The sequence below is a fragment of the Dunckerocampus dactyliophorus genome, chromosome 10 (genome assembly GCF_027744805.1).
Source record: "Dunckerocampus dactyliophorus isolate RoL2022-P2 chromosome 10, RoL_Ddac_1.1, whole genome shotgun sequence".
Lineage (NCBI taxonomy): Eukaryota > Metazoa > Chordata > Actinopteri > Syngnathiformes > Syngnathidae > Dunckerocampus > Dunckerocampus dactyliophorus.
This window is the reverse complement of record NC_072828.1, coordinates 11725434-11797522: the sequence shown is the minus strand read 5'-3', so window position 1 is coordinate 11797522 and position 72089 is coordinate 11725434. Positions and strand designations below refer to the sequence as shown.

General features: G+C 41.7%; 1 protein-coding gene across 6 annotated transcripts; it reads left to right on the top strand.

Moving 5' to 3' along the window:
• The first annotated feature begins 27520 nt into the window (after positions 1 to 27520).
• On the top strand, positions 27521 to 67874 carry kita (KIT proto-oncogene, receptor tyrosine kinase a). 6 transcript variants are annotated; one of them, XM_054790096.1, is made up of 22 exons: positions 27521 to 27856; positions 31152 to 31406; positions 32279 to 32563; positions 32645 to 32784; positions 34152 to 34323; positions 35462 to 35648; positions 36943 to 37058; positions 37184 to 37298; positions 39346 to 39530; positions 44580 to 44686; positions 44764 to 44890; positions 47412 to 47516; positions 49069 to 49179; positions 49289 to 49430; positions 53013 to 53131; positions 53224 to 53354; positions 57538 to 57660; positions 60761 to 60796; positions 61817 to 61928; positions 62012 to 62111; positions 64446 to 64551; positions 64997 to 67874. In XM_054790096.1, exons 1-22 carry the CDS (start codon positions 27799 to 27801, stop codon positions 65159 to 65161), a joined length of 2997 nt encoding a protein of 998 aa, XP_054646071.1. In that variant the 5' UTR covers positions 27521 to 27798; the 3' UTR covers positions 65162 to 67874. The 6 variants fall into 6 exon arrangements, with proteins under 6 accessions (XP_054646071.1, XP_054646070.1, XP_054646069.1 ...); XM_054790095.1 differs by having other exon boundaries at positions 34131 to 34323; positions 53019 to 53131; XM_054790094.1 differs by having other exon boundaries at positions 34131 to 34323.
• The last annotated feature ends 4215 nt before the right edge of the window (positions 67875 to 72089 follow it).

Genomic DNA, 72089 nt, shown 5'->3' with positions numbered 1-72089 from the left:
TTAAGCATGAGTGTATTATTTTGGTGTTTTTCATGGCTCACAATGAGGCTGCAATCTCATTGGTAGATGTCCCATTTTCTACGCACATTTGAAAAAAGTCCAGATTCTGATCTGAGGTTTTTTGCGCTGCCATGACCAATATCTAAATTTTGGGAGGAAAAAATGGAATTATACCACTTGAACCATGTAGAGAAAGCCAAATGTGCTGCTTGCTAAGTTAAACAACATGAATAGACTGTTTTATATGTTATCACCCACTACATCTGTCCTTAAATGGTTGTTTTAGATGATAGATGATTGTTTTTTATTGCCTCATCTCAACCCTCTGATATTTTTTAGCTTGAGCTCTGAAACACTATCCCTTTGTTGTTTCCTATGCTTTGGAACACATACGACAATGTATACTAAAACATTTGTGTGTGTGTGTGTGTGTGTGTGTGTGTCAGTGTGAGCCTGTCTGGATGGTGTCATGTGCCTTTTGACTGCAGGCTACAGCCGGTGGGGACGACGCCTCGCCATTCATGTGATCACCAGCTGTGGATGTGAGTGTCAGTGGCACTGTGAGCCTCAGGGCCTCACCAGGGAGATGCACTGTTTTCATATGACACAAATAGAGTCTCTAAGGCCAACAAAATCCTCATTCATATTATGGACATGCCTGGCACATGTGAGGAGAACCAGCCACATACCACCCCAAAAATCCCCTTGAAATCGAACACAATCTGGCTGGATTTCAAATTCATTTCATTCATCCCCAGAATATTTTTTTTTTCAGTTGTCAATTTAGGTGGACAGAGTAATTGATTCATTTATCATGAATAAATACGCAGATACAATTGAGGCAAAATAGTAGGGCTTTGGACGATAAACCGATGTGACCGGATATCGGGTTTGACAAGCGATCAATTTGACTGCGGCGGTCATCATTAAATCAGGACAGGCATTAATAAAAATGATGTGTTATAGTGCAGTCCCTCGTTTATCACGGTAATTTGGTTCCAGAGCCGACTGTGATAAATGAATTTGGATTAGGATTAGAGCACTCTATGTCATGTGCCGTGTTTCTGTGTTGCTGCCGCCTGTCTGCTGTCTGTTTCAGCACATTGCTAACTTGCATGGGAGGAGCCACCGCTACACACCTGCACGCAATTACTCTCCTGGTCCATTTAAGCTGTGCTGTCTGGCATTCTTGTCGCCAGATTGTTCCCTAGTCATCGCCTGCTTCCTGCTCTTCCCAGCATTGTATATTCCTCCTCGTTCGTCCTGCGATTGGCCGGCGACCAGTCCAGGGTGTACCCCGCCTGTTGCCCGAAGTCAGCTGGGATAGGCTCCAGCATACCCCCGCAACCCTAATGAGGGGAAGCAGTATAAAAAATGGATGGATGGATGGATGGATAGTTAGCTTTCTGGTCTTTATCTTTATCTAGAGCGTTCAAGTACCCACACTCATTGAGTCTGGGGCTGATGATAGCTTTTTGGACTCAGGATTTGTGGACAAGCATGGTTTCACTAAAATTAAGCTCCAATGTCCTAAGGAGGTTCTTTTGATGGGCGCCTCCTGGCGGTAGTCTCACACCAGACCGAGTCGTTGTTGCTCAAAACATAGCGAATATTTACATTTTGAGTATTTGCTGCCGGAGTGGTGTCTGGCTGACAAGTTGTTAGTGCCATCAGAAATGAGGTCAGATGTGCTACAGTGGGGTCACTCATCCAAGGTGGCCTGTCACACAGGAGACTGACGCATCCAGTTCGTCATGGGCCGAAAGTTTTGGGGCCTTCCATGACAGAACGCGTCAATGAGTTTGTCGTGGCCTGCTTTGTCTGTGCCAGGAGCAAAGCCTCCCACCATTCGCCGGCTGGTTTGCTTCAGCCGTTGGCCTTCCCTGCTTGCCCGTGATCACACATCACAGGTTCTCAAAGATAGTGCACTTCATCACCTTGCCTAAGCTGCCTTCTTCCTTGGAGTCGGTCCGGCTACTGGTGAGGCACGTGTTCCGCCCTCACGGCATCACTGTGGACTTTTGTTCCTTTGCTAGTTATTCTCCTGCTTGCTTTTCAGCACCAGTTTTTGTTCTTGTTGCATTTTTTCCTGCTACTCCCCTGTCTAGCAGCGCCTTGTGTTCTTTTATATTTTTCCCGTGGCTCGACCCGGTGTGCTTGTGTTGTACTTTTTACCTTATGTCATTTTTTTGTATCTGTCTTTTTACTCCTTGTGAGGACTCTATGTAATAAACTTTTGTTACACTTGGGCATTTCTGCGTGGAGTTTGCATGTTCTCCCCATGCGTGGGTTTTCTCCGGGTACTCCGGTTTCCTCTCACATCCAAAAACATGCATGTTAGGTTAATTGGTGACTCTAAATTGTCCATAGGTATGAATGTGAGTGTGAATGGTTGTTCGTCTATATGTGCCCTGCGAAGGACGACAGTAGTACAGTAGGTACACTAGCACGGATGTTCAGCCTAATAAAGGTCGTAAAATGAGCAAAATACTTGATGCTGTAGCATTTGGAACATGTACTGTAAGTATTGGCTAAAAAGGAGGTTATGAAAAAACCTTCTTAGTGTATTTTTGTCCAAACAGGTTTAGCAGATAGCAGGTTGGAGTGTATTTAAATGCAGTATATTTAAAGTAAACGTAGTTGTAGTTAAATCCGAAGCATATTTACCATGCATATATTCCAAACAAATCCCCCTTTCCCTTGGGAGGTTTTGCTCTCAGCGTTGAAAGTGTATGGCTTGTTTAAACTTACATAAAGTGATATTGTATATTCGGCATGTGCAGTATCACCACTGCAGTGCTGTTCATAATGCTCTGCTTTGTCTCATGTTCCCTATCAGCAGTCACTGCACATACAAGACGGCAATTCCTGTTACTTTCAAGACAACACGGCCACCCAAAGTGATGATCATAATCCTATAATAACAGTTAGGCTCCAGTGAAGAAATCCATTAATTCCTTCATCTACGGGTTTTATGAGGCTGTCTTTTGATTGTCATTTTCAGCATTTGATGATTGTTATGAAATATTGTAGCACTGGCTCAAAATGATGAAAGCCAAATGATGAAAATGACTAATTCACGAAATAAGCATCATTAAACAAATGGCTTGATTTCCTCTATTGAAAAAAAACACAATTATGTTGGATCAATCAATCAATGAAAGTAGGGGTGTCAATAAAAATCTTTTATTGGCCTGCAGCAAACTCTGAAAATCAAATTACAAAAAATCCACAACAAAAATGGGAAAAAAAGAGCCAAAAGTGTAAAATGTAAGGAGAAAAAGTTGAAATGTCGATGGTCATAAAACAAAGCTGACATGCAAGCTGTTTTTTTCTTTAAATATACATAAATACTGTATATGTATACATACAGTATATACTGTATAAATACTGTATATACTGTATATACATAAATACTGTATATACTGTATATACATAAATACTATATATACAGTATATAAATACTGTATATACTGTATATTTACTGTATATACAGTATATGTATATACTGTAAATACTGTATAAATACTGTATACAGTGCCTCCGGAGCCTCATGGCTGTCGTGTTTTTGTTGTGTTGAGCTTACACAATGACCCAAAGACCCAAAGACCCAAAGACCCTCGCTTACACGTGTTTCCAATCCAATGGCCAAACTTGTAAATACTGCAATTCTAGACCACGAACGTCATAACTCGTTCGGCGCTATCATTAGCGGCGCAAAAACTGACACCGATATCTCATTTGTATGCCAATAACAGACGAAAATATCCCTATTATTATTATTATTATTATTATTATTATTGTTGAGCAATGCTAGAACCTGTGCAAGCAAGCTTCCTGATGAGTGAAAGCTCCGCTGCAAGAAAAAAATCTTGTTATAACAACCTGTTGTTAAAACAACCTGACAATCTGCAAGTGAAGGTCATGTGTTGACAGCCAGATGGGGAAACCACAGTGTGTCATTATTGTAGAACATTTGTGTCAGTGCGTCGAGCAAGACCACCTTTTTCTTGCAATTTGAAGGCTTCCTCACCACCGCACCAATGTGTCATGCAGTGTTTTTAAGGGGAAAAAAATCATCGGTTGATGTAGTCCAGCGCAACTTCTCTTATGTTTTTCCATTCTAAAGCCGGACAGCATCACATTACTTCGACGTATGATCACAGAGGACTCTAGTCAACACATGCTTCACATTTCTGACGATTGATATCGCGCTATGAGATCATTAGAAATACATTACAGCTATGAATGTAAGCTGGAACAGATGGGAAAATATCCAGTGCCCTTCTAGCCGTGTCTTCAGGCTAAATGACAAGGCTCTCTCTTGTTATTCAAGGTGATTTGGAGAAGCTCTTATTTGACTTCAAACTTTAAACCTGAACTTCACCCACACATTCAAATATAAAGTATCTCACAATAGTATGTACACTCCTCACCTTTCAGCAAGCATTTTTTAAATAACAATATCTTGTGTCAAGCGATAATACCGTAGACAGTAAACATGGATATACTTGAGAGTAGTCAGTGTATAGCTTGTACAGCTGTGTAGGTTTACCATGCTTATATATTGTTGTCTAAACAGCTGGCAAAACAGTCAGTAGACAGATAATTGTGTCTTGCATATCAAGCATGTTGGTGGTAGTGTCATGGTCACAGTGGGGAGCTGCGGTTGCTCACATTCTCAGATTCTGAAGAAGAGCATGATCCACTCCATGGTAATTTTCCAGCATGATAAGGAGCCCAGTTGAAGCCATTTTGGACACCTGTGGGCCATCCTCAAGCAGAAGGAAGGAAGGGAGAAAGGGTGTCTTATAGTCACCAGCTCCACCAGCGATGTCATCATGGAGGAGTGGAGGAGCATTTTGTACTGCTGTACAAGCTGTGCGTATTGATAAGATGTACTGTAATACAATGTTTGCTGAACTAGGAGGGCTGGTCTCACTTTTGGGAGATTTGAAAGTTGTTGTGGTTCAGAGGATTAGCAGCAACACAGTGGTTCTATTAACTATGTCAATGTGTGCACAGGCAGCAGGGGGCTGCAGGGAATCCTACAGCATAACTGCTGAAGCTAATGCTCATGACCTGTTTTTAACCTGCCTAATAATCAACGTGTCTTTGAGGAAGTCACTTAAAAGCTCCAAACTGCTTACTGAGTAAATAAGCGAAACGATATAAAATGCAATTTGTTACCATTTACGACTCGTAAATGGCTCCAAACTGCAGTGACAGCTAGCTGGGAAAAAACATTTTAACAAGTGATGAGCAGTTCTACAATGGAATGCAGACAGTTATAAAGAACGACTGGCCGACTGCTTCCTCTCTGCTCGCTTCGGGCTGATAGCTTTATGGCCTGGATCAGACAATTATATTTGGTCACATACAGAAAGAAGTACATGAGATTTTGCTATCAAGCGGGTGGGTGCAAAGTTGATTTGATACAGGCTTGATTTGACGTGTGGATTCACTGAACCATGTTATATTATCTTTACAAAGATAAAGTCTTCTATACTGAGAATTTTTTTTATTTGAGAAATTCAGCCCTCCCTGACACACATCTTTATTTGTGTTTCTGATGCAAAGTTACTTTGGAGCAAAAAAAACCTTCAAGAAAGGAGTGCATCTAGTGTAGTCAATACATTTAGGTCACATGCTTGTTAAGTTGTGGAATGTAACCAATATTTTTGGGAAAAATGGGCCCTCTAGAGTCGCAAGAACTTGGGAATTTGAACCGCCGTTGTGCATGACGTGCCCAATTTTACGAGACTTTAACTCTGCAATTGGAAGAGGATATGTTTTGCTTTTTCTTTGGCTTTTTGCAGCTTTTTGTCAACACTAATTAAAAAAGCCACCCACAAGGCAGCCTCTCAGGGATTACGTCACATGCAGTACAGTGCCTGAATGCCACTCATTTTAATGGCCCAATGAAAAACAGCGAAAAACCAGGACATTATCATCATTTTCTTAAAAAAAAAACAACCAAAAACAGGATGGCCAGGACAAGATGCGAAAACAGGATTTTTGGTCACCCTAATCTTGTGTGCGGAATAACCAACATTGTGTCACGCTCTTCGGTGACACTTGTCGCCTGTTGTAGTTTTGTGCTTCTTTCCATTTATGTTGTATGTTGTATGTCCTTGTGTTTTTTGCCAACGGTGCCCTCCTTAGTTTTTGCACCGTTGCCCTGAGTTCCTGTTTTTTGCCTCCTATGTTTCTACATTAAATATATCTTGAACTTTTGGACTCATCCCTGTGTCTGCATTTCGGGATCCAAGAAACACGGCTCCCTGAGCCTGACAGAATAATCCAGCCAGATTATGGATCCCGCAGAACAGGAGCGTCTTCAGTTTGCCCTCAAAACACAAGGCCAAGTGCTCAGTCGCCATGAACAGATGCTGGAGGACCTTTCAACGGGACATGCATGCCCGCTTGACAGAGCCGTCATTGGCAGTAGCACCAGAGGCTCCTTCCCCGCTGCCCTCAGGCTCACCGGCGCTACCGTCCTCCAGATACTTCCCACGGAAGCCCAATTTGCCACACCGTCAGGTATGCAGGGGACTTTGGTGGGTGAAGACTCTTCCTGCATCACTGCCTTCTGGTCTTTAATCAGCAGCCTCAGACCTTTTGCTGAGCCTCTTCCCAAGTGGCATATATTGTGGGCTTGCTGTCAGGTCGGGCCGCCAAGTGGGCTCTGGTGCTGTGTGACAGTAAACCGGAACTCCTTAAAAGTCTGCCTAATTTTATGGAGGACATCAGGAGCGTGTTCGACCACCCTATGAGGGGGCGGGAGGCTGGTCTATGCCTCCTGTCCTTGCGCCAGGGCTCTGGTTCAGTGGAGGAACACTCCATATCTTTCCGCATCCTGGCAGTGGAAAGCGGCTGGGATGAGAAAGCCCTGTGGTGCGTGTTCTTGGCTAGCCTCAGCTCTCGTATGCAGGACGAACTGGCCGCTTGCAATGAGACCTGCGTGCTCGAGGAGCTCATCTCGCTTTCCATCAGACTGGATAGCCGCATACGAGAGCGCGCCCGGCATTGGGGGTGCTTCCACCTCCCCTGACTGCGCCATCATCACCATACCGCCAGGAGATGCTTCTGCTTCTGCCGCCTTACTTCCCTCCCTCGTTTGGACCCTCGACGTAGCTTGCGGAGGAGGTGGTTCCTATGCAGCTGGGAGCCAAACGGCTGTCAGCCACGGAGAGGAGGTGTTGCATGCTTCTCCGGCTGTGCCTGTACTGTGGAGCAGCGGACCACTCCATCTCCCGCTGTCCCAACCGTCCACGACGACCTTCTCCAGCCAGGAGTGCCACTTCGAATGGTCAGACTTCACCTCCCCTACCTGCTGTCAAGTCTGCCGTGGGACGTCTACAAATCGAGGGTATGTTGTCCTGGGGGGAGGGAAATCCCATCCCATTTGTGCTCTAGTAGACTCGGGTGCGGACGAAAACTTTATTGACAGGGGGCTTGTGGAGCAATTTTGTATCTCTTTTGAGCCTGTAGACAAGTATAAAAATGTTCGTTCTCTTGACGGACGCCTGCTCGCTAACATGACGCATCAGACACGCACGACTTCTCTCTCTCCCTCCGGTAATCACCACAAATCTATTTCCTTTTTTGTCATGTCTTCTCATTCTGCTCCCGTCGTATTAGGTCTTCTCTGGCTTTAACACCACAGCCCAGCCATTAACTGGTCCACACTTAAGATCACTAGTTGGAGCACATTTTGCCATTATCATTGCCTGCGCTCCGCCTCTCCTCTTGTCACTCTCTCTAAGCCTTACACACCCGTTTCTCCCGACCTCTCGCTGGTTCCCGAGGAATACTGTATCACTCCCTTAGTGAGGTGTTCTGTAAAGGCCGCGCTATGACACTTCCCCCACACCGCCCGTATGATTGCGCCATTGACCTGTTACCGGGTTCGCCGCTGCCCTTCTCGCGGCTGTACAACATTTCGCAACCCGAACAGAGATCCCCAGAGGAGTACATTTCCTCCTCCCTGAACGCGGGGCACATTAGACCTCCTTCGTCCCCTTTGGCGGTGGGTTTTTTCTTTGTAAAGAAAAAAGATGGCACCTTGCGGCCATGTGTTGACTTTCACGCGCTCAATATAATCACTGTTCGCAATAAATATTCCCTCTCCTCGACGCGGCATTCACTTCTCTGCATGATGCGGTAATGTTCACCAAATTGGACCTTCGCAGCGCGTATCACCTCATTAGAGTGCGAGAGGGAGACGAGTGGAAAACAGCTTTTAGCACACCCCTTGGCCATTTCGAGTACTGCGTCATGCCCTTTGGCGCCACCAACGCGCCTGCGGTATTTCAGTGCCTTATTAATGACGTCCTTCGGTACATGTTAGGTAGGTTTGTTTTTGTTTACTTGGACGACATCCTAATTTTTTCGCCTTCTTTACAACTTCACCGTCTTCACGTTCAGCTTGTGCTTCAGAGATTATTAGAGAACCGGTTATTTGTTAAAGCTCAAAAATGTTCCTTTCACGCTTCTTTGGTACCCTTTTTGGGCTTTATTATGGAGAAGGGGCAGATCGGACCAGATCCTGCTAAGGTCCAAGCAGTGGTCGAATGGCCCACATCTAGGGAGCTTTTGCAGCGGTTCCTTGGGTTTGCTAACTTTTACCAGCGCTTTATTCGTAATTTTAGTAAAGTTGCCGAACCTTTGAACAAGCTAACATCCTCTACAGTGCCATTTTGCTGGACGCCCGAGGCTGCCTGGCCTTTCGGCACCTTAAGATTTTTTTTTCTTCCGCCCCGGTTCTTACCCATCCTAACCCCTCTCTCCCTTTTGTTGTCAAAGTTGACGCGTCCGACACAGGAGTCAGGGCCGTACTCTCCCAGTGCTCCAGCTCCGACCAGAAGCTGCACCCCTGCGTCTTTTTCTCCAGGCGTCTGTCGCCCACTGAGCGTAACTATGATGTTGGCAACAGGGAGTTGTTGGCGGTAGTTCTGGCCCTTCAGGAGTGGAGGCACTGGTTGGAAGGAGCAGCTCACCCCTTCACGATCTACACAGACCACAGGAACCTGTCGTACATCCGCTACGCCCAACGCCTCAACCCTCGGCAGGCACGCTGGTCATTGTTCCTGACGAGGTTCAATTTCACTCTCACCTACTGTCCTGGGTCGTGCAACGGGAAATCGGATGCGCTGTCCCGAATGTTCGCCCCTACTGTGGAGTACCCCTTCCCAGAGACCATCCTTCCTCAGGCCCGGATCTTCAGTGCCATCCAATGGCGTGTGATGGAGGCCAGGAAAGACACACCCCTGCCTACTGGGTGTCCCGCAGGGCGATTATTTGTTCCTCGTGCCCTCCGCTCTGAGGTATTGACGTGGGCTCACAGCTCCAAGCTCGCCTGTCACCCTGGAGCTAGGCGGACTGCCTTTCTCATCTCCCAACGTTTCTGGTGGCCCACTCTTCACGCAGATTCAAAGAGCTTTGTGGCGGCCTGTTCCATTTGTGCCAGAAGCAAGTCCTCCCACCGGGCTCCGGCTGGTTTTCTGCGGCCACCTCCCATCCCGTCCCGCCCATGGTCACACATTTCATTGTACTTTGTTACTGGACTCCCCGCCTTGAGAGGCTTTATGGCCGTCCTTTCCATCGTAGACAGGTTCTCCAAATTTTCCCATTTCGTTCCTCTCCGCAAACTCCCATCTGCCCTTCAGACCACCCAGCTCCTAGTGTCATGTCCTGTGTTGTCACTCTGCTGCCGCCTCTCTGCATTGTGTTGCAGTAGACACTACTACCCTAATTGTCCTCATGAGAGACACCTGTGTCCAATTACCAACGCCTTTATCAGCTGCTGCCAGACTACGGAGCGGCGTCAGTTATTCCTTCACCAACCCTGCTTCCTACTGCCTTACCTTGTTCCTTGTCTCCTGACTGGTCTTTTTCCCTGTTTGCTATTTACCTCCAAGTATTGCCTATTTCATTGTTGCTTTTCTGCAGATTCCTTAGTTTCTCTTGTACCTTTTTTCCTGCATAGTTTTGTTAGTGTTTTTCGGCTTATACCCTGAGTTCCTTTGTTTCCATTTTTGTATTTTTTGTTGTGTGTTTTAGAATTATTACCTTTGGCAATAAATTCTGTTTTTTGTACCAAGCGCTGTGTTCAGTCTGCATCGAGAAATACAGAACTCGGCTTTAGCCAAATGTGACACCTAGTCCAACATATGGTCCGCCCCCATGGCATCCCCAGTGACGTGGTGTCTGACAGGGGTCCGCAATTTTCCTCCTTCCCCCTGGAAGGCATTCTGCAATGCTCTGGGGGCCACGGGCAGTCTCTCTTCAGGGTACCACCCCCAATCCAACAGGCAAACAGAACGAGTAAACCAAGACCTGGAGGCCTCCCTTCGCTGTGTTTGTCACCAAGACCCCACCTCTTGGTCCCTCTTCTTTCCGTGGGTGGAATATGCACATAACACGCTCGTATGTTCCTCCACTGGAATGTCACATTTTCATGTGGTCTATGGCTTCCAGCCTCCAGATTTTCCCTCCTAGGACCCTGAGTGCATGGTTCCTTCAGTGGCCTCCCATCTCCGCCGTGTCCACCGCGTTTGGCGCAACACTCAGGCTGCCCTGACCCGCACTGCATGACGCAATCAGAAGCTGGCCAATCGCCATCGGACTGCTGCCCTGGACAATAAGCCGGGACAGAAGGTGTGGTTGTCTTCCCGGGACCTGCCCCTGCCAGTGGAATCAAAGAAACTCATGCCCAGATTTGTTGGTCCATATGAGGTGGAGCGTATGGTGAACCCTGTTTCGGCCCAGTTAAAGATCCCTCCCTCTCTCAAGTCCCACCCGGTTTACCAAGTGTCTTGGCTCAAGCCAGTCACATTCTGTGAACTCTGCCCTCCACCAACGCCTCCTCCTCCTCCGCAGGTAATTGAGGGTCAGCCCGCTTTCATCGCCAAAGCTATCCTGGATGCCAGGAGGCGTGGCAGGGGTGTTCAGTACCTCATTGACTGGGAGGACCGAGCACCGCTCATGGGTCCCTCGGTCTCTCATCCTCGATCTGTCTCTTATCACTGATTTTTACCGTAAGTTTCCAGCTAAACCAGGTAGTCCGCCAGGCGGCGTCCGTTTATGGGGGTGAATACTGTCACACTCTTCGGTGACACTTGTCGCCTGTTGTAGTTTTGTGCTTCTTTCCGTTTATGTTGTATGTTATTGCTCACTTCTCCTCTGTTGATTTGTTCAGATTGTGACACCTCCTGAGCTGGGCGGAGCTACTGGATCCCTGCAGCTGTTTTCAATCAGCACCCTTTTTAGTCTCCTCACCTGCAGCCAGTCAGAGCTGGATTATTCTCCATGGTTGCGCTTCCAGACCATGTGTATTTCTCCTGCTACCACTTACCTTTATCCTCCTGCTGCAGTTCATCTCGCCAATCCAATCCAATTTTTTTGCCCACGGTACCCTCCTTAGTTTTTGCACTGTCACCATGAGTTCCTGTTTTTTGCCTCCTCTATTTCTACATTAAATATATCTTGAACTTTTGGACTCATCCCTGTGTCTGCATTTCGCGATCCAAGAAACACGGCTCCCTGAGCCTGACACATTGCTCAAAATACACGTGTCCTATGACCATCAAGATCACACTCAAGCATATGAATTCTGTATTTTTCCTCTGCAAGGACAGAGACACAGAACCGCCTTCATGGGCCACAAAAACACAAATTGTTGCATTTATAGAGTGATAAAACAATGTGAGGTCCAAAGATCCCATGTGAAGCAGACTGCAGCCACCAAACAAACCATTCAGATTGAGCATATCAAACTGTGGAAACATACTGCAAATGTCACCAAACTTCTTATTGGCATTTTAATTCAGTTTACTGCATTTTCAAATGTTATTAAACAAGTTATATGTCCTAGTGTGGCCCATGACCTGACATCTGACCGTCTGGGAACCACTTTTTGGAATAATTGTCTGCATAGATTGAGACATTTGCTCCCCGGGGTGTTTGGTTTTAACAAGTAGCTGTGTGTGTGTGTGTTATGGAGGAGGTTGGGGTCATTGTAGACGCAGTGGCCCATTGTAAATTCACACAATGGAAGTTATTTTTCAGGCAGTAGCAATGTAATTAATTTCCACTGTACTCAGCCACACACGTTGACTTGGACGTCTTTGGGACACTTTACCAGGCTAGAGGGGAAATATGAAGGCCTTGAAGCATCAAAAAGGTGTCCTAAAGGTCGGCTATTATGCAAAAGTGACTTTTTGAAAACATTCTAACAGTAATATGTGGGCCTAAAAGAGGGCTCATTCTTTCGATTTTGAAGTTTTTTTCATGACATCATAAAAGAAAAACCTCATTCGTCATGAACAGCCCCTAGCAAAAATGAGCCCACCTCATGTTTATGGACAACACTTGACGGAGGAAAGCTTTGTACAAAAAAAAAACAAACAAACAAAGCAGGCTTTGCTACACATCTTCAAATGCAGCCAGGAGCTCTGCCACCTATCAATCTGTCAATCCGGCGATGTGGGTGCTGCAAATGTTAGCTCTGTAGCATTTGTTACTTGGAAGCACACACTCTACTCTGTCCGGGACAGGTGTGGGCAAATACAGCTCATTAGCATTAAAGCTACAAACGTACGAAATGGCATGTTCCTAGTAGGTCTTACTAACAGCCACACTAACTAATGATGTGCAGATCAATACTGAAATATCGATACTTCCGATACCAGCACACCGTGCTCTAAAATCGATTCTCATCGTTTGTCTTAAACGTCTGTCTGCTGAAACTATGGCCTCATTTTACTTATTTTCTTTTTAATCAATCAAAATACCATTTTCACATATTTTAGATGATATTGTCTTCCCTTTTTGTCCTTTTGTTCTTGTTTTTTCTGTTGTATATTAGCTTGGCGATATTATAAATCACCCTGCTACCGCAATATGCTTTTGGGTTTAAAATGAATAAATAAATAACTTAAATTAATTATTTAATTATTAATGTATTTAAATTCATGAAAGGTGAATGAAAGTATCTGACTGCTATCGCCGAATTTTACTCAGTATCGGATTGGAAACTAAATCAGTGGTATCACATGTATTTCTTTCGCATACTTCCTATCGAAATGTTTCAGTCGCATACTTTCTAAATTCCAGCAATGGGCACACATTTTCAACACACTATTGTGGAACCACTGCGACCAATTTAAAATTGGTGAAAATTAATGTAATATGGCGCCTTTAGCAACAATGTGTAATGGCGTAAAGTGAAGTATGATTGAAAATGAGCGCATCAGCAGACAGAGGCAAGACACCCCAAGACCTTATTGAGTTGACGCTGCAGGCTTGTGATGAAAATCAAACTTGACAAAAGTTGATCAAACTCTCGATATAGAGTTTGCAACACTGCTGGAGAAGAATGAGCCTTTTTAACGGCACTGCAGACACAAATGTTAGTGTACGAGCTTCCTCTCAATAGGTTCTCAGTGTTGCAGGCAATGGAAAAGAATTGACTTCCTGTCTGACCTGTTTTTTTTGTTTGTTTTTTTGTTGATTTGGAAACAGATGGAAGAGGCAACAAAATTAGTCAGAGGACAGTTTATTACTGCAGTGTTGCTCAATGTTAATGAAAGACAATTATATGCTTTGATATACAGTGTTCCCTCGCTCCATCGTGGCTGTCATGTGAGAGTTGAAGACGTAGGCTCCAGTAAAGACGTCGTCCCGCCACCTCCTCTCAGTATATGTAGCCGGCCAAATATAGAGCCACAACAGTCCTGGGCCTGCCTATTCAAAACTCGGTTCTTTTAACCACTGGTTAACCCCTAAGCACCGGTTAACTTCTTAACTCGCCGTTAGCTAACCAACCGTTAAATATGCCATGTTCAAAACATGGTTAGTCACGTCGTTAAGTTAACCGTGTGGTTGACGACACTGGTCAGTGGCAATATTCTTCATTTTGTTGACTTCTGGTTTAGCGAAAAAATTGATAACGAAACAATTTAACAAATTAAAAAAATTAATTAAGCAAAAATATTTTTGTTAAATATATTATTAATTAAAGTAAGCAATATTTAACATAGTTTCCAGCTTTACAGCAAAATTCACCTGGGGCCCTACGCCGGATACCGGAACTACTTAACCAGCCTTCAAAAGTAAGAGCCCAGACGCGCTTTACTTAAAAATGTTGAAATTGTAATCTGAAACGAACGACGCTAAACATTTTACGAATTAAAACAAGCAACCAATTTATGAACGATTAAAAATATTTTTGCTCAGCACAAACTTTTATAGTTTGGAAAAATACTGAAAGTCGGCTCGCCTTCAAAGTAAGAGTCTTAGGGTTCAACCAAATATTGGTGCCAAGATGATAATACGTATAATAGCTATTCATGTATAAACGACACATGAGCAATATTCATCAAATGAATGTTTTATTTGTTATTGTTAAACAAGTGTACAGAACACAGCTTTCAATACATTGCAAAGGCAAGACTATGTACACCACCAGACACTATACTTACAATTCCTCTACAAAGCTTTAAAAATAATTTAACTATCCCCTCAAATTGCAAGTTCATAAAAATACAATCTTGTGACGCCGAGGCTCAATGATTCCATCAAAATAGTTGTTCTTAAACATGACTAAGATAGAATTTGCAAGCTTAACATGGTTCAATAAAATAGTTACCTTTAAAATCCAGGCAGTTAAAAGCCTGTTTTCTGTCTTGCAAATACAAATAATTTGTCATGTGCTGAAAAGCTGCAATGTGCATTAAAGTCTGAAGTAATGCATAACCCAGACATCAGCAATGTACGCAACGAGACATGACAGTATTGCATCATGACGGCAGCATTAGCTGGCAACTCCATCTTAAGAGTTAACCCCCTGTTAAAAAGTTAGCGGTGGTCATTAGGTCGGTTAACTTTAACGTCAAGTTAACAGCCGGTTAAAGTTAACCGAGTTTTGGACAAGATAACGGTGCCATTAAAGTTAAGGGTTGGTTAAGTTTACTTAACCAGTGGTTAGATAAATAAGCAAGTTTAGAACAACCGGGCCCTGATTGGCTAAGGGAGAACCCGCCATTGTGTTCTGCGTTTTGATTGGCTGTAAACCATTGTCAATCAATCTCCTTCATGCAGCACTGCCTTGTTTGTATGATCGCTAGCTGTTTGGTAGAAGTTACGTGGCTGTAGTGCGCCAGTACGGAAATGTAAATTAATGTTCGGTTCATGGAGGATGACGAGGAGGAGTAAAATACTATGCCAGGAGCAATATGTTTTAACAAGGATATAAAAATGCAGGCCTCTCTGCAGAACTGCAGGCCTCACTTATCTCAGTTAAGATCAGTGTTCATGACTCCATCATAAGAAAGACACTGGGCAAAAACGGCCTGCATGGCAAAGTTCCAAGACGAAAACCACTACTGAACAAAAAGAACATTAGGGCTCGTCTCGTTTTGTCAGAAAACTTCTTGATGATCCCTAAGTCCTTACACGTAATACTCTGTGGTGTCCCATTACATCTGGCATAAAAGTAACGCCGCATTTCAGAAAAAGAAAAGTCATACCAACAGTAAAATATGGTGGTGGTGGTGTGATGGTCTGGGGCTGTTTTGCCGCTTCAGGACCTGGAAGACTTGCTGCGATAAATGGAACCATTAATTCCGCTGTATACCAAAAAATCCTGAAGGAGAATGTCCGGCCATCTGTTCGTGACCTCAAGCTGAAACCAACTTGGGTTCTGCAGCAGGACAATGATCCAAAACACACCAGCAAGTCCACCTCTGAATGGCTGAAGAAAAACAAAATGAAGACTTTGGAGTGGCCTAGTCAAAGTCATGATTTTTGGATTTTTTTCCCCCCTTAATAACAAAAAGTTCCATTTAAAAAATGCATTTTGTTTTCAGTTGTGTTGTCATTGACAAATATTTAAATTTGTTTGATGATCTGAAACAATCTAAAATAAATAAATCAGGAAAGGGGCAAACTCACCACATATATACATTGTATATGAATAACTTAAATGCCGCAATGTTGTGTTAAGAATAGGAATGTTGATGAGCCATATAAAGTAGAGTCAACAAGATGTTGTGTCTCTTTGCAGAGATGGCAGTAAGTACACATATGGGACTTATGCGCAAAGACACTTTATTGACTTAAGGTATTTTTTCATTTTATGGCCTGAAATTTAATTTGAAGCAACTGTGGCATGAATGCAGTTGATTCACGGCAGAAAACAACCGCGTGAATGATCCGAGTGGTGTATCAAATAACACTTTTCACCAACTTATACGTCTCTGTGCATGTCAAGGCTGTAAACCAGCTGCCAGCAGATTGAATTAAGCCCAAAAACCCACATTAGTTCTTCTTATGTGTTTAGAAAGACAATTAGACTGTCAGGTAGCAACTTCCCTGGATGCAAAGTAGAAGGGTTCTGCAGCTTATTTGTTTAATTTAAATTGGATCTAGTAGCTAACAGCACAACTTCACCTTACATAAGCATTAGCTTGCTAGCCACATGGACCTCGGGGACATGACTGCAATCAGCGAGACCATCAGCGAGAAGCTTGGTGATAAAAAGAACACTATTGGTGCAATAATTCGGAAATTGAAGAAATACAAGATAACACTCTCTGCAAGTTTTCACCTTTTGGGGTAAGAATGATGCTGAGAAAGGTGAGCGACTAGCCCAGAATTACAAGGGCGGAGCTGGTTAATGATCTCAAGGGAGCTGGGACCACAGAAAACCACGTAACACATTTCACTGTGATGGACTGAGATAGAGGTGTCTTAGAATACCGTATTTTTACCGTAATAAGGCACACCATATTAAAAGGCGCAGTCTCAGTTACAGGTGCTATTTCTGTATTTAACACATTCATAAGGCGCACCGTATTATTGGGCGCAGGCATGGTAAAACATACGCTACCTGAAAACATATGCTAGCATGCATGCTAGCGTATGTTTTTAAAAAGGCAGCGGGAGCAAAACTGAGTTTGGTTGTACTTTATTGAAGTATTTAACAATAGACTCACGTTATTTTTTGATCAATCCTCATCCACAAATCCATCAAAGTCCTCATCTTCTGTATCCAAAATGAACAGCTGGGCACGTTCTCAAACACACCAGGTTCCCTCTCGTCATTGTCAGAGTCAGTCTTGTTGCCGTGCGGCTCCTAGGTTTTGCACAATGCACGTACCGGCACTATATACCTCCCGTGCCTTTAGCGTCCTCTTTCACGCGCACCCTTCCCCCTTTAACGTCCGCATGCTGTCATCGGTCACGTCCGCCTTTCCTCTATATAAGCAGCGTGTCAGCAGGAAATGCTCCCAGTCATCAACACACAACAACATTTACGGATTTTGGAACTCCGTGCACACAGAAGGCACTCGCGCCGCATTATAAAGCGGCCCGTCCATTTTGGAGAATATTTAAGACTTTTCAGTGTGCCTTATGGTCGTGAAAATACGGTAGTCAATGATTTGATTCCGAGGAGTGTGATTCGACTATCAGTCTCGCAGTCCAATCGAATGAAAACATCATGTGAACAAGATTGTACCATTGTGACTACATGGGAGTTCCCATGGCTCCCTATTTTGATACAAATTCAGCCTCATTTGTGTTATTAAGGAATTGAAAATGAAGAAGACATATACTTTCACAAGATGGTGGCGCATACACACAGCAAAGCCCTCCATCGCTTCCAGATTTGCAGTTTTGTAGTTTTTATTTTGTTCATACCGGGTCTGGTTTAACATCTTACACTCGACAAGAACTTTTGGATATTGGATTTAGTCAACGATCGAATGATCTTCGACTCGTTTCTGAGAGCTTCACGGTACCGCAGTCAACACACACCACCCAATCGGGCACAAGTGCTTGCAAGCTGCATCCACAACGTAAACATAGGCGAGGAAGGCGCAGAGGAATATGAGTTAACACCGAGCTAGCACACCGCAGAGATTCTCCTTGCCAAGTATTTTTCTTGCTAAAGTACAGTCTTTAGTGAATAAAATGGATTAGTTAGAATTCCACATAATCCACTGTAAGAGATGTTTGGACTGCAACATCGTCATTTTCACAGAAACATGACTAAACAGCGCAGTATCGGACAATGCTATTGAGCTAGCCGACCACCACACACTTTGGGCTGATACCGAGAGGCGGGGGACTCAGCATCTGTGTGAACTGCTTTCTGTTTTTTTTTGTGTCGCTTCTTCAGATGCCGTATCGCCCGCCTTCGTGATCACCTTCTCCTCCGATTTCGGATGAACATACAGTATGCATTAAAAGTGACTGATGTAACATAGATCCAGCTCCAATAACGCTCCCCGTCTCTCTTCAATTGCTATTGTTTCCTTGCAACGAAGGAAGCTAGCAAGCTAATAGGTCAACAAGAGTTGTTGTTGCTCACTGAATTGACTCTCATTTCAGCACAGAATGGAATGTCATCCGTTCAACCCGAACGAAGAGCCATAATGGGATCAAGACGGCGTTAGAAGGAACGGCATTGTGACTCCACAGGAGAATAATCCAGGCTAAAGAATAATACGTCCTTTCACGTCAGCGTCTCAAAAGTCCTCCAATAACACCAGAAGTCTCTAGATTCACCCCTGGTTGCTTTTTTGAAAATAAGTCACTAGAGGGGTCTGAATATAGTACAAAGCTGCTAAGTTGGCAACACGGCCCCCTGCTCAAGAAGGCACACTTCCAGGCTTGTCTGAAGTTTGCCAATGAACATCTGACGAGGTTTGGGAGAAAGTGATGTGGTCTGATGAGACCAAAATTGACCTCGACTCGATATAGCTGGAGGCAGAGAAATGCCTATGACTGTGACACCAACACCTTTCCTACTGTCAAACATAGAAGTGGAACAAATCCGCTCCGAGGCTGTTTCTTGCCAACAAGGGTTTCTCCACTAAGTACTAAGCAATGTGTTGTACTGGAATCAAATACTTGTTTTCGGCAATCAAATACAAGTATTTTATAACCTTTACATAAAATGATTTTTTCAGAATTTTTTCATTCTGTCTCTTGGTTACGGTAAACTTGCCATGAAAATTGTCGATTGTTTCCCATGCTACGCTCTTCTGTGCTCAATATTCAATTTCTGCGGGTCATCAGAAATTTACAATTTACAATGGCCTTAATCCGACGTATCAAGTGGAAGAGAGTTAACGGAAACATCGGCCACCCGACGCTGTCTGTGGCTTCATCCATGGTAAATTTGCGATTACATGGATTATAGTTTAGCTGCAATCGCTGTTTGTGTCTAGACGGATAAATAACAACTTATTGTCATCTGAAGTGTTTAGTGTCCCGAGCATCTGCTGTATATAGTATTTTATGTGTCTTAAGGACCTTTTATTTTGTCAAATACAATGACAATAAAATTGATCTGATCTGATCTTCTAAAACAATGAATATCCCTGAACCTTTTGATACCCATCCAACAAAAACATCACTTTATGATTTTTTTTTCCTGGAGCTGAACTTTAAGCTGGACTTTGAAGAGTGGTGGAATCGCAAACCACACAGGGCCACTTTAGTTATTGACTAAAGGCTCTCAGTGTATGATGAGCTCATGAAGGTCAGGTGACGCCCGTTTCAGCTGTGAGTAACATTACACAAAGAATAAATGTCATTGTTGACATCACGGCGACAACACAAACACATCCAATTTATTTAGCTTTAGCCTGTTGTCCCGTTAGCATTAGCATTCTGTTCAATTGGCTTTTGCCTAACTAAACAAATGGCATGTCGCTGACTACTGTTGCAGCATGCACAAAACGAAACAAAAATTCTCACTCATTTACTGCTTCCTCTATTGCAGCACATGTTCTCAAGCAATGAGCTTGTCAAGTCCTTTACTGCTGCAGTATGGTGAGCTGGTCATACGTGGGGTGACCATATTTTGATTGCTGAAAACCAGGACACTTGGCCCGGCAATGAGATATTCCAAGTTTACTCAAAGATGCCTTATAATTTCAATACATTTAAAGTATGCCTCCTCTGTATGGATAGAAAATGGTTATGTTAGAAAATACCATCTATAACCAAAGACACAAATTCAGATCGGCGTCTCAGCTGTTTTATTATGCCTAAAAAACAAGTCTTTAATACGTTTCAATGATGCAGGAATAAGATTCAAATCTCTGCAATCAAATAACGATAGTGAAAATCAGCTGTAAGAAAATAATATCTCTATTTTCAAGTCTTACTGGACTAAAAAAATATGAAGTCATAGCTATATTAACAAATAAAGACCTAATAAAAAACAATGAAAACCAGGACAGATTGTTTTGCTAGAATAGTTTTGCTTTACAACAGGTCAATCTGGTATACTCCTCCTGTTCAAGTTACATTGCAGATTTACTGTTAAAACCACCAACCAGAGCATGGTTTAGATGGCGGACAGACAAAGAAGAAAGAGAGAAAAGACAGCATATGTCACATTATTTACTGTGATTGGAGTCTGAGTGGGGGATACTGGGGAAGGGTTAGGGGAAAAGAAGATGCAGCCGCAGATTTTGAGAGCATCCACTTCATCACCTGGTTCTCTGTACTGCATGGGCCAGATAGTCATGGAATAAGAATAGGAGGGATCTAGTTTTGAGAACTGATTGGAGAACCTTGAGTCTGATTTTGGAGCCTAGTTGGAGAAACTGGGGATGGAAAGAGAGTGCCAGAGACCAAGCCGCCGCCAACCAAACGCCATGCCCAACAGGCACCCATACTCGGGACCCCGCAGCCAGCGACACCGCAGGATGGTTGGCCAAAGGTGGCCTGACCCAACTGGTGGTGTGTGTGTGTGCATGTGGTGTGTATCTGTTTATGTGGGTGTTGATATGTCTACAGTGCAATTGAAAACAAAGGGCAGGAGTCATTGGCACGAGATCCAAACCGGCTGGAGGTGGAAGGGTCACCCTCCTGGCCCTCAGTGTACTTAGACTTTAAAACTGATCTGGGGGGGGGGTGTTATAGTTGTACAGCAGTAGGACCCAATGTGGCTGTCCTACATTCTTGTGATGTTTCTTAAGTTCCTTCACCAATTTCTGTGGGTATCCTGTATTTACATTTACCAGGCTGTTTTGATTCACCGCCTCAAAGTCCCACTCAATATATTCCACTGTAAATACGTTCAAAATGTTGGCCACACAGTCACAGTCAGGAGATCGGGAAGACCTGGGTTCGAATCTCATTTCTGGGCATTTCTGTGTGGAGTTTGCATGTTCTCCCTGCGCATGCGTGGGTTTTCTCCGGATACTCTGGTTTCCTCCCACATTCCAAAAACATGCATGTTAGGTTAACTGGTGACTCTAAATTGTCCATAGGTATGAATGTGAGTGTGCATGGTTGTTTGTCCTGCGATTGGCTGGCGACTAGTCAAGGGTGTACCCCTCCTATCGCCCGAAAGTCAGCTGGGATAGGCTCCAGCATGCCCCCGCGACCCTAAAGAGGAGAAGCGGCATAGAAAATGGATGGATGGATGACAGCTGAGGAGAAACACTGCAAGTGTGTTTCACTAATCGGTGTTCTTCAGCGCACACATGCCCCACAAAGGTTCCTGGAACCACAAAAAAAAGACCTTAGTGGAACTATTCCAGCCGCTAGAGGAATCTATTCACCCGGGTAGTTTTTGGTGGAAATGCAGGAGTGTATGCATGAAAACATCGCGGTAAATAGGAACGTTTCTGAAAAGGTTCCTGTGGTGGAGAAGGAGCTTTTATTATCTACTGTAGTTCCAAAAGCATGTGAATTGTGAAAACAACATAGGTTTGTGTGTTCAGACATAAAGCAGCATTATTTATTAGCTGTGCAGAGTCATGTTCCTGCACCAATCTTCCCAAACACTATTAACATCTATGTGTCAGTGCAATACATTCTCCCCTCTCTCGCACAGAGATGATGCACTTTCATCATCCCACACCTGCCTCCTTCCATGACGGACTGCAATATACGCGGTGAAATGAATTAAGACATTAGAGAGTAAGCATGTGAGCTCAAGTGTGGTGGATCAGACAATAGCGTCTCTCTGGTGTCTATGTGGGGGCGTTAATATGAATACCAAAAAAATCAATGTGTGATAATTGATGTGTGTTTACAAGAGTTAATGTGTCAGGGAAGTTCAATTAGAGATTGGATTTCAAAGCGTGAGCCATCTGAGACTTTAAGAGTGCTCGGTGCTATGAAGGGTGATGCTATATAAATCAGAGACAGAATCCATAGACGATGCAGGTGATGAGAACTGTAAAAACTTGCTTCAAAGTCGGCCAGTCTACTCAAAGCAGCCACCACACTGCGATGTGGCATTTTGATGGATGACCTGCTCCATACACATGCACTAAACATGTGAATTCAACTTAAATTACGTGATGTCTTTGACCGCAACCACTCATGGCTCATAATAATGTGTTAAAATGCGATTCAAATGTTCTGCTACTATTAAAGAGACCAGCGTTAGGCAAATAGATTTTCAGACATGGGTCTTTTAGCTTGATTTAAATTTTCAGTTAATTTGGTGCCCTTAATACATACAAATATATATAATTTTGTCCTGTTATTTATCTCTCTGTACATAACTTACAGTAAAAATGGGTATATTTCACCCATAATTGCAAATGGTAATTAATTAATCATGATTAATTAATTTGACAACTGTGATTAATTTGATTACAATTTGAATCATTTTACAGCCCTAATACACATATCGGTCAATATTGATATTGTTTTTTTCATTTTTTGTAGTTAATACTTTACACCAGGAGACATCTTTGTAACTTCAATCTGAGCAACATTTGTGGGCATTTCTATGCAAAGTTTAGGAGTTTATAGACCTTGAAGCTCCCTGTGAGTGCAGCTGTTGCAGCAGCGAGCCAATTACCCTAACGTGAATGTTTTTGGAATGTGGGAGGAAACCGGAGTACCCGGAGAAAACCCACGCACGGGGAGAACATGCAAACTCCACACAGAAATGCCCAACGTAGATTCGAACCCAGGTCTTCCCGATCTCCTGACTGTGACTGTGTGGCCAGCATGCTAACCACTAGATTAATATATATATACAGTATATAGTATCTAATACTGCAGTTTATAACATTGTTTTGAGGAAAGTGCAACAATGCAGACAGCAAAAGTAACAGTTTAAACAGTGTGAATTACTATTTTATTTTTAGGAAATGAAAGTTCCTCATTGCCTGACGTGCGGCATTAATAGTTCCAGTTTTTACTCTGTTCCCCACTGCTTACACCTTATGCACTTGCCTGTTTATGTATTTCACCTAGAAGACCAAGTGTTTCCAAACAGGAGACATGGCATCACAAGCCATGACTCCTGCTAGACAAAGGCTGGGCTGCCCTGTATTTGTTTACAAAGTAGACTTGTGACTGTATTGCAAGGCAGTTACATTTCCTGTACCTCACTTAGTGTGTTCTGTGTGGGAATGTGGTAAACCTCTGTACCGTACTGAAAAATCGGATTACAAATACAATCATGACACGCCTATTGTTTTTCCGACTCTGAACAGGTGTGTTCTCAAGGCTGCGTGGTCCTGTATTAAGAGTGGTACTTTACTGCAGTGTCAAATACACAACTTGTTTGAAATCAACCCACAGGATGTTATTTCAATTCCTATGCAAAGAAGAAGAATGCAACTTCTGTATGTTTTGCATGGAGATACTGGCATAACAGGAATTTTAAATTTCTCCTGTTTTTCCTGCAAGTTAAATTGCAGCTAAACAGCTAAACAGCTAAATCCGTGGAAATCTAACTATGGAGTACCACAGACCACAGCTACTGTAATACTTGCTTTTTTTTTTTACAGACCCTTTGCACCTCCAAAATGGTATGCCCTTATTCCAACAACTAACGAATGGAAAAGCAAAGCCTCCAGGCGTGCGTGAGCGTGTGCCAGCAAATGACGCAACATGTGATATCAGGAGGGAACAAACATACAAAGGCTTGTTGTAAATTAGTAGTTTCTCTCTACCGAGTTCCAAAAGTTCACCGCCAAGTTTCCAATATATACTCATTGGGTATGTTCAAAGCAAATAACGTTCCGGGGTCTCTAATTAAAAAATACCGACATTAACAGCTGTGGCTAGAGGCAAACTCCTGATGAAGTTATTGCAAGTTGAAGTTTCCTGAGTGGTCAGCATCCAGCAGCTTTATCCATGTCTGCATGTGCTTTGAAATGTCGCTACTCAGCTGTTGGTGTGAAACTCATATGTGTGTTACACTTGTCACACTGTTGTTTACAATGAAGTCATTAGTGGTAGCGGGCTGAGCAGTTTGCTCATTGATGCTTTTGCAATATTGGTTCTATTGCTGGGGCTGCACTAGCATGTTGGCCACACAGTCAGGAGATTGGGGAGATCTTGGTTCGAATCTCCGCTTGGGCATCTCTGTGTGGAGTTTGCATGTTCTCCCCATGTGTGCATCGGTTTTCTCTGGGTACTCTGTTTTCCTCCCACATTCCAAAAACATGCAAAAAACAGAAAAAAGTATAAAAGGGGGAAATAAAAGTGTGAGGATGAATGAGGAAAAAAGCCTGGGCCGGTTTTTGGAAGTAGGGACCGACAGCACCTGATCGTTGGCGGAGTTAGCTTCACCCGAAAGGATTTGCATGTTCCATGTTTAGAGTACAATTAAGAGTACTGGCGACTCTAAAGTTTCCATAGGTATGAATGTGAGCGTGAATGGTTGTTTGTTTATACGTGCCCTATGATTGACTGGTGACCAGTCCAGTGTGTACCCCACCCAAAGTTACAGGTGGGTGGAGAGAGGACAGGTGGCGGGTCACGGGCGGGACCCCTCTGGCGGACGGCTAGAACGGCATACCTGACTGAGCCAGTGGGAGCCCTCCGGAGGACGGCCGGGAAGGCAGCATTGCCATCCCAAAGCTCATGTCCAAGTGGGAATCAGAGCTGGGTGGCTGCAGGTCATGTGCCGTTGCCACAGGAGAGCAGGTGAGCATCCTGGGCTGGTGTGGAGCCAGGAGAGGAACTGCTGGTGGCTGGCACATAGGCGGGACCAAAGCAGGAGGCGGCTGCAGCGTGAACTGAGCCAGGAAAGGAAAAGGGACGGCGGCTGGCACGTGAGCTGAGCCGGGACCGGAACTGAAGACGCCAGCTGGCACGTGGGCTGAGTAGGGACAGGAACTCGAGGCGGAGCAGGAGACTACTCGTTGGCCTGTCGTGAAAGCAAAGCAGGAGGTGGCTCATCGGCTTCTTGTCTTCAGCCTAGCCTGAAGCAGGAGCAAGAGGAGCGAGCTATGCATCCCCAGTCGCACAGCTGTTGGTACTAGCCCTCCTTCCAACTACGGATTTCAGACGTCTTTCACTGCCAAAACTGGAACAAGGGACGGATGGAGGGGCGCTTGGAGGAGGGTCACGGGTCCCTCCCGCTCTGACCCCCCCTGCCGGAACAAGTGGTGTCTTCTGACGTGGTGCCGGCATTTGAGGAAGCTTAAACTCGGCCTTCAACCGGCGTGGCGCAGGGACTGTACTTTAAGGGGGCTGATGAGATGCAGGAGGCGTTGGAAGCTTAAGACGTAGCACTGGCACGGGGGGCGTCTGAGGCTTGAGACGATGTGGAGCGTGCACCGGGGGCATCTGAGGCTTGAGACGACGTGGAGCGGGCACCGGGGGCGTCGAAAGCTTGAGACGTCATGGAGCGGTCACCAGGAACTGGAACTGGCCGAGACTTCCATCTGCGTCGCGGGCATGCTGGTGTGTGAGCGGTGGGTCCTGGGTACACCGACTCCATCGAGACCAGCCTGCCGCGTGGTCCCCACACCATTGTCTGTAGCTCTTTGAGGACCAGCTGGGTCCTGTAATCGTACTCTGTGAGGTGATCTTGTGGTTGGAGCATTCTGTCTTATTTTAGTTTTAAGATACAGTAATCCCTTGTTTATCGCAGTTAATTGGTTTCAGACCCGATTGTGTTAAATGAATTTCCACAAAGCAGGATTCCTGTCAAACTTTGGTGTGGCAATGACCCCAAGATGCAGCGACGGGGACCCAGTACAGGTATAAGTACTTAATTATAATAAACTGCCGAGCAGAAAAAAGGAAACTTGCAGAAGCATGTAGTCAGAACACACAAATGTCACGAGACATTGACCCCAATGTGCACAAAACAAACACAATGCTCCAACAAAGGGAGACGCCACCAGATGAGCTAAATAGGAGAACGAAAATTAGCGGCAGGTGCATAAAAATAGGAAAGTAAAGGCGGCAGAACACAAGGCGGGACAAAACAGCAAGAATTACAAAATAAGAGCCTATCTATATATGTGTATGAATATATATGTAAATAAGAGCCTAACAGGAACTGAAATGATGGAAACACAGGAAAACACAACTGAAAGTCCAACCTCTCACACGGAGCGTGACAATTCCTTATTTATAAATCAAAAATTTACGTAGTTTGAGCACAGAAAACCTCTTTACAACCTTCTAAATACAGTTTTTGACATTATTAGAGCGCTCATCAACTAATACCGTATAGTCACCTTTATAATTGTATTACCCAATATAGTAGATATAATAAGAGCACATAAGCCATTTAAGACATAAATAAGGCTAGTGCTTGTGTGTGTTGCTATAAATGTGTTCCACAAGGGAGCTGAATGAGGCGCGAACAGGAAGTGATGTCGGGGATTCAGTAGCTTGTGTTTTTATTAGGGATTATTGTGCCTGTTGTGAGATAATTTAAATTTGCATGTGATTTTAAGTCTGGTGCTTGTGTGTCTGACCAAACATTACAGTAACATTACTAACACCTAGTGAACAGTGTAAAATACTGCGTATCATCAAAGCCTTTGAATGTGCCTTTTGAAAGCCGTACATTTTTGTATTTTAGTTCATTTAGCCACTTTTATGCTTGAATTTTTTATTTTCTACATAAAAAACACTTTCTTAAATATGCATACTTTTTGATAAATAATAGGGCGTATTCGACCACAAAACACCTTGATTTATTAATTAATGTATTATTGAAAAACCGTGATAGAGTGAAGCCACAAAATTCAAAGTGCAGAGTGGTGAGGGGTGACTGTACAGCTTATTTTTGCACTTGCATAGGCAGTAGGGAGTGTGATAATTTTATGTAATTAAGTCATCAAGTCAGTCTTATTCTGCGGACCCTGGTTTGAGGCCGGGCGGAATATGGGTCTGGCTGTACCAGGCGGGTTACATTAAAAAATAGTTTTGAATTTAGAATAACTTGGAGGTCAACTGGCGTCACGTTTTGGACTTTGGAGGTACCACTGTAGTTCCATGTGGTTGTATGACATTGTTGTATGATGTTAGCTTAGTCTTAGTACAGCAGGTTTAAAAACTGCAACAGATTAGAAAAAAATAATTTGAATGAGTTGTTGCTGTTTTTTAAGATAATGGTGTGTTTGGGTGACCCATGTAGGTCACCGGAGCAGCTACTGAGGACAGACGAGCAATGGGCCTCTCGCCTGGGCCTGCCTCTCTTCCTCTCTTAACGCCTCCCTCTCCAATATAAGCGGCGGTGCTCACAGACGCAACACACGAACCTGACCACGCCATAGACACAGTCAGTCACGCACACCTGCCTGCCGTGCACAGTCCTTGCTGGCGCTCGGGTGTCCAGCTATGTCCACTGACCCATCCTCTCATGCTGCCCAGCATCTGCGCTTTGGAAGACTTCTACGTGCGCCTCTTCGTCATCTTCCACCATCTCCTGCGAGTCCTCCCACGGCGAGTGGAGTATAGTGGAGTATCTCCCCACAACAACCTCCCTCCTCACCTCCCCGTAATAAAAGGGATCTAGTATACAGCTACACCCATGGAACTCTAACTATGGAATACCACTGGATATTGCTGCTGTCTGTTGTGCTGCAATCCACCTTCCAAACAGGTACGTCCTTTTAAACCCACTCTTCCCCTCTCCACTCCACTCTACTTGTTGCTCGGAGCTCATCTTTACGCATGACGCGCATAAGACATACATTTACGGTGCCCTGCATTTTTACGCGCAAAGACGTTTTTAGTCACACTTTTCTCTGGTGTTGAGTTAACTGACACGCTGGGGAGACTGGTAGTAGACACCGCGGACGCGGATATTAAACACGCTGCTTTAATTATTCAAACGAGGCGAGCTGGGCACCATTGAGAGTATAATGACCGTATAAAATACAAAAAAGTGCTATGTGCAGGTTCACGCACAAACTGTCAGTATATGGACTTACAGTATAGGGAAAGCAACCCTCTTCGATTTCACGCAAACTGTTGCACGGCAGGCTGCTCTTGTCTCATATTTTTGACATATTGTGAAATATTTGCACAAATAAAGTGAAACTGCCAAGGCTGGGCATCATTTCAGAGAGGAACACCAAAGATATGTTGACTTTCAAGAAATATTCCATATCTGAGGAATGTAAATGTTCCACCTTGTCACGCTTTGGACACCACAGTTGAGCAGTCTCTCTCTCCGTTTCTTTATTCCAGTCTCACGAGAAGCTTGTATGGAAGTGTGCAGAGAATATCTACATGCCGTCTGCAGCGCATGCACGGTTTTACCTGTCATGTGATGCAATGGGCCACGCCATGAAGTTTGCCTTAAGCCCGTTTACGCACGCAGGTGGTGCAAGCGGGTCTAAATCACCTTTAGCGTGTCACTCACAGGAGGCTGGTGGTTAATGGTCTAACTGGCACTCCTCTGGTGGAGGTGCTTTGCCACAGAGGTGCTGCATCCTTGGGCAGACATTTACATTTTGTATGTATGTATGTATGTATAGTACTTTATTAATCCCACAGCAGGGAAACTCACTTGTTACAGCAGCAAGCAAGATACGCAAGTAAAGAATACATAGTGACACATGGTTCAAGTGGTGCAGGTGTTGTAGAGCCTGACAGCGGTCGGTATGAAGGACCTGCGGAACCTCTCCTTCTTACACCGTGGGTGTAACAGTCTGCTGCTGAAGGAGCTGCTAAGGGAACCCACAGTGTCATGTAGCGGGTGAGAGGTGTTGTCCATGATGGACGTCAGCTTAGCTAACATCCTTCCTCCACGGAGTCCAGAGGACCGTCGAGGACAGAGCTTGCTCTCCTGATCAGCCTATTGATCCTGCTCCTGTCCCTGTCCGTGCTGCCCCCTCTCCAGCAGCCTACAGCATAGTATTTACATTTAACCATTCGCTGTTCTGTGATTGTGGAGCTGCTCCTTCATGCTGGCACCCCTCCACTTATTTGTACCTTTAAGGGTTATCAAACCTTGACACTTTTACAGCATTACACATTTCATTTGTCAGCAGAAATAGCCCCATAATTAGGTCCATTAGTGTAAATTGCACCTTGAGGGGCAAACAGACTGCTACTGTACTTGCATTTAGGGAAAGAGGTCTTAGGTTGATTTGATGCAGCAAAGAAGGAATGATCTTAGACTTTGTTGAGCACTTTTAAGCATAAATCCAGTGTTAATTTTGTCCTAAAGTGCGGCAAAATTGACGCATCAGAGCTGCAACAGTCTTTTAAACAGAATCTTGCATTTTACACCTTTTTCCCAATGTCAGTGCCTTTTATACATAATAGCAACACAGGAAAAAGCTGTAAAAATGCCAGATTTTAAGGGGGGGTGAAGTCATTTGGTCTTTGGATGTGGTATCAGAGCTGTAACAGAGGCAGAATGGCGGCCATATGTAAGGGAATGCCGTAATGTCGGGATAGGAGCGTGAGGTTTGACACCTGAGACTCACTTCTCCCATGCTGTTGTGTTGAAAGTAAGATTATCGCTAATCTGAAGTATTTAGTTTGTGACACGAAACTCTGACGCTGATTGTGGCACATTCCATGGCGCTGTGCAAAAGCGCTTCGTTTGTGTTCTGCATCAGAGGCATCTTCTGTTATGACTCTAATGTGGCGATTTTGTGGGATCTTTGTGTAAACGAGGCCAAAGTATCGCCCCAGAGCAGTTCAGCGTACTTCATTAAGAGTAAACTAGTTCTATAATTTTCTGACAGACCACAGAACCTATTGGGGGAAAAGCTTAAAGGTTTGGTTCTGTGGTTGCAGACATGCAAATAGTCTATGCCGCTGGACACATTTAAAAAAAAAAAAAGTTGACTCTACTAAATGTTCCACACATTTGAATTTTGTTAGCTCAACAAAGATGAAAAGGTAACAAAAATGCAGTTGGGTAACGTTGAGTAAAGTCAACACTGATTGACCTGTTGACTTCTTAATTGAATTAAGACAGGGACGATATTGCGAAGGCTTTAGGGAGATAGGGAGGGATGCTGAAGTTTTAATCTGTTGATAAAATAAGAGTTGGCTGCATGTGGGAGTGTTGCCACTACAAAGCCTGTGTTTTCACTGTGTTTGATGTTGCTGGGACAATCTTTTGTTTATAGGTATTGCATCTTTAAGCCCGTTCAATGCACAAGAATCAGTGTGTGCACACCGACTTTGGAGAACAAAATAAAAATGATGGCAAGGCAATGCCAGCTAAATTTTACTCATTTAGGGTATTTATTCGTGTTTATGATGTCATTATTATCTCACTCACATCTTCACTTTGTCAAGGTTTCAATTAAAAGCATCCATCTTGTCATGGGTCATAAAGTGTAGAAGGAGTTCAGGCTCTGCGGGCTTGGCGTTGGGAACAAAGGGGTCGTGGGTTCAACACGCACTGTGGACAAAAATATGAAAATTGTGACAGGATGTTGGACAGTGCATTTCCTCATATTTTCTCCACATTCCTCCTCTATTACTCTTTTGAACGCATATTGTTTTGAGAAGCAAAATGCTTAGCTTAAGAGACCCCAGTAACTAGCCGGAACTACTTTCCTCCACAACAAAAATCGACCAGAGCTCGGCTCACAGGGCGAAGTGGGGGAAAAGTCACAGTTGATGCACTACACTGCTGATGGGGGTGTTATACAACTTCATGTCAAAAAATCCTAACTATCCCTTTAAGTTCATCAGACAGCAAACAAGTTGAGAGTGACTGAACAGTGCCTCTCCTGGCTGCAGCCAAGCAGTGCACTCCATCCTGCCTCAATTGCTTCAAGACACCATTAGCTTACAATCAATTCCACACCCATTCGTTTAATTACTTTTTTTGTCCTTTTCTGTGTGGAGCTTGCATGTTCTTCTTGGGCTTGCATGTTTTTGCTCTGGGCAGTCAGCCTCCTCACTTTTTGCGCCCCCTACAGGCTACACCAAGCCCACCATTACCCCGGCCGGTCCACACCTTGTCGTCCCACTCCACATGCCCTTTGACCTGCACTGCCGTGGCAATAAGGAGATGCAGTGGCAACAGGAGGGGCGCCAAAAGGTGCGAGGAGAACAGAAGACGGACGGTATGTCGGCGCTGCACATCACTCGGGCCCAGCCGCTCCACATGGGCCGCTACATCTGCCTGGAGAGGATGAGCAGGCAGCAGACGTCCATCTATGTCTACGTAAACGGTAGCTGCGCTGGGGCTGAAGGGTAGAACAGAGTTAGAACATGTGTGCGTAGGTGTGTTTCCACATACAGGTGTAATGGGGTAGGCCTGCTCAGGTAACGTGCATGCATGACTTTTTCACTGCGCGTTCCGCTGGCCCGTCGCCATCACTGCAGGATGATATCATGTGCTGATCAATCCCATCAGAACACTTCTTCCTTCCGGGCAACAAACACAAACTGCTTTTTCAGATGCCAAGGCCAAGTCAGACGACAGTCGAGCACACAGTTTGTTATTCACAGCGTTTTGTGGCTTTTGTGTTTATACGCTGATAACACGCCTGACACCGCACCTGTGAAACCTGTATGGCAAAGAAAAATCGTAGGAGGCATTTTTAATCATTATATGTTCAGTGGTAAAAATGTTGGACAGCCTTCTTTTACACAGTCTCGAAATAAAAGTCAAACATTTAACGTCAAAACGCCATATTAATGCTGTTGCAATGCAATGAAAAGCACACAGCAAATTGTATTTAAAGAAAAAGATGACTTAATTTTGTGTGTTAGATTAAAATAAACAGCTGAAAAATACAATAGTTGCATAAAATAACAAATGAGTATGAAACAGTATTGGATCACTTGCTCATGCAAATAAAATGATAGCATAAAGCACAAAATAGAGCTAAAGGAGCATATAACTTACCATGTAAACTGCACTTTTGATATAATTTCTCATGATGCCCTATAATGTATCATTAAACACTGTTTGGTTATTCTGACTCTAACTGTTTCTTTACTTTGAAAAGGCTAAATTGGATGAAAAAGCAAACCGCCGTTCCAATACCTCACTCATAAGCCACCTCTGATCCCCTTTGTTTGTTTTTTTTCCCTGCAGATCCTGACAACCCTTTCAGGAAATCGATGGTGTTCAGCATTCTCACTCGCGTGGGTGATGCTGCTTCCATCCCCTGCCTGGCAACCGATCCCAGTCTGACCAACCTGCACCTGGAAACATGTTCCAGCGCGCCTCTGGCTCTCGGTCTCAATTTCTCCGCCAGCCTGGAGAAAGGCCTGGTCATCCATGACACGCAGAAGGCCTACGAAGGCTGCTATGTGTGCGCCGGGACACTGCAAGGGCGACGAGTCAGCTCGCACAACTACCATCTGACGGTCAAGCCAGGTAAACATGGCGAGGAAAGCGGCTTACATCATGTTCCTGTATTTGTCGCAAGTTTGTCACATTTCCCCTCCACTCCCTCAGTGCCTGTGGCACCCCCTGTTATAGAGATGCAAGCGCCCGAGCGGGTCATCCTCACCCTGAATGAGAGCCTGGTCCTCACCTGCAACACCACCAACGTCAACGGCGAGATCCAGCTGAAATGGGTCACACCCCCTGGCTCGGTGAGACACTTCTGCATTCGTTCACTCTGCATGCGTCTTGTTTCCCCCAAAAAATACTGCAACTTGTAGCATTGTCACATACAGCTTAGGTGGAAATAATAGCCATAGAATTCATCTGTTCCAGGGTCAAACTTGTTGCCATCATAAGAGTGTAAACACAAGTGTAAAAAGAAGTGAAACACTATTAATAGGAAAAGGTAACAACATTAAAACAGTCTATCTTAACGTTGATAAAAAATCAATAAAAAAGTGGCTACATGCACAGTGGCGTGCTATTTGGGCCCATTTCAATTTCTATCATGTCCCATACTAAATTTGTGAAAAATTCTGAAGAAAAGATAGAACAAATGTTTTCTTTTAATACCGTTTATTATTACTGTACATATTATGATCATTGATGGTTTAAAGCACAAAAAAAATCATCCATTCAATTTTGGCATTTATCTACTCAGTTGTTGAAACGTTGTCAGCCATTTTTTAAAATATGGATTCCTGGCACGTACAGAACTGGAAGGGAACTTCATTGACGGCAAGACGGCCATTTACGACTGCTGTAATCGTACTTTACGCTTTATTTACACTTATAATTATTGTTATGATTTAGGATTGTAATTTTGAGCTTTCTTTTGTTGATCTTTGCACTGTGGATGATTGTACCATTGAACAAATGAGAAAAAAAGGAAGCAAAAGTGAGCAAAAAAAGAACTAAACGTTTTCTTTAAATTTATATAGAACTTCTTTGCATAGTGGATTGGGTTTAAGCTTTTTTACAAAATAAAAAAATAATAATAATACATTTCACTTGTAGTGCACTTTACATTTCAAAGAAATATAAAAGTGCTACACCATTTACGTGTTACTAACAGATCAAATATAAATAAAACATCAAAATGTGCCTCTGCATATTTACATTTTTAAGTATGCAGTCCTCGATGGAAAAAAAATTGGATACCTCTGATTTTTATAAATGTTTTTAGAATTGCACGGCATACCGAATTGACCCCCTGAATTTGGTTTGGGTCATTTTGACTAAAAATGTCTCACAAAGCACAAATGCAGTATTTTCCTACCCTGCCTAGAATCTCCCGCATGAGTGCTCGCAATAGCTTGTGAATGAATGCATAAGGGATCAAAGTTCACTGCGGCGTAAGCTTCGGGATGTGTGCTATGCATGTGGTCTCACCTTGTGCACATGTGCGTAACCCCACCGTGTGTGTATGTGCATGCGTAGACTTGCGTATGTGTGTGTGTGTTTGCGTGCCGGCCCGCCGTATCAGTGTCTGTGTGCTTGGCAAGGATAGGCGTGCAGACGGGGTTAATCTCTAGAGATCTCTGGGCGTTGACAGGGTGCCGTCTGGTATCCACAGCAACCAGCAAAGGTTGACGCTGCCTCGCGTATCCTGGCCGAGCACTTCAATCACATGCGCGGCGCCACCTTGCACATCGCCGACGTTATGCACCAGGACGCTGGCCGTTACCAGTGCGAGGCCGAGAACGAGAAGGGGGTCAGCACACGGTCGGTGTGGCTGGACGTCTATGGTGAGTACGGCCAACACGAAAGACAGCTGCGTCTAACGACTTCCATGTAAGAATACATGTAACAATATGTTTATTATTGTGGTTGGAGTTATCATACTGACAGATGTTTCTAATATTTTGACAACCATAATAATAAAAACATTTCTAGATCAACAAACAAAAAGCACAACACATCTAAGTTTTTTAGAAACCAATACATTTTGGTTCTGATTTAGTTCAAACTCGCAAAAACCTCTTCAGTTGTTTAAATGTTGTCAACCACTTTCTAATATGCATGACTGCCACCTACAGGACTGGAAGGGAACTTTATCAACTACTAGACCTCTAAGACCAGTCATTTACGACTGTTGTAATAGTATTGTACCCTTTATACAGCTGTATAATTAGTAGTATTGTCATTACAAAGGTTGGTACAAGGGTACAACACAAAGGTTCCACTGTATAAGATTAAAAATTGTAATTCAAGAGAGTTTTATTGTAAACTCTCATGACAATAAAACTCTCTTGAATTACAATTTTTAATCTTATACAGTGGAACCTTTGTGTCACAAACGAAAATTATTACCACAAATATGTCTCAGTTATTGTACAGCCAAACAGTGCACTCTAACAAAGTAGCACCTAACAAAGCGCTTCACACGTTGGTGTCTCTGTGAAGAATTGATTGTGGGTTTTTTTAGAGTTGAGACACTATAGACAGGAAATCCTTTCATATTTTTTATGTTGTGTGTAGGGTGGTTTATGTGTTCATAGACCACACTCAGCACGAGGAACGGCTCTGTATCTGTCTCTTTCCTTCTTCCTTCCTCCTTTCAAGCACTGCACCATGCGCTGATGAGGGATTCAAGCACACTGCGTATTTTTGAGTGTTAGAGGACAATGATACACGATACAATGACAATAAAGATATTCAATCAAAGTAGTGTTATTTTCAAATCTCTTATTTATTTTATTTATCAACAGCAGATACAATTACATTGACGCATTTACACTGTTTCCCGCACTCTAATCCTGTTTCTCTTACGTACAGCGCTACAGAGGACTCTGTTTGGACTGCGCTTCACTAAGAACAATAATTTGTTTGTAGTTTGTAGTGACTGCACCTGCAAATCCTAAAATGATATTTTTTTTCTGTTAGATAAAGGATTCATCAACTTAATATCGACGAGCAACAAAAGCATCCACGTGCGCTCTGGTGACAGTTTTTCCCTCACGGTTAACATGGAGGCTTATCCCAAGCCCCACACCATCTCCTGGAGCTTCATGGACCACGAGCTGAAGAACACCAGCGACCACGTCATCACCACACACAGCCACGGATACAGGTACGACCTCGCCTCATGATCCCCGGTGGAATTTAGCACCGAGTTGGCGGGCCCTCGCTGCTCCACGGCAAATACAGCGCAACCAGGAAAAGCCCCTCTGGGTTGTTTGAGTAAAACCTGACCCGTCGGTAATTCCAAACGGATTCCACAGAATGTGACCTTCAAGAGAAATATGACATAATGTTATTCCGCATGAGTGTGATGCTTTGTGTGTCGCACTTTGCAGTACCGTAACCTCTTGTTTATCGCGGTTAACGGGTTCCAGGCCCGACTGTGATAAATGAGTTTCCACGACGTAAGATTCCTCATTCATAAAAGGAATATTTTTGTAGTTAGAGCATAGCAAACCTGTTTAAAAACGGTTTGTAACCTCATTAGAGCCTTCTAGACATGAAATAACACCCTTATAGTCACCTTCTTAATGCTTTGTATTTATCTTATACTACATTTAGCCATTTTTATGCTTGAAAATGTTCGATTTAAGCAAAAATGATACATAACATTTACTTAAATATGCATATTTGACTAATTATAGGCCCTATTTATAGAGCAAAACCACAAAATTTGAAGTATGATGTGGCAAGGGATGAGTTTATTTGTTTGTAAATGTGACTGGAACAGGACGTGGCTTTTTACATCTCTATTGGACATTATTTTGAAACATAAATCAGTAAATCCATGTTTGGTTTGGATAACAGTAATAACAGTAAAGTGCATGTTTCGAGGAAGCTTTGTGTCAGCTACAGTCAATGTTCAGCAAAGGAAAGACGAAAATGATCCCCACCAAAGCCAAATAATATTTTGGTATTTCAAATGGTAATAGCAATACTTCATACGTTTCTGACATGCTTGACAAGTTACATCATGTTTGCACTTGCACAATTCAACATGTCCGAAAAGGAGTAGGAAGAAGCAGAGCCTATTTAATCCTACCCCATTCCTGTGTTTAACATGTTAATTTGTCATACAATCGATACACACCGCCTTATACTGTACATATGCCAGAATTCAATCAGTGGGAATTTTCTTTGAGAAATGAAGGAAAATTCAAAATTCAAGTACGATGTCAGGAAAAACATCATACTTCACAATGTTAGTATTCCTTATTCCTTTCTTTTCGTTGAATCGGGTGAAGTTTTTGCGCAATCCTGCTAACTAACATACTTGGTTATTTAATCGTGCCAATATATCATATTTTGAACCGAGGCTATTTGCATCTTTTGTTTAAGCACAAATAAGAGTGTCAAACTAAATGTTTACCTAGCTTAAAAAAGCTAAACCCCTTGTTTATCAGGCACAGCAGTGAGCTGAGGCTGGTGCGACTGAAGACGTCAGAAGGCGGAGTTTACACGTTTAAAGCCTCCAACCGTGATGCCTCACTGAATGAGACCTTTACCATCTTTGTCACCAGTGAGTGGCTTTGTTTTTTGCATGCATCCTGCATCCACGAGGAGGCTTTAATTACGATAATCATTAACTTGTGTATGCGTGCGTCCATGTTCCTGTGGTTGGTTGACCTTTTTCTCTCTTCTCAGCCAAACCTGAGATTGTATCTCACGAGGGCCCGGTAGACGGGCAGGTGCGCTGTGTAGCTGAGGGCTTCCCCGCCCCGCAGATCACATGGTTCTACTGCGAGCAGCCCTACATCAGGTGAGCTTGACAGAACAGGAAGTGTCCAGGGAGCGGGGGTTCCATTATTGTGATGTAATGTGTCTTATTTATCATGTATCGTGTAAAACTAAGACCGTAACAACATCAAATTAAAAGCATAAAATGAATACAGACCGACCATCCGACAGTACGATCCTGGAGTTTGTTTTTCAGCGAGAAGGTTATTACGTTGCTGTTTGATGTGTGTGGCAAAAGGCAGTGTGAATTAACTGGAGGTTGTGCGCCAACAAATGTGCACTTTAGCACTCAATAACGTCATCAAAACTTACCAAATATGAGGTGAAAGAAAACCGGTAAAAATACAGTATCTGTGCACGGTGGGGGAAAGTTAGCACACGCAGCATGGTGCATTCAAGGACCGCCGAACCGCTGTTCACAAAAAACAACACATACTTGCAAAAACTATGGGATTTGTAACTGTATATTATTTTTAAATAAAATAATGGCTCATATACGATGTAGTTATTTACGAATGTATTTTTTTGTGTGTTTTTTTTAATTTTTTATCATTGCACATGAAAGTTCCCTACGGTACCGGTGTGTGGGCGGTGGTTGGGGAACATCTATCCTTTATTTTCCTAACTTAATAAAATAGAACAAAGCATACGTTAAATGACCAGAATAAAGTATGTGAAGTATTATTATTAGTAGTAGTAGTGGTAGTAGTGTTATTATTGGCAGTAGTTGGTCAAGGGTGTCACGAAGGTTGCACACACTGAGGTCACACCAGATGCGGGCTGGTCAGTCAGGAACGATGAAGACGGCGGAATGTCAGATTGTGGGATTTGAGTGAGCTGACTTGTGATTGGCTTGGACTGGGAGAAGTCCCATGATTCTACTGCCTTATACCGAGACAATTTATGTCACCAAATATGGTTCCTTGATTTTTTAAATAATTTTTTTTTTTTTTTTTTTGTCCGTGCTTGGGACGAGCACTGGAGATCTCCAGCGGGTGGGAGTAATTGCTCTGAATGACATACATAAGACACATTTGTTTTATGTAGTGCCTTGCTGTACTGCAGTTTTCTGCACGCCATGCTTTCGTCAAGCTGTTCCTAATCAGTTGGCAAGTGTGTGCGGAGCAGAGCAACCAGAGCTCACTCACTTGACTGCAAAGCACATAAATAAGCACTGCGGTGTCAAATATGGAGCCTGGTGGAAAAATTCAAACTGTGCTGCATCCAAATGCGCGTCATTGTTATGTACAGTCACAGCATGCAGATTTACTTGAGCTATAGAAAGGAATGCATATGCTAATGTTCTAACCATAACACATGTTGGCGTGTGAATACGTGACCAGGAAATGGCACTGTGTCTGCCAACAACAAAATAAATCCCCATTCCTTTGTACAGATTCTCACTAAACATGTAATGGTTTCTTCCTTGGCTCAAGCATCACCCCTCTACAAAGTGTTGTTGAAATGGGTTGTGTTGTTTTGGCCTAATCCTGGTATATTTGTCACATTCTTTACTGTTTTGCTATGTCAAAATTGCTGCTGTGAAATGGATCATTAAAACATAAGACTTTTGCATATACAGTACAGTACTTCATTCGGTATTTTAACACAGCACAGGTAGCATGAAGCATTAGCTCAGTTAGCATCAACCATAATATAACACAAGCTGAGGTAGTATTCCTTAGCATCAGCTTAATTAGCATCATGGCTGCTTTATAAAAAAAAACAACAACAACACATACACATGCAAAGGCAATGTAGCGGTAGTTCAATTAATATAACAACAACAGAACAAGTAAGTCAATTTAATCAGTTACTTCAAAACATTTTATGTTGTTGATAATGACTTTTCATGTTTTTAACACTGAACTTGTCAACTTCCTCATAGTTTCAACATTAGAACCCTTGGTTGCCCACCGAGGTGCCTGACTAAATTAACAACAAATCATTGTGTGCGTCGCTTGTGTCTCAACCAAGACGACTAATAACGAGTTTGCTGATCTCGCCAGATATTTTTGGGTGTGTCAACAATGTCTAATCCTCCATTGTTGACCCCCGCCTCCCACCAGGTGCTCCCAGCAGGTGAATGCCACCCAGGAGGAGCACAACATCATTACCATCACGCTGTTCAGTCCCATGTTTGGCAAAACGGAGGTGGAGAGTCGGGTGAATGTCAGTCGGGGACGGTTCAGCACTTTAGAGTGTGTGGCCACCGTGGAAGGGGAGCAGGCCTACACGCTCTTCTCCATCAGTGGTGAGGCAGCAACACAAACACAACAGCACACATGCAATGTTACACCTAACATGCATGTGGAGTTAACTCATTCAAAATAACATTTTGAGACTTACAAATATTTTTTACTATGACTATGAAATAATAAAATATCCACATTAAAAATACATTGTCAGATTTCATGACACTATCAATTAAATCTGATAAAATATTTTTTTTCTCCATAAATTACATTTTAAAAATATATTTATCTTCACAAGAGATGTTTTGTTTATTTGGTAAGGGTTTGTTTATCTGCTTGGGCAAAGTATTCTGCCACGGAAGTTGAAATTCTGATGATGATTTATACACTGAGTATCATTCAAAAAAAGCAATATTAAAAAAAATCCCAATCATTTTTAAAAAATATAATAATTATTTTTATATATTTTATTGAATTTGAATTTTTTCACTTGTGACAATTAAATATCATTAAATTAAATACATTTTTTTAAAATTCCTATCATTTTGGAAAATAATAATTAGACTATTTTACTACATATTTTACGAATAACTTATTTTTCACATATCACTTTTCTATAATCAGATCATTAAAATTTAACTGAAGTACAAAAATCTTCCTTAAATTATTTTTTAAAAATACAAAAACTTTCCAGGATTTGATGACACTATACAAAAATAATTTCGCAACAATCATCAAAAATGATGATCGATCTTTTTTAAAATGCTTGTAAATTAAAACTATAATATGTCAAACCTAATTTCATCTGGAGCTGTGTCCCTGCTGACATCAAATTCAATTGCATTATATTATTATAGTTCTGCATGTAGGAAAATGCTTAACGTACAACACAATTTTCAGCTTTTATCTCACAGTGAAGCATACAGGGGGGATTCAGTTTTGAACGCTCACTTCCAGTAAATTACCAAATATGGTTCCAGATGAAGGGCTAAAAATCTGTTAGGCTAGTGTTGTGTTGTTCCAAGTGATAAATTGTTTAAGATTTAGTACCTTGTGTCATTTTACAAGATGTTCCTCTGATTTAGGTATAGTATAAAATGCAGCTGACTGCAATAATCGCATATTTAAAAATGTGAAAAGGCAAGACAATCTGTCCCAACTCTAAATATTGATTAAAAGCAAGATTTTGGCAAAGATGAACCGTCTGCCATAAACACGAGCAAAGAGAGATACGTCCCTTGGACATGATTGGCTTGGATAAGATGTGCAGATAGGCATTAACTTGAGTCCGTTGTTTACTTTATGACTCCAAATCCGCCGTGTCATAACGGCTTCCCCATCTGCCGCACAATGCCCCCCAAAGAGGCAGCACGACACGACTGGCTGAGGTTTGAGAGGGCCGCCCACGCTCTCACCGCAATTCTTCGCCAGACCGGGCGGAGGCAGGGGGGGCGTGTGGTAGAGTGAGGCGGCGGGTGTCCCGTTTGCTGCTGCGGGGGCCTTTTTGGAGGAGGTTCGGAGGTGTCAGTGAGTTGCGGCCAGCAGAGAACACGTAGGGCTTTAGAACTCACTGACAGGTTTACTGGGGATTTCTTCCTGCAGACTCTGCATTCTCAGTGGGGAGAAAGCTTCTTATCTCTAAAGAGCTTACTACAGACCACTGGAGAGAGGAACAAACAATAAGGCCAGGCACGAAGGAACTCAACACTGTGTATACACAATGACTCACCACAGCTGGAAAAATAAGAACACGCTGTCATTAAAACACATTTTGAAAAATGTTCAAGCAGGTCATGTGTTCCGAAAGCGTTGATGGTATCGTTAAACAGCAACATTTCGACAACCAGTTCTTTATATTGGACATAACTTCGTATCAGATTTGAATGGCGTTTGCAATGTTATGCACTGTACAGAGGGGCAAAACAGTAAAGGCAGGCATGAAAGCACTGAACATGATAACTGTAAGAACATAAAAACACTAATTAAGGAATATTTTGGCCTGTGTTGGGAAAATGTACAACCGTGTGTACGTATATGCCGGAACAACGTCCCATTTAATTTTGATGGGAATCCACACATGAATGACACCACAAAACATCCAAAAATCCAATGGAAAATACATTTTAAAAGTCATATCTTAAATTGTATGAAATTTAAATGGAGTTTGCAATAGTAGATGGTGCACTGAGGGCCGAAACTATAAAGGCAGAGAATTCTTTGGCCTGTCTTGGTAAAATGCACAACTGCCATTGGAATTTATCTGTGTGGGTTTGTCCATTTGTGTAACTGTTGGTGCAGGTAATCTTCCAACGAAACTGAACATTGATGGTGTGAAAAAAACATTTAAAAAAAATACCAATCATCTAGAATGGAAAAAAGTCATGCATGTTAAATCTTAGGTTTATTTATGTTTGTAATGCTATCTACTGGTAGCAAAACAATAAGGACAGGTAAGAAAGAACTGATCACGAATCGCATACAGTGGTTACAAAACATAAAACAAATATAAACACTCTTCAATTATCTGTTTGTTTATCTGTTTGTTTGTGTTCAAAATAATTTGAAAAGTTCAGAATGGAAATGGTCGGAAATGGTATATGGAAGAACTGATTAAATTTTGGGGGTGATCCGGATCACTGTCTTGATCAGGGAATTTTTAAAAGGATTCTTTAACATTGCGAGATCGGATCATTTTCAGCATTTCTGCATATAACTCCACAAACAATGGTCAGAGCACTTGGAAAAGAAATACAGGACAAGTTTCCAACAGGTTGTACAAAATATCCAAGACTGATCCAGATCATGGAATCATTCCGGATACTATTCAAGATTCAAGATTCAAGAGAGTTTTGTTGTCATGTGCATGGTCAAACAGCAGTTATACTATGCAATGAAAATCTTATTCTGTTCATTCTCCCAAGAAAAGAAAGAAAACACAAGAAAGAATAAGAACATAAGAAACATAAACATAAATACCAATAAATTAAGCAACAACAACAGAAGAGACATTAATACAAATAAATATACAAACAAATAAATAAATAAATAAAGTACTATGAGTGTGTGTTGCGTGTGGCGTGTGTGAGTGCTTCGTTGAGAAGCCTGATGGCCTGTGGGTAAAAGCTGTTTGCCAGCCTTGTGGTCCTGGACTTCAAACTCCTGTAGCGTCTGCCTGACGGTAGGAGTGTGAATAATGAGTGTTGTGGATGTGTGCTGTCCTTGATGAGGTTGTGTGTTCTGCGTAGGACTCTGGTTTTATAAATGTCTTGCAGTGAGGGGAGAGCTGCCCCAACAATGTTCTGTGAGGTCTTGATCACCCGCTGGAGTGCCTTCCTATCACGTGTTGTACAGTTACCGTACCAAACAGTGATGGAGGCGGTAAGGACACTTTCCATAGTGCATCTGTAGAAGCAACTCAGGATTGTGGTGGACATGCCAAATTTCCTCAGTCTTCTCAGGAAGTACAGTCTCCTTTGGGACTTCTTCAGAATTTGTTGGGTGTTGTGAGACCAGGTGATCCAGGTGACTATGATCCAGAATATAAAAAAATAGGGGACCTTTGGAATTTTCATCATAGGAAGAAAACAAATCTATGGAGCTGCTATGGAGCTGCATCCAGAAGAAAACCACAATTACGGAAAATGCAATTTTTGCAAATAACTACTGAACTAATTACAGATGCTCCAATCAGGTTTTTATGATGCCGATACCGATCATCCATGAGTGAAATACCAATCACGTTAAGTGTCGATTTTTTCATAAAAAACATTTAAAAAAACATTTATTTTCATAACTTATTTCAACCCACACAAAGCGAATATGTTTGTTTTACCAGAACATGAACAAAATGTTGCTATCCACAACTCATATTTTGTATTTGAGAATGCATTTCTTTCTAGTGTTCTCACATTATTATTATCGTCGTTGGGGGCTCCCTGGTGCCACCACGTTGGTGACTCCTGGGCTATATTATATGAAAGGGGAACCATGAATAAAAAAAAAACAAACATATTTGACTTACTTTTTCAAAATCACTGGTGAAACTTAGCGGATCAGACGCCTTAATGAGACTTTGGATTCAAGAGCAGCTTGATGGCGCTTCAGCAGGACCCTGGGCAGTCACAAATCCGGTTTCTTCCATCCAATCCGACGAATCCAACCACTGTCTATCATGTGCGCATGCCCAGTGTTTTGGCCAATTAGCCGCCGCCCAACTGACGATCACAACACTAGCCGCGAAAACTCACCACACTCTGACTGTTTAATTAAAACAAAGCATCGCAAAGGCCCGTGGCGGGTGTTGACGCGATGTGATTTCTGCCCAGTGCTCTGAATGTCAGTCAGCTGTAAGCTGACTGACATTCATCAAGGACAGCACACATCCACAACACTCATTATTCACACTCCTACCGTCAGGCAGACGCTACAGGAGTTTGAAGTCCAGGACCACAAGGCTGGCGAACAGCTTTTACCCACAGGCCATCAGGCTTCTCAACGAAGCACTCACACACGGCGCACGCAACACACGCACACACTCATAGCACTTTATTTATTTATTTGTATTTATATTTATTAATGTCTCTTCTGTTGTTGTTGCTTAATTTATTGGTATTTATGTTTCTTATGTTCTTATTCTTTTTCTTGTGTTTTCTTTCTTTTCGTGGGAGAATGAACAGAACAAGAATTTCATTGCATAGTATAACTGCCGGTTTTACTATGCATGTGACAATAAAACTCTTGAATCTTGAAGTGATGGAATGAGCAGAGCAGTCAATTAGTCGATTAATTGAGCAGGAAGAATTATGTTACAAATGTGTGGAATAATTTACGATGAGTCAACATCTTGAAGCAACTAAGATAAAATGCCAGACGCACTGTTGTTTCCACGTCCAGGCATGGAAATAGGAGTTCAGAACAGATTTCCTCAGCCCTACAAAGTTTTGGATACAATTCAGCAGGCTGGGCCCTTTCCCAAAGAACAACACAATCACTATAAAGTATTGTGGCCAGCTTTTGACAACAATCATGCCAATTGGAATGGCTTGCTTTAAAGATAGGAAACTTTTTCTGCTTGTCATGAATGGACTGCTGCCTTTGTATCCCTGCAGAAAGAACTGTCCCCCACGGTCTGTTCACCCCACTGCTGATTGGCTCTGTATCAGCAGCATCTGTCCTCTGTATGATCCTTATCATGCTCTTCTACAAGTACCTGCAGGTAGGTACTTGACCTCCCATTAAGAACATTATGTTCATTTGGAGTGCTCATCATTAATTGTTTGATTTTTCTTGCAGAAACCTAAATACCAGGTTCAGTGGAAGGTGATTGAAGGAATCCACGGGAACAACTATGTGTACATTGACCCCACCCAGCTACCGTACGATCACCAGTGGGAGTTTCCCAGAAACAACCTGCGTTTTGGTGAGCATCCAGTCCACTCTTGGCATAGTGGTGTCACACATTTATCACACTGATCTGCAGCGCGTGCCTTGGACCCTAGCATGAAGGTGTCATTTCTGAACCCAGTGACACAAAACTGTAAACTTTGGTAAGCTGCATGAGAAGAAAACGTCATTCTGTGTAAAGATAGACGTATGCTGTCTGAATGAAGCCAGTGTTAAGCCTGGAGTGGGCCTAGTCACTTTTGAATTAGGGATGATTTTAAGTCATGTTGGGTCGTAATTCATGAAGAAGAACTGATCCTGATCGGTTTGGCTAAAATCTGATTCATTTCTGATTTTGAGGCAGAGTTAGCTGTGCCTGCACAAACTGCTAATTATTTTCTTTATCTTTATGCACATGTATGTCTCTTTCTAATAGATGTTAGGGAAATTAAGTTTTGTTGTTGTTAGCATTACAAATTGTCTTCTTCATCGGCTACAGGACTTAAGTGACTTAACTAACTATTGAAACATACAGTCTTCAAAGTGCTTTTTAAAAATCGAATTTCTCTTACAGAACAGAACAGATAACGCAAATCAGTCGTGGTCCTATATAAAACTTTTAGCAGCTTCAGCAACCTGTATAGAACAACAGAATTGTTCCAGTTCCTGTCACACATTTGCCCTGCCTCCTGTTGGCAGCCAGAATCCATTTGTGGCCTAAAGTCCATGGAGGGGGGGAAATGGCATATATAACGCTTAACATATTTATTAGATGATCTGTCCTATAGATGAAATTATAAAAAAAACAACTTACAAAATAAATAACTGAAAAAGTTAATAAAAAGCAATAACTGAAACAATTAAATTGTCCTTTCTATGAGAAAAACATTTGTTTTTTTTTCAGGAATGCTAGTAAATAACTATAATACAACATCTGAACCAAAAAATAATCATGTATTTAATAGAGATTAAAACATGACGGGATTTTTCGTTCAGAAAAAAACTGTGTGGCAATAATAAATTAATTCATTAATCACACGATAAATGGCCTCCACATATTACCACATGCATGCATGTCTGTTTTCCTCATCGCTTGCCTCCAAACAGGCAGGAAGAGAGTTCACTCTGTGCATTGGTTCAGCACCTAGATGCTTCATATAGCAATGCCTAACAGAGTGAGACCTCTTGTCAGTCATACAGTCGCTTTGTCTCTGTGGGGGGAGGCGGGGTCACTAGCATACACACACAGCAAAAAAGTGGCGCTTCGTGAAGAGCAATGCAAGGTAACGTAAGATGCTTGCAAAGCCAAATGCCACAGCCCCCGTGTGGGAATATTAATGAGCAAGCAACACAAACGAGGCAGTATGCCAAATTTATTCAAAAGTGGTAGCAACATAAAAGGCAACAAAACAAACTTGCGCATCTCAAACATATCCACACCACCCAGTTTTCCCATCTCGGAAAAAAAAACAAAAAACTACAAATGCAGATGCAGAACCTTCGTCCCGACAGTCAACTGTCACTGAGACATTTGGTCAACAAAGTAAATACAAACGGAACAGCTTAAAATTGTGTGCGTTCACAGAAAGCCACCGCAAAAGAAATGCTGCTCCTTAATACAATTGAAAAGCCAGCATTTTAAAAAAACGTTAGAACCATAGGAATGCAACCATAGGAATGCAAATTTCCCGCGTCAATTTGCGGGAAAATAAACATTTCAAAACTCGGTTAAATAAAAAAGTTTATTTGTCGAGTCATATTTTCTTTTCTTAAAATGAATGCTAAAATTTCATCTCATTCTTGTGGACCCAATCTCGTGTACCGTCACGTCTTGTGAGTTAGTATTTTACTATTTATTTGGGTTTTTAAAACTGTCAATTTGAAAAGTCATTGCTGACTAAAATGATATATTTGCACATCATTTTGGTTAAAGGGCTCCTACAGACTTATAAAACACTGGGTCGAATAGATTTGTTAAGCACTATACTGTATATGTCTGTCCCACCCACTAGACTGTTTGGATTGCCCATTAGGAACAGAGAGACTGTGACAATACTGCAAAAAAGAGCACTATAAATAACATGAAGCAATATTGTAGTTTCTATTGAATATACAGTAAAATGTGTACTTGAAAGAAAAACAGCCCTTCATGCAGAGTTGCTCCAGCCTGAAATCTTGGTCAGATTAGGATAAAACCATCAGATAAACATCTGGGTAATGAATCTATTAGTATGACATCATCCCTTGATGGACATGTGGACAAGGCAGCAAGGCTCCAGTCATGGTGGAATAAGAAGCAAAGCAGTTGCATTGTTAATCATGACGAAACCCCACTCCCTGACTGCAAACACCATATTGTTGACATATTCTGGGTGTTGTTTTTTAGCAGCGCTCCTCCAACAGGATTCTGCATGTCCTGGTGCTTGTGCACACAGCCCCAGGGCTCAACTGGTGTTGTCCCAGTAATGCTGGCAGGCGGCCAGTGGAAGGGAAACGAAGGGAAGGGAGGGGGTGACGTGGGATAAGGGAATAACAACTTTGTGTCTGTATGTCCGCAGGGAAGACACTGGGCTCTGGCGCCTTTGGGAAAGTGGTGGAAGCGACGGCGTACGGACTGTCCAAAGCGGACTCAGTCACCACGGTGGCGGTGAAGATGCTCAAATGTACGTGTTAGGTGGAGGTTGCTATGTGCTAAAGCTAAGTTAGCTGCTGTTGCTATGTGCGGTTTGGACACTGTTGTGAATGAATTACGTGCCTGCAGGGGTTCAACAACACGAGTCACATATCACATGCATTTGATTAAACAGAGACCAGATTATGAGCATGATAAATTAAAGGATGGAAATAAGTCAGGGTAAAAATATACTTAATCTATCATAAATATGACAGTCAAATTGCAAAAGTAAATTGACTTTGTTGATACACTTAACATACTGTACGTTTCTTCTCATTTAAAGACAAAATATTGACATTGCTAAGTACCTTTTTGCACTTTTCATATTAATATATCTCTATGTATTTTCTTTTCTTCATTTACATAGACACCGCAATGTAGATTGTTATCTTCTATTACATCAATTATCGTGGTATGGTGGTACAACTATATGGCCAGTTACTGACCCAAACTATTAGAAACAGCACTTATTGTGATGCTATCATGCAACTACAACCCATCCATTCATCCATTTTCTATGCCACTTATCCCCACCAGGGTCGCGGGGGTATGCTGGCGGCTATCCCAGCTGACTTGGTGGAAAAAGCCGGGGTACAACCTGGACTGCACATTTAGACAAACAACCATTCACACTCACATTCATACCTATGGACAATTTAGAGTCAGCAATTAACCTAACATGCATGTTTTTGGAATGTGGGAGGAAACCAGGGTACCCGGAGAAAACCCACGCATGCACGGGGAGAACATGCAAACACCACATAGAACGCATCTACAACCATATTAATAAAAAAACATTATTTTTAACTGTCGCATCAATTAATAGACACATTTTTTAGGCCCCCTTTTATGCAAGAGTGACTTTTTATTGACAGTAAGTGACTGTAATGTATGTGTGCAGAGAGCCGGTTTATGATCACCAAACGTGAGATGAGATGTTGTTTGCTCCACTTTTGAGAGAAGAGGCGCTCAAATGCTCATTCCTTCCTCACGGACATGATACCGCCTCTGACCCACCCCTAGCTAGATGAGCCCACTCCGTGTATACAGCTTTGGAAAAAAAACCCCAAAAAACAGCAGGCTTCATTACATGTATGAAAATGCAGCCTGGTACTCTGCCAACTGTCAGTCAAATGTGATCATTTTGTTATCTTCAGTGAATAGGTAGTATGATGCGGCTGTTCAAATGTGACTATAAGCACCATAGCCCACATCGCTATGCTAGCGTTGCTAACGTTTGTGTCCTCCTGTCCCACTGTAATGGATATGTTGTTGTATGTTATATATGGCACCTATTATGTTGGACAAGTTACAGTACTGTACATGTACGAGGTACATTGTATTTGTAAAACGTGGATAAAATGTCCAATAGCGCTTCTTGGAGTCACTCGCGCTGTCAGAAACAACGTTAATCAAGCATCAAGGCTAGGTTTTGGACAACACACTTCCAATATGTGATTGTGGGACCTCTGAGACTTGATCGTGTAATAAGGAATTCAACTTGACCTTCTGACGTTCCCCTTATTATTATTCTTCTGCAGCAAGCGCTCATGCCACTGAGAAGGAGGCCCTGATGTCTGAACTAAAGGTGCTCAGCTACTTGGGCAACCACATGAACATCGTCAACCTGCTGGGAGCTTGCACTGTGGGAGGTGTGTTGGAGTTCCTGTTATTCTTATTTAAAGTGGGGAACCAAGCCGTTATGGGATCATTGTGGTCGTTTTAATTAACTGTGACTTTTTTGTGTGTCTGTGGCTGCAGGCCCCACACTGGTGATTACAGAGTACTGCTGCTTTGGTGACCTGCTTAACTTTCTGCGCAGGAAGAGAGAATCTTTCATCTTCTCCAAGATGGAGGAAGATAGCTACTATCGGAACATCCTGTCGCAGAGAGAAACTGCGGGGTCAGTTGTTATACAGCATTCCGAGTAGAGTGGTCATTAATTCGATCTGGAAAGGCTAACGGATGCTAAACAAATCTATTTTTCTCATAAGAAAATGTACATTGGTGTGAAAAAGTATTTGCCCCCTTCTCGATTTCTTATTTTTTTGCATGTTTGTCACACTTAAATGTTTCAGATGATCAAACAAATTAAAGTATTAGTCAATGACAACAACACAACTGAACACAAAATGCAGTTTTAAATTAAACTTTTAATTATTAAGGGAGAAAAAAATCCAAACCTACATGGCCCTGTGGGAAAAAAGTGCACCCTAAACCTAATAACTGGTTGGGCCACGCTTAGCAGCAACAACTACAATCAAGCATTTGCAATAACTTGCAATGAGCTCTGTAGACGAATTTTATCCCACTCATCTTTACAGAATTGTTGTAATTCAGCCACATTGGAGGGTTTTCCAGCATGAAGCGCCTTTTTAAGGTCATGCCACAGCATCTCAATAGGATTCAGGTCAGGACTTTGACTAGGCCACTCCAAAGTCTTCATTTTGTTTTTCTTCAGCCATTCAGATGTGGACTTGCTGGTGTGTTTTGGATCATTGTCCTGCTGCAGAACCCAAGTTGGTTTCAGCTTGAGGTCACCAACAGATGGCTGGACATTCTCCTTCAGGATGTTTTGGTAGACAGTGGAATTAATGGTTCCATTTATCACAGCAAGTATTCCAGGTCCTGAAGCAGCAAAACAGCCTCAGACCATCACATTACAACCACCATATTTTACTGTTGGTATGACGTTCTTATTCTGAAATGCGGCGTTACTTTTCTGCCAGATGTAATGAAACACACACCTTCCAAAAGTTCATCTTTTGTCTCGTCAGACCACAGAGTGTTTTTCCCAAAGGTCTTAGGGATTATGAAGATGTTTTCTGGCAAAATTTAAACAAGCCTTAATGTTCTTTTTGTTCAGCAGTGGTTTTCGTCTTGGAACTCTGCCTTCCAGGCCGTTTTTATCCAGTGTCTTTCTTATGGTGGAGTCATGAACACTGACCTTAACTGAGGCAATTAGAGCCATGTAGGTTTGGATTTTTTTTCACCATTAATAATACAAAGTTTCATTTCAGTTGTGTTGTCATTGACTAATATTTAAATTTGTTTACATTTAACAAACATTTAAAAACAAACATTATAAACATTTAAGTGCGACAAACTTGCAAAAAATAAATCAGGCAGGGGGCAAACACTTCCTCACGTCACTGTAAATTCAATTTATCTGTTCCACAAAGCCAAATGTGTTAACACAAATCACATGTATAGTTTTACATGCAGAAAATAAGTCCACATGCATATAAATGATGAATGAAAGGGATAAACAGCCATTTAAGTTTACCTTTACAGTACCTTTATTGAAGACATGATTCTTGACGTGACGGTTCCCAAACACACGTTGTGGCAGTGAGACACCACACAGACACTGCCTTCATGTTTTTCTTGAATTTAATGGCGTTTCTCACCTCAATACTGTAACCCAAAATGGAGTCAAAGAAAGTTACAAGTGCCACCATTTTGGTAAAGAAGGTGCGAAACACTGTTGAACTGAAGAACAACTCATGACAAATCAGGAAGGTGGTGTCCGTGTGGTGTCTCGCTGCCACGTCGTGTCTTTGGGAACAGTCGCGTCTTCAATGAAGGTAAAAGTAACTTCAAATGTTCATGTATCCCTTTCATTCATCATTTATATGTATTTACAATGGTTTTATGCATGTAAAATTATTTTAAAAAGTGTTTGTGTTAACATTATTCAGAGTCAACCGCTGATGACATCATCGACGGGCGGCCTACTTGACTTCAATCTATGCAAGCTATGCTAACAAGGACGTTTGTGGTAAAAATACATTAAGACCACAGTTGGAACACACTAAGAACACACTCATGCAGTGTATTAATAACACAACAAGACGCACATCATATTGTACGCTAACTGGAAAATGTACGCAAAATTTTGGCGTGTAAAAAGCAATATCAAAATATACTGTATAGTAACACTACCTCGTATATAGCGTTGATATATAATATACCCTGTTTTTAGTATGTGTCACATCAATATTGTGATATATCGTTGATTGTTATTTTCGATACATATCAATTATGACACAGTCGTGTTATTGTTGGCAAATATTGAGATGTTTATATAAGTGTAAGTGAGTGTAAGCCATGAGGTCCTGAAAATTTGTACATTTTGTTTTGCTACTTTTTGTTTCATTAATCATAATGATGATACACCACAGAGCACACACACACCACTGAGCTCCGCAGCTGCCACTGCTCATTGGGAAAAGCAACCACAGAGTGACAGAAGCGAGTCGTCAAACACAACGCTAGTCGTTTTTAACAAAGACAAACTCACTGGGGATCGGTAAAGTCGCCGGATCACTTCAGAACAACGGAATGAAAAACTAGGAAAATGGTTTATACTTTAAGATCGCTGATTCACTCATTTCACTGTCAATCAAAAAGGGATTCCACCTCAGACAGATCATCCAATCATCATGCAGAAGCCAAGCGTCCGTGCCAGTCCACTGCCCCATAGACCCCCAAAAATGCTCAGCGTCTGATGGGCGGGACAAAGTCCAGAATTTATCCAATGACCGTCCAGCTTCACGCTGCGGAACAACCCACTTTACGCTACTCCATCGAAGTCAATAGACGCACAGCGTCCGACTGTGTAAAATCGCCGTGATGCTGCGGGCATGAATGAGAGTTACCTGTGATAAGTGGCTGATTCTGAACAAAAGATGAAGGTACTGTATTGCATATTTAGTCAATGAAATGTACACACAGCAGTACATATTTCACCACTTTTTTGGGGACATTTTAGAGGAAGCTAAGCTTCCCTTACAGTCTTTGAGCAATCGCCACTGGTCTTGTCAAAATGCACCGCGTACGCAACGAAACAAGTTCACTTAGTAACTTTAGATACAAGCTGAGCTGAGGAAAACCTAAAAAAAAACCTGTCCGCAGTGGTGTCAAATGCACCGCATAGTCCTCTCTCTGGCAGTAGGGAGTCTGTCTAGGGAGGGGTAGTCGCTGTGTGTGACTAGCCAATCATAGACCGTGAAGAGTGAATACATAAGTAGTTACCCAAATGAGGATTTCCCTTCATCACGATTGCGGATAATGACGAGCTGTACTCGTTTCATGCTGGTACTTTGTTATCCGTAACGGATACTCATCTAAAACGAGTATCTGGCTCATCCCTAGTTATCATGATAATATCAACTCTGTGTAATCTAACCAGCAAAACTGATGGACTTCTATGTGGACAGGGCACTACAGTACGTCGTCCTGTTGCGCATCCTTTTAAGTCAAAAATAGGTTATATTTTAAAAGTGATGTGAACACCTACACACACAAATGAGAAAATAATGTGAATCGAGCGTGAAGGCCTGGAGTGTGATCCTAGCCTCCAGAGTGTTTAGTGTGAGCTTGAGGAAATAGCCAAGTGGTATTTACTATCCAGAACGTGCGTAGGAGGAGGGTGTTTGCACGTGGGCTCCTTCTCAGACTGCTCCTTTCCTCCTCCTCGCAGCAACAGCTTGAACGGCTACATGAGCATGAGGCCTTCTGCCGCTGGCAAACCGCCGCCGCCGCCGCCATCATCATCATCACCATCTTCTTCCGGTGAGAAGAGGAGCTCATTCCGGAAAGGTGAGTCGGACACTCTTTGAATTCGTCCCTTCGAACTTGCAATGGAAAACATCCGAAGCAAAGTTTAACGCCATTTTTACTTCCTCTTTCAGGTGGTTCCCACACTGGAGGAGACAGCGAGGAAGAAATGTTTGACGACGACGGTCTGTCTCTTGATACTGAAGACCTTCTCAGCTTCTCCTACCAAGTGGCCAAAGGGATGGAATTCTTAGCCTCCAAGAATGTGAGTTACTTGATTAGGTATAATTATGAATGTCCACAATACAAAATTAGGACACACCTCTTATTAAATTAGGTAACTAAATAATAACCAAGGTTTGCTACTACTCCCAAAGCAGCCTCTAATGTCGCACACAATCATTATAACCCCCTGTTTGATTTTAATACAAAGATTGCGCTTGGAAATTAAAATACAGGTGGTCCTCATCTTACGACATTCTGTGTTACGACATGGTTATGAACACGCTCCAATAAATTATTAATAATGTTAAAGAGAACCAGTTACAGTATGTGTGCGAGATGGAAGGATACGTACACAGAGTAATACAGTATATAGGAACGCTCGTTACACTGAGGAAGGACAACATCACTTTTGTTCTTTTTAGTTAACTATTTAATTTGAACCTACATATGTCTCCCATGTGTGAGGCAGGCTCTTCTTGGGGCAGCACGCCAAATAAGTGAAATGAAGTGGAATTAGACACTGAAAAATGCATAGTGGAGAAATCAACATTGGCTGCATGCTCTGTCCCGCACCACGACCATCATCAAGGATAAAGATGGTACACTTCTGATCGAAATTTGAAGTACCAGTTGAAAAATTGCAAGAATTTACATTTTGCACTGTTGGATCAAAGTCAAAAAAACATTTTGAGTAAGCAATTTATTGCAAACTCACACTAAAGCGAAACAGGCTGTTCATCAGGTTTAAGACAATAGCTAAAAAAAACCTGAAACCCCCTACAAAAAAAAATGTTCAAAAAAGGAGCCAGTAATGAGTAGCTGCACCATTCTTGTTAATCATCTGAATAATTGGTTTGGGCATGCTTGATGCCAGTGCTTCCAGGAGGCTAGGAATGTGGGAATGTTGCTCCAGGTGGTGAAGATGGCTTCACTGAGGGCATCCACTGTCTGGAACTGATGGCCATTTTTGCAAGCTTCCCTTTTCATCCACCTCCAAATGTTCTCAGTTGGATTTGATACGAAGGGAACACGCAGGATGGTCCAAAAGAGTGACGTTATTCCTCTGGAAGAAGTCCTTTGCCAGGCGGCCATTGTGAACTGCAGCGTTGTCCTGTTGAAAAAGCCAGTCATTACCACACAGACGAGGGCCTTCAGTCATGACGGATGCCCCCGCAACATCTCCACATAACCAGCTGCCATTTGACGCCCCTGCACAACCTGAAGCTCCCTTGTTCCATTTATTGTTCCATTGCCCAGTTCATGATGGCGCCCCCTTCACTGTGCCGTGTAGAAATCCTCTCAGGTGGGATCTCCTTGTCATGCCAGTAACATTGGAAGCCATCAGGACCGTCAAGGTTCCATTTTTTCTCATCAGAGAATAAAACTTTCTTCCACCTTTCCATGTCCCATGTTTGGTGCTCTTGTGTAAATTCCGAAAGGCCAATTTTATGGCGTTAAAGGAGACAAGGCGAGTGAAGATGCTTTTTTCTTCTTAAAAGCCTCCTCTTGCAGATGCCGTTTGATGGTTATAGGACTGCAATCGGCACTAGTAACAACCTTCAATTGTACCGAGGATGGTCCTACGTCCTACGTCTTGATGGACAGCCAATGGGATCCTGCGGCTCAGGGCTGGTGACATTTTTTTGGGTCTACCACTTGATCTTTTTGTTCCATAACCCTCGGGATGTTTGAAGAAGTTCCAAATGACTCTTACCGTATCCAACCTCAGCAGCAAGGGTGCGCTGCGAGAGACATTGCTTATGCAGCTCAACAATCCGACCGCGTACAGCCTACTTCTCTTTAATGCTGGTATGCAAAAAATTGCTCACTCAGTTTGTTTTTTTTGGTCTCACTCCCATTTCTTCTTTTTGCATTTTTAAGCTCTTCTTATCAGCTCCTTAAGATGAAATAGTGCAAAATGTAAATTCTTATAATTTTTCAAATGGTCTTTAGAGTGTATTCTTGTGACAGGATCTTCTACTATGAAATGGACAGTGATAACTAAGTAGTGTAGTGGTGTCATGACTGACACGTCCTCCCTACCTTGCAACACACCTTCCAGTGTGTAAGACAACCACAGGGATAAAAATAAGGAGCTGTTCTCTTTTAATAATAATTAATTTTAATTTTGTGTTAATTTTGCTAGAATTTAGGTATTAAGTTCAGATTTACACTGAAACAAAAATGTATTTATCACATTTGTAGGAATGGAATTTGTTTGTTGACTGATGACCACCTGTACAGTGGAACCTGTTTATTCCGATGCCCCATGGACTGGCTGACTCACATCATCACTCAAGCGGCTGTCAACATAACCGAAAATTTAACTAGCCAGTGCTTTTATATTTACTTGTGACTTTGACTGGCGACATAAGGAGAATGGGCTTTATTACAGGAATTTTTTTTACCTCAAGCCAGTGTGTTGACATTGCTTCCCTCTATTTTTATGTTGATTTCTCTGTTTTCATATATTTTATACTCTCATCTGACAGAGCAAATTTAAATCGTATGTTTTGAATACAATGGGGAAAAAAATTATGGGTCTATTTTGTTAGTTGTAGGATGCTTTTATTTTGCAGCTTACCTTGCACTGAACAGGAAGTCACGATGGGCACATTTTAATGCAACCAGACAATAGTTGCTGCTTAGCAATAATGAGGAAGTTAACAATATCACAACATGTCGACATAAATTGCCCCGAGTTGTCATAGAAATGACCCCTTTGGCTCTCTGATTTAATGTCGACAACCATGTACCGTATGTCAATTTCAGCTTAAAGGGATAGTTCGCATTTTTTGACATGAAGTTGTATGACATCCCCATCAGCATTGTAGTCCATTAACAGCGACTTACTCCCCACTTGGTCTCCTCAGTCCAGTTCTGGTCAGATTTCTGTGATGAAGAATGTAGTTCTGCTTAGTTGCTAGGGACAATTAAGTAAAGAGTTTGGCTTCTCAAAACAATATGCGTTCAAAAGATTAATACATTTGCATCACAAAAATGCCAGCTCAAAAAAATCTGACTTCACAAAACGCTCGGCGTTATATTTGTCTCCCGCCGTTTTCCTGCACACTGTCGTCTGTGCGTTCTTGTGCATGTGACGAAGATGCTCGCATTCCAAAAACATGCATGTTAGGTTAATTGGAGACTCTAAATTGTCCATAGGTATGAATGTGAGTGTGAATGGTCGTTTGTCTATATGTGCCCTGCCAGTCCAGGGTAAACCCCGCCTCTCGGCCGAAGTCAGCTGGGATAGGCTCCAGCCTATCCCCGCGACCCTAATGAGGAGACGCGGCATAGATGCTGTTTCGTTTTTGTTTCGATAATATCAGCCTAATATTGGTCAAAAAAATATGCATATTTAAGCAATATATATTTTTACCTAAATTAAACATTTCCAGGTATAAATGGCTAGAAAAATGGCTAAATGTAGCACCAGACGTTATCGCTGCAAACAAGCTTTTATTGCAGGTACAACAGGCATAATAACAACATAATAATCATCATCATTATATTATCACGGGCTACTGCTATGGCCATAACCCACGACAAGGTAAAAATTAAACTCTGAAAATCCTACATCATTCCCTTCTGCTCTTCTACTAGCACAAGTACACATTTACTGCGACACGCACAAGCTTGAGTTTTATTTATACCTTAAATGGCTTATTTTCTCTGATTATATCTACTATGTTGGATAATATGAATGTAAAGGTGACTATACGGGTGTTATTTCATGGCTGAACGGCTCTAATAATGTTTACAAAAAATGCATTTAGAAGGTTGTAAACAGGTTTTCTATGCCATAACTCTGAAAATATTCCATTTATGAAGAAGGAATCCTACTTCACAGAAATTCACTTATTACGGTCGCGTATGAAACCAATTGACAGCAAAAAAGAGGGATTACTGTGTTTCCACTTCCTGTAATTAATCGCAGTACTTTTGTGGTGATTGTACTCTTGATTTATCGGATTTCTGTCATCCCTGTTTACACAAAGATTGGCTCTTGTTTCCACCGCCAGTAAGCGTATCCAAAGAGCATGTTGCAGCGTGCTGGTGAAAATTTAATTTGCCAGCAGAGCCAGAGATCCTGTGGCCAAACACGCCTGCGTATTGCTGTTACAGAGTCGAGTGTCGGCACCGACGCCGAGCTGGAAAAACAACACTGTCCAACAGTCATGCATAGAAGGTGTCTCATTAGTGCTGTGCTTTATTCTCAGTGTATCCACCGAGACCTGGCAGCCAGGAACATACTGCTGACTCAAGGACGGGTGGCAAAGATTTGTGATTTTGGCCTGGCACGCGACATCACCACAGACTACAACTATGTGGTCAAAGGCAACGTGAGTGTGCAGCCAGGAAAACCCTAACATAACCTCTTTTCTATCATCTTTACATGACATGACATGCCGACACACCGTTCCACTCCTGTCATGTAGGGGCGGTTAATACACATTACATAGAGTCTCCATATTTAAATCTTTGGTATCACCTGGGAGGTGACCACATGGCCATATTTTGTTCCAAAGTGTGTCCATCAGGTGAACTTTTGCATAACGATGGGTCGCTTTGCCCAGGGTGAATAGTCTTAAACCAACACCAAGAAGTCCATTCAACGTATGTGGTTTAACATGAATAGAATGAGTAACTACAGTATCTCCTCCCAAATATGAACTGTTATCCTTTACCACGTTTTACTGTTCAACAAGTTCTTCCTTGGGCTATGTACCGCTCCTTTAATATGTGTTCTGAAAAATTACAGCATTTGCAAAATCCTGCTAACTAAGTAAAAAAAACATAACATCTGCACTGTAACCTTGAATATAAGACTACTTTTCTTAAACTAGCTAAATACCCAGCTAACTAAATAACAAATGAAAAACATAACCTTGATTAGTTATTATATTGAGAGCTGTTTCTACTCATCCACATATGCTTTGCTAAATAAAAACCCAACTTCAAATAGATGCCTCCGTTTGTCTAACTAGCTGGCTAGTTAATGAATGAGCGGACTAACCAACTCGCTAACAAACCATGGTGATCAAAAGTGTTTGTAATGTAACTGCAACTGTTTGTAATCTTCTACTAAAGAAGGTAAAGTGCATTGTCCACTGGAATAAATAAATGCCCTACTTTAAATAGAATGTTTTAAAGAAACTAACTAGCTTATTACCTCACTAAAGGTGACCAAAACCTCTGAACTGGATCATACTGACAACTAATTGTAACTAACTCTGAAAATGCCATGCTCAAATTAATCACTGAGTGTCTCGTCTACTCGTAAATGCCATACAGCAAATGTGATATTAGCTTATACACTAAAATACACCACTTTCGGTTTCAGCACTTGAAGCATGATGGGAACTGTAGTTCTTTTAGCCATAACTAGCCGCATCATTATCAAAGCAGCAGGGTTCAAAGCATGTGAAAAAAGTAATTACGAGTAGTTACTTTTTTAAGAGCAGGAGGGAGGGGTCTCTCCTGTGTAGTGCAAAAAGGACAAGGAGATATAAATCTCAAACTGGTTGTTTTTGATGAAGGGAATATCTTTATGAACTTGATAAAAAATACAACATTAATAAAAGTGAAATAAGTACGGAGTGTAGAGTGTGTCAACAAGCACTGAAGCTGGCAGAAATTGTGGATTCTGGCAAAATGAACCAAAATATATATCAGACTACTGTGACATAACTGGAGTTGGGCATCGAGTCTCGAGCGTCGATAAGAACCGGGACTAACATTTCGATTCTCCCATGTCGTTCAAATTTTGATTCCTACTTTTCTTGCCCTGTCTGCCGCACGGAAGTGATAAACGTGAACACCAACGAAGAACAAGCTGCTGCAAAGTTTGGTTTAACTTCATAAAAAAAGAGCAGTCAGTGCAACTTGCAACATAATGATTAAACACCTCCAGATTCATGGTGTAGAAATAACAGTCCCCCGTCTTCCGTGCGCAACGTCGGACTTCCTCTAAGCAGTGAGAATCACGGAGGTCAAACAATAAATGATGCCTGTCTCATGCCAATGTAACGGAGGGTTTCAGGACGTCCACGGATGCTTATTCGCGTCTTGTTTAGAAAAAGTCAAGAGACCTTGTCAACCCACACAACACATTTCCGGCCTTCAAAACAAGAGCGCTTTGCACTACATCCTGTTTACTGCGTTAAAAAAATAGATAAAATCATAAATCATATAAATAGCTTACACCAACATTGAGGCAGAAAAGTATACTAGTGCTAATATGGTAGCAGAGACTCATAGCACATGGACAAAACTTTTACAAGTTGTTGATATTCTGCACCCAGTGCATGTTTAAGTGCCTGCAGCATCTCACACTCACTAACACATAAACAGCATATGTGGAAATGCTTTTTCATGAGCTTTTCAAAAGTAAACAGAATAGATCTGTGATCAACTCATTGTAAAGTTGATAAAAAAGTTTATGTCATTCGAAGATTCATGGGGGAGTTCAGACATTTCATCCAAAAAGAACTCTGGTTAGCGCTGGTTGGCACTAGGGACGTCCGATAATATCGGCCCACCGATATTGACATAAAAATGTGATACGTAGATATCGGTATCAGGTTGTTTTCCCGATAATGAAAAACGATATTTAAAAAATGCTGTATAGGTGGACATTTTAATGTTCACATGGCCAGCATGACACCACAGTTTGTTCACATACAGTCCAAACCCACCTCCTTTGCGCTTTCCACAGGCGATGTTACACATATCGGTGTCGGTTAATATTGGAATCGGAAAATTGAGAGTTGGACAATATTGGTTATCTTATCATGTAATTCTATTTGACGTCATATGCGTTATTTATATTCACACAGATTGTCGTTTTCATTTCCCAATCAAATTTTCATTGAGCAATTCATTTTTAATGACACAGAGCTAAGGCATGGATTTGAATTTTGCTGCTTTACACACATAAATGCACTTCGCTGTTCAGCATCATTTTATTGCCTTGATATGGTAAAGTAGAGCAGGTACAGTTCATTTATTCATTCTACTCTGACATAATGAATTGTATGTAATTAGATGTGGGGATGCTTCTTTGCTGCTACCTCTATTTCTGATCATGTCAGGTACGAGAGCGTTAGCATAATAAATAAATATCAGCAGGTTGCTAGTGCTAACATTTGCAGTGCCGTACTACAAGGTCTTTTTGGCTAATTGGTGCACATTAGTGCACAGTGTCTCTGACTAAACTATAAAACTTACCGTGACATGTTTGCCAGGTTTGATGTGGAGTTTTTTTACGCTGCTTGTTCGGTCTCGCTGGGCAAACACAAACGTGAAGCAAATCTGGTCTCCTAAATGTGTTGGCATTTCCTTTGAGTTCCGCCTTTGCAAAATTCGACATGTTTGGTATTTAGGTGGGTCGTCACTGCTATTGTCTGACTATGTCTGTCTCCATCTTTAATATCATTTTAGCGTCAGCCAGGTTCTCCTACCCATCATTCATGGCAGGTGACGTGTTTTTGCATCATTTTCTCCCCACTTGTGTTTTTTTTTTTTTCTCAGTAAGGGATGTGATTGAAAATGTAGCAAAGTACAATACTTCAAACAAAACATACTTAAGTTCAAGTAAAATTACATTTTTGAAAAACTACTCAAAAAAGTACAATTACATTTAAAAAACTACTCAAATACAGTAACGTGATTAAATGTAATTTGTTACTCTCCACCTCTGCTAACGGGCCAGCTCGCGCCCTTATTAGCTTACTAACCAACAAACAAATGGTGTCAAAACCCTGCGCTGCCCCATACTCACAGATAAAATAATGGCCTCCACTATAATACACACCATGCCCCAATTCATATACAGTATTTCCACCTGTTTTGTGACCTAATAGGGTCACAAATTCAATTAATCTCTCATTGCATTGTTCGCTACCTCAAATAGATGCCTTGTTTTTTCAACTAGCTAGCTAGCTAATTAATAAGCTAACTATGGTGATCAAAACATCTGCACTCCATCATGGTGACAACTGTTTAGGTAAGTAAGTGTGTCCTCAACTATAATAAATAAACACCCTACTTGAAACAGCACATTTTTTGTAACTAGCTATCTGGTTGATGAGCTTACTAAACTAACAGAAGTAGCCAACCAGCAAATGGGGATGAAAACTTTGTGCAACCTCTTACTTCAAGCTGTTTTTAATAGTCCACCCTTCTTCATAGGCTAAATAAGGTTATATCAAATTGCCATTAAATCACCATAAGTATGTCTTTGTCAAGCTGTGAGATTTTTGTCATTTTTTGGTTAAAAGTATCATCTAGTTTTGGACACTTGTCTTGTCTTATCTTGATTTATTTGCGCCTGGGCTGCTTCCCAGATCATCATGTGTCTTCAGAGACCCGGTCAATAAAAGTGCAGTAATTCACCATGAATGGATTTTTTCCTGTTGTTTGTTTTTGGCAGTTTTAACCACAACATAAAAAAATATATATATAAAATTCCCCAATTTTTGTCTTCTTTCATCTCAGGCTCGCCTCCCGGTCAAATGGATGTCTCCGGAAAGCATCTTTGAGTGCGTGTACACGTTTGAGAGTGACGTGTGGTCGTACGGCATCCTGCTGTGGGAGATCTTCTCACTGGGTGTGTATGCGCCCATCTATCTACTGAATTTATGTATGTATTTCCCTGGGCCGCTCTTGTGAAACTGAATCTTTCATGCTCAGGAAACAGTCCTTATCCTGGAATGCCAGTGGACGCCAAGTTCTACAAGATGATTAAAGAAGGTTACAGGCTGGAGTCCCCGGAGTTTGCACCCAGTGAAATGTAAGTTTTGGGAGGAAGAAGTGTTTTTGTTGAAAAGCGAAGAAGAGTATCCAGAAATATGAGATCTTATGACGTCCCACTCTCATCCTGTTGTACTGGCTGCTCGACAAGCATCTAAATTGCTAACTTTTTCTGCTGTAAATAAAAGTAAAAAGACCACACACGCTCATGAAAAAAAACAAAAACACTACTCCGTATAAGCTATTAAAAAAATCATTCATTTTGAATGGCGCTATTCCCCTCAAAGAGTTGCTTCCACCCTAACAGGCGCCATGTCTCAATTAAAACGACTACTTTAAACAATTGAGTATTGAGTGTCTCTCCCGAAATACAGTACATGACTCATTTTGTCCTCAGGAAAAAAAATGTGTGGCAACTGTAAATACCTCAGTGCAAGACCTAACGTCTGCGCACATTTGAACTCGGATGCCAATTAAAGCAGCAGCGTCACCTACCAAGGCATGGTAAACAAACACAGTCAAGCCCAGCCTTTGGCTCACGATAGTATCATTGAGAAGCCAGAGCTCGAAAACCCTCTTGCATAGTTAAAGTCTCCTGTTTGGGAACAGTTTGCCTTCCTGGTAAAACATGGACACGGTACGTACCGAACTGTGATTATGACGTGCTGTTACACATTCAGGATGATCTGGAGTTGTGGCAAAGTGGCGCTCTGGGACGCTCCACAGCATTGTGTGTGTGTGTGTGTGTGTGTGGCCATTTCCAGGCAGCTGCACACTTTCAGATTAGTTTATTTCTGTGCGTTTTTTTCTATCAAAGTCCATATAGTATTTGCAGCAGTTTCACTTCAGCTACAGTACTGTGCAGAATGTCTTGGGCCACCACGAATTTCATTACTTGAAGGAACTTTTGAGCAGCATTCATTTTAACACAGTAAAATAGCAAATAGTATTCAATAAAATGGGCCTTAGTCACGAAGTTTTGCCGTTACGCCAGGGTTTCCGCTACATGTAATTGATCCTGACAGACCGCCACTACAAAATGAAAGCCGCTTCACCTTGAAAATTAACTTGAAAACAATGTTAAGCAATCTATTGTATAAATGTATATACTGCATATGCTATATAGATACACATATAGCTTATTATTTACACACACATTGACCACAATTAGTTTGAAAACATAAAATATTGCGCTTTATTTTGAAAAACATGCACCGGAATCACTTGTCCGCCGTGTCGCGTCTTGCGTTGACGCTCACTGTTTTCCTCGTTATCATGCAAATAAAAAATAGGTTGTAAAATGTGAATTCAATTGACAGCTTGGCACATGCGAAGCCTATCTTTGCCAACATGTGTGTGAGCGCTCACGTTTCAATCTCATTTGACTTTCTGGTGTCTTTTACCCATTTGCACTGCATTCATGCATTACATTCATGCTAACTTACTTTTTAAAGTGTCACTTAACAACCTTGCTCTCTTGTTATCATTATAATAGTATGGCTTGTCTTCAAAACACTAGATGTGTGTGTGAATTGGTAACAAACACGTAGTATGTCCAGCTTTAGACAGTGATGCTATCACAGCAGTCTCCAACAGGTAGCTGATATTCTTGCAGTAGCTCACCAGCTGATGTTGAGTAGTTCACCAAAGAATATTTGCTTCACCTCTTAGTATTTTTACAAGTGTTCTATTCAAACATGACACCTGTATTTAAGGACAAATGAGCACACTGAGTGGAGATGTACTTTGTAAATGTACTACACTTAAATGTTAAATAAAATAGGTCACCTCTCCTTTCTTTTTGTCAAAGTAAATAATGCTGCAAGTTGAATACACCTATTCTATCATAACCCTGGACTCTCAGTTTATAGTCTTTATACAGGACGCATTTCTATAGCAAAACTATTACAATTATTTTGTTTTGTTAGTTGTGTTTTTTTAACTAAAACATATAGTAATGAACAATTAATTTCTCATGTATCAGTTTTACTCTAAAACATGCATCAAATTAAATTTAGGTTTGTGTCAAATAGTCCAAAATGTACTTTTGTACTAATAGTCACATAGTATTGGACTAGATAGGTCAGGTAACAAAAAGAGGTTCTACATTTTAGGCTCTCACTTTAAGTGCTCTCAGCAACTTTGCCGTTAAATGAACAGTTTTGCAATGTTCTTGGTTCATGTTCTGCTGGTTGTTGAACAACGTTAAATAAATAAGTTAATAAATAAATACTGAAGTCGTTAAAAAATTGTTACGTGTCCTAACAAAAATAACTGCCGACGCAGCAGCGGCAGTCCCATGCAGCCCACCACCACAGCTTCAGAAAACCCTAGGGGAAACCCTGTACGCTAATGACGTGCATGTGCTCCACAGGTATCAGATTATGCACTCCTGCTGGGACGCCGAGCCCGTCAAGAGACCCTCCTTCAGGAAGGTCGTGGAGAGGATCGAACAGCAGCTGTCTGACGCCACCAAGCATGTAGGTTACATTGTACAGCGTCCTGGGACTCTAAATGGAAAGGGGTGTTGGGTCATCTTCATTTTTGAACTTGAATGATGATTTGGAGTGCATCACAAAGTGGAAAGGAAAACATTGCTCCTTGTCATTTATTACCAAGGGCACCACACAGCAGCAACAGAGCCAATGTTGTAACAACGGTAAGGAGCAAACGGCTCAGCCGGCAGTAATACTGCTGATGAGTTCATTGTAAACAGCAGTACAGCAAGTATAACACGCATACATGAGTTTCACACCAACAGCTGAGTGGCAGCTTTATTTGCTCTGGTATTGGTAAGAGTACAAGTACTTAGCACTAGTTTGAAAAGCAGACAGTGCCTCTTGTTGTTTTCTAGTTCTGATAAAACTGTTGCTATGCCAATATCCGTTCTCATCTCTATCGCCCCCTATCTGACTTCCTTTTTAGATCTATCTGAACTTCAGCTCCAGGCTCATGGTGTCACCCAGAAATGCCACCACGGAGGAGGATCCGAGCATTCCAAGCTCCAGCACCAGCGCTCCCACCCAGCCCTTACTATCCCAGCACGAGGTCTTCCTGGAGGGGACAGGCCTCGGAGCCCAGCGGGTGTGAGGGCCCGCCCGGCCCATCTGTGTGGCTGGCCTCATTAAAGAAGTGCCTCTCATGTTCTGCTACCATGACAAAACACTGTCCCTTACTTCCCCCTTACAAATCACCACCCTGTGGCACTAAAACACTGGACGCCCATCAGGAAGAACACTTTATTATTATTAACATGACTTTTTTTATCTGCGGCTTCAAGGGAGGACATTTGAAATATGGCATGCTTCAAGTCACATCTCTCATCCATCTATTGAAGTTTTTTCCTTTTCATTACTTTTTTTTGTTACTTGTCGTATTTTGTTCGGAAAGGAAAAGAAAAAAAAACGCACTGGAGGCACTTCACATCATTCCATACATAGTGCAGCTTTGGTGTTTTTTTAATTTTTATTTGTCAGTATTATCAAACTTTTTTTAAAATGAAGGTGACATTTATTCAGGGTTCAATTTCAAATGGAGCTACTGGGACACTGGTTAATAATAAGCTATTAGCTTTTGAGGAGGTTTCCGAGTCCTTTCACTGCCATGCCGCTGGACCACGTTCACAATTCCTTTGTACTATACGGTACGCAACCCCTTCACAGACATGCTTATGAACTATCTGTCGCTGGGATACAATTTAATGTGAGTACAACAAAGGAGAAGCTACATGTAAAAATAGGTATTTCCATCCCCTGTGCGATCATTGTTTACATGCTGTGGTACTGCCATTTTGGAGATTTGTTTATTGTTTTTGTGTTGGCCGCCAGTGCTACTGTTTTAGACTACCGTCACCATCACTGTTGTACTAACGGCAGTCATTGGGCTGCAGTTCATTAAGTAGCGTTCATGTCATTGTTCCCCTCGTCCTCTTTTGACTCCAGATGTTCCCCACACAAAACTTCCTATCTTTGTTGTGAAGACCACCGGGAAAAGTGTCCTGTTTGTTATTGTGAATGAACATTGTGTGTGTGTGTGTGTGCGTTCGTGTGTGTGGGCGTGAGGAGAGAAAATGCAACATCTTGTCTTTGTGCGCTTCTCTGAATGTTTAAACCGAATCATTTGCATTATTGTTGTTATTATGATAAGAGGTGCCACTACTATTCATCAGGTGATTTGAAATGAAATCGGATAAAAGCAGTGTCGTTTTTGGGTGTTCGTTTACATGGCAACAATATATAATATTTTGGAGGCAAAAAAATAGGAATAACAATTCATGCTTAATTAATCAACCGATTTATATTATTGTAACATTAATTTTACAAATAGTAGGAAAAGTGTTTTTTTTTAACTTAAGTACAGCATAGCTGGCGCTATGATTAGCATCAGAAAATAAACTAGTTGAGACTGGATCAACAGCGCCTCTGCTGGTCGCAGCTTAGTCGTGCACTCCACTCCACTATGTCCCTGTGGCTTCAAGACGCGATTGACAATTAACTCCACACACTGACAGATCGCAAATTGGACGGTTTTTTTGTTATTTTACGTTGTACGTAGGGCGACAAACAGTATTTTTTAAAACAATTTTGGATAAAACGCAGCACTCCATTTGTCCTCCATACTTTCAAGACGTGATTAATCGACAATTAACTCCACACGATTGACTTCTTAGAATTCTTAACAATATTATTTGATGAATAAATGCTATGCCCAACTCTAGTAAAGAATCTGGAAGGGATCGCAAATTTGGTGCTTTATTTGTTGTCGTTTACACCTAAATGCTGAAAAATATCGACTGCGCATGCGTTTTTATTGCTTAGCATAGGCAAAGCAAAACAACAATGGCAACGGTGCTTTGTTTTTGCCTTTGTTTTTAAACGCATCGCCCCTTGACATTTGTTTCCACTGCTGCTGACATCCATCAAATTGTAAAGTCGTGTATTTAAAAGACTACCCGGCACTCCGTTTTTGTTTTTTTTTCTTTCAAGACGCGATGAGACAGAATTCTAAACACTATTAATCCACTGATTAATCGAATGCTATGCCCATCTTTAGTGCATAGTTCTAAAAAAGGATCGCTAATTGGACGGGTTTTTTTGTCGTTTGCGTCAAAAGGTTGAAAACAATCAAACACATGCGTGTTAAGATGTGATTCGTGTTAAGACTTGTAGGCGCGTGCGTGTATGTAACAAGCAAAACAAAGCCGCACTGCACTGTTTTAGCGTTGTAGCCAATTTATCCGTCAAATTCTAAAGTTGTACATTTGCTGACAGAGGTATTTAAAGGAGTGTTTTGAATAAAACCCGAAAGGACAAGCATGCAAGGAGTGCTTTTTTACAATGGCATAGCAAACTACTGCCCTGGCATGCATAAGACTTATTTTTTGGTCATTTTTTCGTTAGTTTCTTTACTGTGTTCGCGTTGTTGTTGTCATGTAAACGTGCGCCAAAAAAACTCTATTTATACTTTGTGTAAGTATACAGTACATTTCAGTGTGCATATGTTGTTAAGTATTGTCAGAAGGCGATGATCTTAATGAAGACGTGGTACATGAATATCAAAAGTTCTGTTGCTGTTTTTTTCCCCCCACATGCGTGTACTCTAGACTTGGTCGCCACGGCAACACTTTTTATCATTTCAGGAAGTAAACGGAGCCTGGCAGTCGCATTTTGACGTTTTCCTCCCTGCAGTTTGCTTCATATTTATTGAACCTGAGGCTTGATTAACTGTAGTGTTGCTGTGTATAATGAATGTGTTACATGTGTCATTGTAAATAAAGAAAAGTCTATATTGAATTACCAATAAACACTGCCTTCAAATGCATTCCATCCTACGCAGGAAAGAGCCATTACGTTTAATCCAAGCAGCAATAAGTTAGGCGTGTGTGTCTCAATAGCCGGATGTGTACGGTCAGTGGTGCGTGCCAATAGGTGCTTGCCCCCTGGGGCGCATGTCACAAGTAATTCCCATAATCTCTTGGTTGTGAAATGGAGCTTAACGGGCTCTTACTATTGCCAAATGCAAAGACTTGGTACGCCAACGCACTGCAGTGAGTTATCTCAGGTAACCTTTGGTTTAGAACGGGTCACAAGAGTCCTGTCAATGACGAGCTAGTTTGAAAATAAATAGACAAATAAATAAATACAAGCCAGGTCTGAAATAACAGGACGCTGCTGGCCTTTAACAAAACTGCAGATTACAAGGATAATGGGCCCGAGTTAAATTTCATTTACAAACTAGTCCTTTCAAAACCACATTTTAAAATAAAATATAAAACATATTGTCAACCAACAGGTTTGCTTTTTTATGACTTACAGTCAGATAGGGGCCAAATAATCTTATTTCTTTCCATTCGAAGTTTGACCTTAAAAAAATAATCTAATAGAAAATTATGAAATTGGACATCTATCCATCTTCTTTGCCGCTTATCCTCACTAGGATCGCGGGTATGCTGGAGCCTATTCCAGTTGACTTTTGGGGCGAGAGGTGGGGTACATCCCGGACTGGTCGCCAGCCAATCGCGGGGCACATATAGACAAACAATCATTCACACTCTCATTCATACCTATGGACAATTTAGAGTCTCCAATTAACCTAACGTGTGTGACCTACATGCTAACCACTCGGCCACCATAAAATTGGACGTATCCTAAGAAATATATACCCACAGTATATGCCCACTTTTTTCGGGGTTACGATCCAGGACCACCAGGGAATGGGGAAAAAAAAAAAAACTAACTAATTGATACGCCCATAAAAATGTCTGGTGTGTTCAAGGACCGCTGAGCCTCGTGCGACATTGCTTGATGAAAAGCATTATCAGTGAAGTGTGAAGATATAAATGTGTACAAATTGTGAGCTTTGGAACAAAGCTGTGTTGTGGAAAAAAGGGCCTATTTTCGGAAAAAAAAATTAAGATAATTTTTTTTTAATACACAATTTGCAAGGTCGTGAATGCTGAATCACAACTGTGCGTGGATCCAGTGTATTAATAAAAATGTAAAAAAAAAAAAAAAGAAAAAGAAATGAATATTGATATGATAATAAAAAATAAGTAAAAATAAAAATATAGAATAATTTACAATGAATATACACCATATCCTGGGAAATAACTACAAATAAAAACATAAATGGTTGAATTTTATTTGAACATGCATACAAGTTACAGTGGAATACATCACATGATACAATTCACACTTCCACATGTCCAAAAGGAGTTGGAGCCCCCCCCCCCCCATCTCTTCCACATCTGCTGCTGTGCATTTATTCACTTCCTGCATTTCATATGTGATCTTTGTAATACATAAAAAAGTGATAAGGTAATTTAACAACATGGTAATATAATTGTCCATATTTGTCCACAATTATAATACATAGTAATCATATATAATAATCAATATAATAATTATAAATAATAATAATAAATACAAATAAACATAACATTCTTCCTTGTATTTTTTGAACATCAGCTACTTATATAGTTTCTTAAAATCCCTCATCTTAGTGCTTTGTTTGAGTTCCTTACTCACACCGTTCCATAATTTGAGTCCACGTACTGAAAAGCTGTGGGTTTTTAGCGTTTTTCTCGCATATAAGTGTTTTCAGTTTAGTTTTTCCCTGAGATCATATTTCTCCTCTCTTGTAGAAAAGTATTGTTTGACATTTTTGGGTAACAGGTTATTGTTTGCTTTATGCGGAATTTTATTTGGCTATTTGCCTATTTTATTTGGGAAAAACGTGTGTTTGTTATGTGCATGGAGAAGTGGGTTGTGTCATCTTCGATTCAAATGAAAAGAACTTTCCACAATTGATGCAGTAAAAAACACACTGCACCTGTCACCCACACACATCAAACCACGCTATTATCGTACCATTGGTGTGTCAGTATTCGTTTTCTGGGTTTAATTTGTTGCTGTTGCTCATTTCTTAGTTTTATACATCAGTAAATGACAATAATGTTAGATTACGATAACGTGTGCGTGCACTACGTTCGCTCACATCATGTGCATCTCCCCTGTCCTTAAAATCCTAGTGCAGCTCTGATTTTGGACAAACAACAAATAATACATTGAAAAAAAACAATGGCAATTGGGGTTTTTTGGTTAGGGTAAACAGGGCGTGCAAAATGCTCCATTAAATTCCAAACTTCCTTGTACTTGATGGCGTGCCTGGCCTGATGAAGTGCTGTGAAATCTTTGCTAAAGATAGATTTTTACCAGTGGAGGAAATGACCGTAGGACACAAGCGGTTGGGATTTTGGGAAGGCTGCAGTGATGTTTATCTCGTTAAAAAAAAAAAACAGTTTTAAAAAAGCTGTGAAAAACATGTCGGGGATGGACCTGATGTGTGACTTCTTCCTGTTCTCCGCTGTCTCGGCTGACGTCCAGAAGAGTGCATCTGGTGGCAAGGGGGAACGCCACGTTAGAGAAAAAATCCCTGTAATCTCGCATGGGCAGCCCATTGTTTTTGTGATCAAACCGATAAGCGGCGAGGAAGGAAATCCCGCCATTGAGCGGATGAACACCAGCGTTTGTTTGTCAGACTCGAGAGAACGTCGTTAGAGGAAGAGTGAGAGAAAAAGTCATCAAGGGATTACTGTAACACATCTCAACAGTCATTGAAAGGCCATAAAAGATGTATGAATGGTGTCTTTTTATGGTGCCCGCACCCACAGCTAATCCCTCTGCTCAGCGAGTGAGAAAAGAAGTCATAGTTTTCATTAAGTTCTATTCAAAGCTGCTCATAACATCCACTTATTGCTCTGAGCAGCAATAATGGATCATACTGAACCTCAGGCTTTTGGCATTCCTTTAGGGAACCACGCAGCAAAATTAAAGTAATGAATATGAACATGTTCCACGACAAGGGAGTGGAGGTGAACCTTATTAATACTGACATTTATGCCATAGATTTTTCAAAACTCAAGACCCTTTCCTGCGAAAGGTTCATTTATTAGTTACTGATTTATTTCATGACATATATCGAGGAAAAGGCTTCTTGAGACGTCATCTGTACTTCATGACATATATGTGTTTTATAGGTCCATTCCCAGGTTATGGTGTTCTGGTCTGGAAAATTTAGCAACTCCAAAATGGCTACATATTTATTATATCTTATTTGATTTTATGACTTTTATTTTGGCCGGTGTTTAAGCCACACCCACTAAATTTAGAGAGAAAAACAGATTTGTACATATACAGTATAAGCCGCACCGGACTATAAACCGCACATGTCGATTTCATAAAATGGCATATTGTGGCGCTCACGAGTCCGGGAGGACCAGGTCGCTCTTTATTTGACAGCAGCCAATCATGAGCTATGAAAAAACTCATGACGAGCTTGTCAACCCACTGGAAATCACAGGAGGTCATTACTCAGTATAACAGTCTGACTCACGGTGTCATCTTAGAAAGAAGGCTAAAATCATCACACAGAAACTTAACACTGACAAGGTAGCTAAGAAATATACAGGGTCAGGCAAAATGATCTGACACATTTGTAGGTTAAATTAAAGGCAAATAAAGTAAAGAAACAAGAAAGTGTTTTTATTTTGGAAAAGTACTTATAATGCCATTCTGTTTCATTATGTTTTAAAAATTCAATCAGTCAAATGGGATCCATTATTGTCCACACACTCAATGCAGATCCAGTTGCTCTGAAGTTGGTAACCCATAACAAGATGGTGTTTCGTGGTACGGGATCATGTCTACCAAGATTGAAGTGCAAACGGAACGCTCCTTGTGTTGCAGTTACAGATTCGTTTGCTTTGATAAACGTTTTCACAATGAAAGCACGATGCTCACCAGTCCTATTCATGGCAGCAACTGAAAGAGAAACGAAAAACAATGGCATTGTAAAGAAACAAAGCAAAATGGCACTATATGAAAAAAATGGCATTATATGTACTTTTCGAAAAATAAAAACACTTTTTTGTTTCTTTACTTTATTTGCCTTTTATTTAACTTACAAATGTGTCAGATCATTTTGCCTGACCCTGTACAATACAAGTACTTCTACAAGT

Excerpts from the sequence above, each read along its gene's own strand:
- kita (XM_054790094.1), top strand. The coding sequence starts at position 27,799 with ATGGAATACCACTGGATATTGCTGCTGTCTGTTGTGCTGCAATCCACC. Across the intron at positions 60,797-61,816 it reads CTACCCATCATTCATGGCAG|GCTCGCCTCCCGGTCAAATG; the intron begins GTGACGTGTTTT and ends CTTTCATCTCAG. Across the intron at positions 62,112-64,445 it reads GAGTTTGCACCCAGTGAAAT|GTATCAGATTATGCACTCCT; the intron begins GTAAGTTTTGGG and ends TGTGCTCCACAG.